This window comes from Pseudopipra pipra, chromosome W, assembly GCF_036250125.1.
Source record: "Pseudopipra pipra isolate bDixPip1 chromosome W, bDixPip1.hap1, whole genome shotgun sequence".
NCBI lineage: Eukaryota > Metazoa > Chordata > Aves > Passeriformes > Pipridae > Pseudopipra > Pseudopipra pipra.
The window spans coordinates 15,434,217-15,502,772 of NC_087580.1; the positions used below are offsets into that span (position 1 = coordinate 15,434,217).

General features: G+C 52.7%; 5 protein-coding genes across 9 annotated transcripts; 3 read left to right on the forward strand and 2 right to left on the reverse strand.

Moving 5' to 3' along the window:
- The first annotated feature begins 4,730 nt into the window (after positions 1 to 4,730).
- LOC135406065 (zinc finger protein 572-like) lies at positions 4,731 to 8,683 on the forward strand. The gene is made up of 3 exons (XM_064640617.1): positions 4,731 to 4,808; positions 7,378 to 7,456; positions 7,646 to 8,683. Exons 2-3 carry the CDS (start codon positions 7,405 to 7,407, stop codon positions 8,482 to 8,484), a joined length of 891 nt encoding a protein of 296 aa, XP_064496687.1. The 5' UTR covers positions 4,731 to 4,808; positions 7,378 to 7,404; the 3' UTR covers positions 8,485 to 8,683.
- Positions 8,684 to 22,851: 14,168 nt separating this feature from the next.
- Positions 22,852 to 29,069, reverse strand: LOC135406033 (class I histocompatibility antigen, F10 alpha chain-like). Of its 4 annotated transcripts, XM_064640560.1 has the most exons (8): positions 28,947 to 29,069; positions 27,186 to 27,449; positions 26,702 to 26,977; positions 26,225 to 26,497; positions 25,247 to 25,405; positions 25,117 to 25,152; positions 24,950 to 25,003; positions 22,852 to 24,540 (listed from the first exon to the last, which is right to left on the reverse strand). In XM_064640560.1, exons 1-8 carry the CDS (start codon positions 29,020 to 29,022, stop codon positions 24,494 to 24,496), a joined length of 1,185 nt encoding a protein of 394 aa, XP_064496630.1. In that variant the 5' UTR covers positions 29,023 to 29,069; the 3' UTR covers positions 22,852 to 24,493. The 4 variants fall into 4 exon arrangements, with proteins under 4 accessions (XP_064496630.1, XP_064496632.1, XP_064496629.1 ...); XM_064640562.1 differs by having other exon boundaries at positions 22,852 to 25,003; positions 25,247 to 25,363; XM_064640559.1 differs by having other exon boundaries at positions 22,852 to 25,003.
- A 3,241-nt stretch (positions 29,070 to 32,310) lies between these two features.
- On the reverse strand, positions 32,311 to 39,772 carry LOC135406063 (oocyte zinc finger protein XlCOF19-like). Of its 2 annotated transcripts, XM_064640616.1 has the most exons (4): positions 39,739 to 39,768; positions 37,285 to 37,396; positions 34,733 to 34,816; positions 32,311 to 34,540 (listed from the first exon to the last, which is right to left on the reverse strand). In XM_064640616.1, the coding sequence occupies exons 3-4, from the start codon at positions 34,782 to 34,784 to the stop codon at positions 33,702 to 33,704; spliced, it is 891 nt and encodes a 296-aa protein (XP_064496686.1). In that variant the 5' UTR covers positions 34,785 to 34,816; positions 37,285 to 37,396; positions 39,739 to 39,768; the 3' UTR covers positions 32,311 to 33,701. The 2 variants fall into 2 exon arrangements, with proteins under 2 accessions (XP_064496686.1, XP_064496685.1); XM_064640615.1 differs by lacking the exon at positions 37,285 to 37,396 and having other exon boundaries at positions 39,739 to 39,772.
- On the forward strand, positions 39,195 to 41,520 carry LOC135406091 (zinc finger protein 48-like). Its single transcript, XM_064640647.1, has 3 exons — positions 39,195 to 39,890; positions 40,805 to 40,888; positions 41,077 to 41,520. Exons 2-3 carry the CDS (start codon positions 40,837 to 40,839, stop codon positions 41,424 to 41,426), a joined length of 402 nt encoding a protein of 133 aa, XP_064496717.1. The 5' UTR covers positions 39,195 to 39,890; positions 40,805 to 40,836; the 3' UTR covers positions 41,427 to 41,520.
- A 6,562-nt stretch (positions 41,521 to 48,082) lies between these two features.
- On the forward strand, positions 48,083 to 59,932 carry LOC135406039 (zinc finger protein 239-like). The gene is made up of 4 exons (XM_064640569.1): positions 48,083 to 48,177; positions 49,777 to 49,855; positions 50,050 to 52,678; positions 58,586 to 59,932. The coding sequence occupies exons 2-3, from the start codon at positions 49,804 to 49,806 to the stop codon at positions 51,138 to 51,140; spliced, it is 1,143 nt and encodes a 380-aa protein (XP_064496639.1). The 5' UTR covers positions 48,083 to 48,177; positions 49,777 to 49,803; the 3' UTR covers positions 51,141 to 52,678; positions 58,586 to 59,932.
- Positions 59,933 to 68,556: the final 8,624 nt, after the last annotated feature.

Genomic DNA, 68,556 nt, shown 5'->3' on the forward strand with positions numbered 1-68,556 from the left:
TCACAAAGGCCCCTGGATTCCAGGAGTTTCCACAGTGTCTCAGGGTCCCTTTTTTCCAGGAGGCCCTGCAGGCTCCCAATTGTCCCTTGATTGCAGGAGGTTCCCAAATGTCTCAGGGTTCTTTGGTTCCAGGAGGCCCTGCAGTGTCACCTTGGTCCCTTCATTCCATGCAGGCCCAGGCAGAGGAACCCCAGCACGGAGCCCCCGACCCCCGTCAGCATCTTGGGGGGCGGCGTCCGACGGCAGCTCGGGGTGGGTGGGCAGCTGGGGGCAACTGGGATATACTGGGAGAGACCAGGAGTGACTGGGGTCATCCTGGGACTGACTGGGATCACACTGGGACTGACTGGGCCCTGTGGAACACCCTGAAAGTTCTGGAGGGGCTGTTTTAAGTGAGCTCTGGAAAACTGTCCTGGCTGTGCAGGGCAGGAAATGCTGATGTTCTGCAGGCCCCCAGCTCTGCTCTCTGGCTCCTGGTTTCCCTCGTGCTGGGCAGTTTGAGCCCAGGCAGGGGCAGCCCTACAGGAGGTTGTGGTGCTGCAGGGCCCAGGGGCTGCGCCCCGAGGAGCTCCTGCCCCAGGGGCTCAGGGACCTGGCAGTCTGTGCTGCTGGGGGCAGGATCGTGCCCCGGGCTGTGGCTCCTGGGTGCAGAGGAGGAAGGAGAAGCACAGCTTTGGTCCCCACTCTTGTGGCCGGAGGTGCAATAGGCTGGGCTGGGGGTGGTGGCCTGGCTGGTCTCTCTTTGGCCTCGGTTGTGGGGTCTGCAGGGCCAAGTTTTGCCCTGCCCTGTTTGCAGCCTGGTGCTGACCCACTGCTGGGGCCCCCGGGCAGGTGGGTGTTTCTGCCCTGGGCTGTTCTCACTCACACCACATGTATGTGAGGGGGCACTAAGGTGTGTTCCTGCCCCAAATCCTGTGTCTTGGACCCTCTTGGTCCTTTCCTGGAGCATCTTCTCCCAAGCTGGGTCCTTGCCTGTTCCTCCCTGGAGCACAAACCGGGCCATTTGCAGTGGGACCTGCTGGGGGACCTGCCCTGGTCCCCGTGGCTCTGCTCTCTGGGGACAGGGAGCCTTTGAGGACTCTCTCACAAGCCACCCCCACTCATGTCCTGCTGGTCACCCAGGTGGCCCTGGCAGTGCTTGGGAACATGACTGGGATGGGGGGTGTGCCCACCCGTGCCAGCAGGGAAGGGCACAAGTTCCAGGGGGGACGTCCAGGGAGACAGGACACTGCAGAGGAAGGGCCTGGGGGGTGCAGAGTGACAATAGAGAGGGGAGGGCGGATCTTTGGCATCCCCTCCTCTGCTTGCTTCAGGCTTCAAGAAGACACCACAAGGAGAAATCACATGGAGAAATATTTATTGATCAAAGACTATTAAAAGCCTCAGAAACAGGGGGGAAAACGTCCTTCCTGGGGGACACCAGTCCAAGGAAGCTCCTGGTTACTGTCCAGGCCGGAGCAGGTGCCCGTGGGTTCCAGGGGTTTAATGCAGATAAAATCACTGGGGGGGCTCCTTCAGCAGCAGCATTTAATGCATTTGGACAGGCCAGGGACCATCTCCATGTCCTGCACAGAAGGACTTCACCCTCCTCAGGATCCCTGAGTGACACAATGACACCAAAACCCAGAAATGACAGAGCAGCTGCACCCACTAACTTGGATTTTCCCTTTTTCAAATGTCATTTAACTCACTAAATCCATCTCTTGCCTAGGAATGGTACAGCACAGTCAGGCACATAAAGAAACTGAAGGGCCAACACCCATTTACCAATTCCAAATTTTAATGGTTGAAAGAAAGGCCCATTTTCCTTTTGCCCTGTGCCACCAACAACAGGAATCGTTTCTGACTAAATTGTCCTTTACTCTTATTTCAAACCCAACACGCCACTCCAGGATCTCCCAAGAAATCCATTTTCTCCCTCCCAGTGTCCATGGAGCAGAGGTTCAGCTGGGGATGACACCTCTGGGCCCTCCCACACACCTTCCAAGGGCAGGAGCCTTCCTGCCTGGCCGGGAGCCCTGGGGGGAGTCCAGGCTGTGGCAGCTCCTGTTTGTCCCTTCCCCACGCACATTCCAAATCCCTGCTCTCACACTAAACCCTCCAAGGCTTTCCAAACCCAAATCCTTTCTTCGGCTCCTCTCTCACTGGGACCATTTCTGCCTCCTTCCCCTGCAGCTGGAGGAACCTCCCCAGCTGCTGCTGCTCCCTGGCATCAAACCACACCTTCCCAAACCCTGACTATTGCTCAGTTCAAAGAACAAATCTAGAGATTTCAGTTCACTTCTCTTTTCTCTGACAAAACAACAGCAACTGAAAAACCGTATTATAATCCACAAACTGAATCTCTAATTCACTAATCACTAATGGAATATCGGCACAATTAACACAAATCCAACCCCTGCAAACACTAAAGCTGACACTAAAGAATGCTCTGAACACACAAGCCCAGCTTAACAGCTGCTGTGGCAATTTACCTTCCTTCAAATATTTAATGTGCACCAAACACTTTAAAATTCACACAGGAACAAACTACTGCATTTAACACTTACAGCAAGTGAATTTTTTCTTTTTTATATCTATTATGGGCATCCCCAAGTCAGACAGGATTCTAATACTATAACACACACTCCCAGTAACACACACTCCCCAAACACTTCACTTTCTCCAGCACTGACCATTGGCTTTGACAAACACAGTTCCCTGAGCAAAGCCCTCCCCAAAGCAGCTCTATGGGCAAGAGCTCTGTGTGTGACTGATCTGTGGGCAAAGCACACGGGGGGCCTGGAACCCACCCCCTGAACCACACCTGGGGCCTGGAACCCACCCCCTGAACCACACCTGGGGCCTGGAACCCACCCCTTTCACTCAGTCAATACTGATTTCTTCTCATAAGCCAAATATCACACTCCTTCTTTTACAGTTATATCATCACTTTCACAACCCAATTCTATTCTATTCTGTTCTAGAGCTCCATTTCTAGGATGCTTAGGTATACCTTTTATACACTCAGGAATTCCTTAATAAAATTCCAGGGATCTTGCTTTGAACTCAACAGATCCAGGGACTGAGATCTCCCAGAAGAATATTTTCACTGCTCGCTGGAGTCCTCAGGGTCCCGGAATCCCTGGAGGGTCGACAGCATTGTCCCACCTGGCTCACCAAGAATTGTCCCTGAAAAGCGTTGGGAAGAAATGAAACCCTCCAACGCCCCTGGGAAGTGTTGGTGAGCCAGGCACTGCTTTGTTCTGGCTCCCAGAGACAGGGAGCCAATCATTCCAGCCACACCTGTCCCTTTCCAGACTTTTCACACATTTCTACATTTGAACAAACAAACAAATTCATGTTCATTGCTTCTAATTTACCCCAATTAATGAACTAATGAATTCTCTTCATTAATTAAGACTCTAATTAGTAGTCTATCCTTAACTGGCTAATTTGGTCCACCTTCTTTGGTCCTCTTAGCACTCCTCCTCAGACACAGAGTCTCCAACTCTCAGGCTGCAATGTCTTTGTTAATCCCCTCTGGACCTTCTGGTTCCTCCAACATGTCCTTGAAGGACCAGGAATTTAAGATCCCAGATGTCCAATCTTCAGCTCCCTCGGGCTTTGTTTATGGAAGCTCATCAGAGCCAGTGCAGAGAAACTCCAAGTTTGGGTGCTTTAAAGATCAAACCGACAAGAGCCCGTGAAAAGAAACCCGGTCAACTGCTGCCACTGACTAAAATTTGAGGCAAGTTGGATCATTTCCAACAAGACCAACCCCCACCGCGGGGGGGACCCCACATCCCCCCGCCCACCGCCGGGGCTCTGCCGGGAACCGCCACCGGGACACCCCCAAAACCAAATCCCCTCCCGCAGACCCCCCCCGATCCCCACCAGGGGCATTTGCGGCTCAGCTTTGGAGTCCTTCCAGCTCCAAATGTCTTCCCCTGCAAAGAACCCCCTTTCCTACAGCCCCGCCCCCAAAGCAGTGCTCAGCCAATCCGAGCGCGCAGCGCTGATGACTCATCAGTTGCCAGCCAGACCCGCAGCGCCCAGGGCTCTCCCCGGACCCCCCCAGGGTCCCCCCTTGGCCCCAGCGCCCCCCGGGACGGGAATTTGGGGAAGGGGAAGGTGGGGGGTGCCCAGGTTGGGCAGGAGGATGTTTGGTCCCCGGAGCCACGTGGCGATCGCCGGATACCAGCGGGGAGTGGGGGGACACGAGACCCCCTGCAGCCCGGGGAGGAGCCGACGCGGAACAGGCTCCTGCAGGACTTGTGACCCCGTGGGGGACCCACGGTGGAGCAGCCTGTTCCCGAGGGACTGTCTCCCGTGCCAAGTACCCCACGCTGGACGGAGCAGACACGGACTCCACTCTATCCCATAGGACGGAGCAGACACGGACTCCTCTCCCTTAGCGGGAAGCAGCGGTGGGACCCCCATCCCTCTGTGCCGCGGGAAATAGGGGATAAAGTGAAGTCCGTGAAGGAGGGAGGGGTAGGGGAAGGTGTTTTATTAGGATTCGTTTGACTTCTCATCCTCCTGCTCGGATCTGAGCCGTTCCCAATCCCATCACTGTCCCCCCGTCGGGTCTTTGTACCGGCGATCGAGCAATGCCCTGTTCCTGCCCCCCGGCCCGGGCCGCGCCACAAAATGGCGGCGGCAGAGCTCGAGTCCCGTCATGATTGGCTGCTTCTCCCGTCACTTCTCGCCCTCGCGCGTTGATTGGTCGGATCGGGCGGGCACTTCGCTTTCCGGGCCGGGGCAGCGGCGGCAGCGCCCGGACGGTGCTGAGGCGGCGGCGGAGCTCGGAGGTGGCCCCGGCGCAGGTGGGACCCGCGCTCGGTCCTGCCGGGGCTCGGGGCTCGCTGCGGGCGGAGGGGGCGGGAGGCGCCGCGGGAAGCGGGGTCTGGCGGGCTCGGCCTGCCCCGGGCGGGGCGGTGTCGGCGGCCCTGGGGAGCGGGGTCTGGCGGGCTCGGCCCGCCGTGTCCCCCCGTGTCCCCTCCCCAGGGGCCGCTGAGGGAGCGGCTGCCCGCGGGCTCCTCCTTCCCGCTGAGCCTCGGCGGGCTCGGAACGGGTTTGTGCCTCGACCTTGGCCGCAAACATCGCATTCGTTCCCGGGGCTGCGACAAGCCGATAATGACACACTCGAGAGACACATTGAGTCGTTATTGTTTCAGAGTTGGCTGCTCGGGGCTGTTTCACAAGTCAAGCACCAACTCGCAAAGCTTTTTACTATTTATCATCATCATCATCATTGCTAGGCTTCGCAAAGGAAGATTTAGGAAGGCTCTATCCACGTTTGTTACAAGCACGCTGGTGGCTAACGAGGCCAATACGAGATAGACATATCCGATTGCAAAAGGCACAGCAGAAAGACTCCTTAGGTGGGGTATTCTGCAAGACACGATTCTTTCTGCGTTGTCTTTTCTCCTCGAGAGTGATCCTGCGTGCGTTCTCAAAGGAAACAGCAGCATTATAGATGGTGTGTCTCCAGGCCTTCCAGAATAGACCAGTAATGGTGATCAATATGGCCAAGGTTGAGATGTTGTTTCAGGCAGTCCTTGTATCTTCTCTTTGGGGCTCCTCTCATGCAGCAGCCGGTGGCAAGTTCACCATAAAGCAAGATCTTAGAGAGGCAGTGGTCCATCATCCTTGAGACGTGCCCTGCCCAACGCAGCTGTGTTCTTAGTAACATGGCCTCAATACTTGTGCCTGCTGCCTGTTCTAGAACAGATGTATTGGTCACATAATCTGACCAGTGGATGTTTAGGATTGTACAGAGACAGCGTTGATGGAAGCGTTCCAGGAGTCGCAGGTGGTGGTGGTAGATGACCCATGATTCAGATCCATATAAGAGAGTAGACAGCACTATGGCTCTTGTAAACACTGATCTTTGTACTTTTCTTCAGGTGTTTATTTCACCAAACTCTTTTATGAAGCTTTCTGAAGGCACTGTATGCCTTTGCAAACCTGTTGTCTGTCTCTCCGTCAATCTCACCATCCGAGGAGATGAGGCTGCCTAGGTAATTAAACTGCTGGACTGATTTGAGCTCTGATTGGCCAATGGTCATATGAGGATGATGGAAGACTTCCTGAGGTGCTGGTTGATAGAGAACTTCTGTCTTCTTTAAACTGACTTCCAGCCCAAAGAGCTCAGCAGCGTCTGCAAAGCAGGATGTTAAACGCTGCAGAGCTGCTTCTGTGTGAGCGACGAGGGCGGCGTCATCAGCATAAAGCAGCTCCCAGACAAGATGGTTTAAGGTCTTGGTGTGGGCCTTCAGGCACCTTAGGTTGAAAAGGCTTCCATCAGTATGATATTGAATGTAGATACCATGCTGATCATCGAGATCTGCCGTGGCCCTTTGGAGCATCCTGCTGAAAAAGACTGTGAATAGGGTAGGAGCGAGAACGCAGCCTTATTTCACACCATTAGTTATTAGAAAGGGCTCAGAAAGTGCATTGCCATATCTGACTTGGCTGTGCTGATCCTCGTGGAGTGAGATGATCATTTTAAGGAACCTGGGGGGACAACCTAAACGTTCCAAAATCTGCCATAGACCTTTTCTGCACACAGTATCGAAAGCCTTGGTGAGGTCGACAAAGGTTACATAGAGACCTTTGTTCTGTTCCCTACACTTCTCTTGCAGTTGTCTGAGAACAAATACCATGTGGTACTCCTGTTGGCTCTGAAACCACACTGACTTTCAGGTAGAATTCCTTCTGCTATAGTGGGTATTGGTCTGTTCAAGAGTATTCTTGCCAGGATTTTGCCAGCAATGGAGAGCAGAGTAATACCACGGTAATTTGAGCAATCAGATTTAATTCCTTTCTTCTTTTAAAAAGTGATAACGACTGCATCTCGAAGGTCTGATGGTAGTTGCCCTAGTTCCCAACAGCGCACCACAAACTCGTGAAATTTGGTATGGAGTGCGAGGCCCCCATGTTTCCAGACTTCGGGTGGAATTCCATCAACCCCAGCTGCCTTGCCGATTTTCACCTGCTGAATGGCCTTGAGGGTTTCTCCTAAAGTGGGGGCACTATCCTATTTATACCTGTTAGCAAACAAAGCAAAACAAGCTTGCAAGCAGCTAGGAGACATTAAAGCTCGACAGAACACTTGCTGTTTTAGACTCAGCCCTGGAGCCCTCCTGCTACCAAAACCTGGCAAACCCAAGGCACTGCCCAGCATGGATCACCTGGAATGTGGGTCATCAGGTCTGTGCCCAACATGGATCACCTGGAACATTGGTCACCAGATCTGTGCCCAACATGGTTTGCAGCTGGGGCACTTGTAGGGGTTATTATGGACACAAGACTCCAAGTGACTTCTAGAGATGGACTTGGGCAGGAGGAACCCCCTACTGCTGTGTTCACACCTTGTTTTTCCCCCCACAGCAGGATTTCTTCCCAAACCTTGGCCAGATGGAGGAGGAGGCTGCGAGGAAGAGGAAGATGCCCCAGGACCCCCAGGCAGGTGAGGAGGAAGTCAGTGCCCCTTTGCCCCTGTCTTGTCCTGTATCTCCCAGCTGAGCATCACCCCCAGCTGCAGGACAACCCCGCTGCCGCCGCCGTCCTGCCGGGGCCAGAGTTGGGGAGATGTCCTTGGCCTTCCCTCTGGGCCGGAGGCAAATCCCCTCCCTGTCCTTCTTCCCTCCTGCCCCAGGCCCCGAGCTGAGGACGGAGAGCCTGGAGGACAAATCCCCCCGGCAGAGCCTGGTGGGAGAGGCCGTTTTGAAGGGCTCCACGGCGCAGGAAGGCAGCGGGGAGGGAAAGCCACGAAGGTACCCCAGGAGGAGGGGCTCCAAAGCCAGCCCAGGGTGCTCTGAGGAGGAAAGAGCCAGCCTGTGCCAAGAAGGCGGCCAGAGCTTGAGCCAGAGCTCCAACCCGATGGTCCCTGAGCAGCCTCCCAGCAGGAAGAAACCCTACAAGTGTTTGGAATGTGGGAAGAGCTTTAGCAGGAGCGACCACCTGATCCACCACCAGCGCACCCACACTGGGGAAAGGCCCTACAAGTGCTTGGAGTGTGGGAGCAGCTTCAGCTGGCGCTTCTGCCTGATCCGCCACCAGATCGTCCACACTGAGGAACGGCCCTACAAGTGCATGGAATGTGGGAGCAGCTTCAAGAACCGCTCCAACCTCATCACCCACCAGCGCCTGCACTCCAGGAAACAGCCCTACAAGTGCTTGGAATGTGGGAAGAGCTTCAGCCTGAGCTCCGACCTGGTCCGCCACCAGAAGATCCACAGTGGGGAATTGCCCTACAAGTGTCCTGAGTGTGGGAAGAGGTTTAAGACCAGCTCACATCTCCTCCTACATGAGCAGACACACACAGGGGAGAGGCCCTTCTGCTGCACTGACTGCGGGAAGAACTTCACCCACAGCTCCCACCTTGTCATGCACCGGCGCATCCACAGCGGGGAGAGGCCCTACAAGTGTGATGAGTGTGGGAAGAGCTTTACCCAGAGCTCTACCTTGATCACACACCAACGGACCCACCAGTAAGCGAAGCCCTGTGAGCACCTCAACTGTGGGAAGAGCTTCATCTGCTGTTCCAACTCCATCAGCCATCAGAGGACCCACATTTGATGATCCACAGTGTGCTGGTTTAGAGGTAAACCAGCAGGGGAAAATGAACTCAACCCAAAAGAGAGATTATAAGTCAGAATAACAATTTAATAAAACAATACAATAAGTACGATTATACAGACAAACAATTGGTTTTAACCCACAAAACCCAAATCTATAACCCAGCACCCTGGAGCATGAACACAGTGGTGTTTGTTGGGCCCCCTGAGTCCAAAGTAAAGGGAGAGGGGGAAAAACCTGTTGGTGAGGGTGCTGTTGCAATCTGGTCCAGAGTGGTGGTTGCAGTCCGGTCGAGGGTGGTGCTTGCAGTCCAGTCGAGACTGGTGGTGTGCAGTCTGGTTGAGAGCGGTGATCTGCAGTCTTCCTCTGGATCCCACGAGTGGTTAAAAAAGTCCCAAGACTCCAAGATTATATATTCTCCAGTTCAGGCAGGAATGCTCAGTACTTTCCTCAGGGCGGGGAGTTTCACAAAGGGTGTGAGAACAGGGAGGCACCCTTCTATAAGGCAGGCCTCTTAACACCTACTTGGTAGCCTGAGGAGTCAGGCTGCTCTGGGCAGAGGGTATAAATAGTCTATTGAAAACAGTTTCTGGGAAATGGCATGGAAGGCTATAGAATACACAGTTTTGGGTTACACCCATCCAGTGATGAACTGGTCTCAGCTGTCCTAACTAGGACACACAGTGACCCACATTACAGGTGATGCATGCTGGTCAGTGTATTGGGTTTGTGTGGCCAGGTTTTGGTAGTAGGGGGGCTCCAGGGCTGGGTTCTGTGAGCAGCTGCCAGAAACGTCCCCCATGTCTGGCAGAGCCAATTCCAGCTGGCTCCAGGACGGACCCGTTGCTGGCCAAGGCCGAGCCCAACAGAGATGGCAGTGACACCTCAGGGAGAACGTATTGAAGGAGGAAAAAGTCCTTGTGCAGATGGAATTGGGTGCAAAGAAGAGCAGAGTGAGAACAGGGGAGAGGAACAGCTCTGCAGACCCCCAGGGCAGTGCAGAAGGAGGGGCAGGAGGTGCTCCAGGCACCAGGGCTGAGATTCCCCTGCAGCCCAAGGAGGAGCCCACAGAGCAGGGGGAGGCCCAAAAAGAAGGATGTGAGCCCGTGGGAAGCCCGTGCTGGAGCAGAGTCCCTGCAGCTGCTGCGGCCTCAGAGACCTCAAAGGGTCTCACTCAGCACTGCTGGTTATGGGGCCCCCACAGGAATTGTCCATCCTGGCCCCAAGTCAGGTCTGTGACTTTCTCTGAAAGTTGGAAAACAAAAATAGGATTCCACTTGGATTGTTCTTCAGGCAAGAAAAATAAGAAGTTTCCCAGGCTGTTGGTTAAACTGCAGGAGCTGGTTAGACAGCACCAGTTCCTGGCAGCAGAGAGTGTTTCTGAGCAGCTCAAGAGCAGCTCAGCCCAGGGCTGTTCATCAAGGCTGAGGCCTAAGGAGCATTTCTCAGATCACAGGGAGGCCTGGGGGGTGGGGATGCACCACCACACCTGGAAAGGTGTCATCCCAAGGACTTGCACAGCTGGGAGGTGTTTTCAGTCCCAGGCCCCCCTGGTCACCCCCCAAGGTGCTGGACGGCCCTTCAGACCCACCTGAGGCCACCCCTGTCTCCACACCCTTTGCAGGGCAGCTCATGGAGCCTCCAGGACAGGAGATGGTGCCTCTGGACCTGCCTCACAAGGGGCTTCTGCCACCCCCGGGGCCACAGAGGGGACAGGGGCACCCTCAGCTCCTCCTGCCACAAGCTGATCTGGGACAACACCCCGAGCTCCCAGGGCCTGCACAGGTCCTGCTCCGTCATGGGCTTTATCAGGATGCTCCTGTGCTCCTCAAATAAAAGCACACAAAGCTGATAATCCGCTCAAGGCCCCCAGAAGTCACATATCTCCTCAGCAAAGCAAAACTGATCCCATAGGAGCAATTTGTGGAACATTTATTAGGAAAAAATCAAAAAAACAGAACAAGGATTGACTGACACAAACTAGGAGTACCTGTGGACTCTGCTGCCGAGTCACTGGCAACTGCAAAGTGTTTCTGTACTTACTGTCTAAACCTTCTACATCAATGCCTAGCAGGTATTCTTGTCATCACCAGTGTAAATAAAGTTATTAGCAGCCCCAGCACCTGGTACTTCCCCAGGTAAATATTTTCCAGGTGAGAACCCCCTGCCTGTATTTGCAAAGGCAAGTCCCAAAAGGATGTTTTTTCCTATCCAAATGCTTGAATTTTTAATAAGGTTTAATGCAGCATTTTGTTACTGCCCCCAATCCCAAAATTCCTCCTGCTCCAGGCTGCAGCTTGGGGTGTTTTGGGGTGAGAAACAGGTGGGGGAAGAAGAAATGGGAAAAGGAGGTGGAGGCACAGAAATCTCCCTCAGAGCTTTTCCCTCCTTTTTCTCTCTTAGGTGTCTTGACTCCCACGCTTTCACAGGCCTGTTTTGAATCAAAGCAGCTGCTTCAGGAAATCCCTCTGAGTGGAGAGACAGCAGCTCAAAAACCTCCTCCCAAGGGCCCCTCCATCCCCTTCACCCACAGTCTGTGAGTGCCACGGGTGGGTCAGGGGGAATGGATTCCACCAGCCTTCCCCACACAGAACCATTTCCTACCCCTGGGCAGGGCCTCTGCTCCAGGGAAAGGCTCCATCTCTCCCAGAACAAGAATTTATATAAAACCATGCCCAAACCAGCCCTAGCTGTGGGTATTGAGCAGCAGCTGAAGCTCCCAAACTGTTTCTGGGCTGGGAAGCAGGAAGGTGATGCAAGTTTTTCAAGTCCCCTTTCCCAAGAGCAGAGGAAGGGGCAGGAGGGGGCAAAGCTGGGCAGGGCAGAGGTGGTGCTGGGGCCGGGGGGTCTCTCCCCTGCAGCAGGGGGGACACACCCATGTCTGCTCAGGGGGCTTTGCTCACCTGGGGCTGCATCGAGAGGTCTCAGGGCCCCCCTAATCCTGACCCCCCCAAAGGTGCTGCTGCAGGAGCCCCAGAATCATCTGTGGGACAACTCCAATGTGGGTGGTGGGTGAAGAAACCTCATGGCACCCCCGGCAAGGGCTTTTTGCTCTCTGTTCATAACGAGCTTGAACACCCCAAAGAGCAGAGCCAGGGAACAGCCCCGGTTCATTTGTGCATAGGGTTGTGGCATAGCAACAGTGGCACAGGCTCCCACATCCCCTTCCCTGGCTCCCACATCCCCTTCCCCAGCTTCCACATCCCCCTGTCAGCTCCCACATCCCCTTCCCTGGCTCCCACATCCCCTTCCCCAGCTTCCACATCCCCCTGTCAGCTCCCACATCCCCTTCCCCAGTTCCCACGACCCCTTTCCCGCCTCCCACGTACCCCCTGAGCATCTGTCCTGGTCCCATTTTATCTGGGCTCTGTATGACCCTGAGCTCAGCTCTGGGCTGTCAAACCCTGTCCCTGCCTTGAGGGGACCCGGGGGGTTGGGTGACCTGGCAGGGGGCACAGGATCCTCTGCAGCTCCCTGGAGGTGCTGAGAGCAGTGGGCTGTGCCCTCTCTACCACTCACCAGGACACTGGGAGAGGGGGATGCCGAGCCCAGTCAGGGACACCAGGGATGGGGTGGGAAGGAGCACCAGGATCCCTTGTAATGGAGTGATTAGAAGATGGAGTCTGATGACAAGATGGAGTCTGCTTCCCCATTGTCTTGAGCATGGAGTTCAAAAGCCTTGGTGCCACAGCCAGGCTGCTGCAGGAGCTGAGCTCCTTGCAAAAGCTCCAGGAGGCACCCAGCAAGCCAGCAGAGGCAGGCAGAGGAGCAAAAAAGAGAAAAAGTTGTTACAATCAAAAAACATGGGAAGGACTTACTGTCCCAAATAAGGTGTGCCAGGTGGATCTCGCTTGGAGACCGGGGAACCAGCCAAGGGACACTCGGAGCCCATCTCGGTGCCAGGAGACCTTTGCTTGGATCCTGGTGAACGGGCCAGGGGGCATCCAGGGGTCCCACGGCGAGGGGATTTAAGGCCGTGCCCGGGGACTGTGGGGAGCTGTTGCAGGACTGCTGCGGGAGCTGCTGCCACCCCCTTCCCCTGCGGGTTGGGTTTGTTCCTCGGAGGCTACAAGGCGACCAGGGCAGAAGCCCAGCAGAGATCTACCAGCTTGCAAGGCAGCGGCACTTCCTGGTGCTGCTAACTCCTGTCCTGTGCTTTTAACAGTTCCCCTTAGCTTGTCCCACTGTCCTATCTCCCTTCTTTCTCTCTGCTCTTTTGTGTTCCAAAACAAAGTTGAATTATCATTTTGGGATCCAGCATCTGGCCTCGTTTGTGCCTTAACCTGGCTTATGGGAGTGTTTTAGAACCTGGTTCCCCTCTGCATCGAAGCAGATTGGAACATATTTTTGGCATAGTTGGCAGGATTCCCTAGAAGCGAGAGTGTTGGTTCCAAGGTGATAATTGTGTACTGTAATAATTGATTATTTTGTGATATAGAAGTTACTTGTAAAGCAAAGAAACTCAATGGCCACAAAGTGTCATTAAGCAGGTATTCTCTTTATTACAGGGCCGAGCAGCACGGGGGATATCTCCTCCTAACATGTGCGCCTGTTGGAACAGTGTATGCCTGTTACAGTATTCATATTAATACTTACAGTATTCATATTAATTACTTTTCTTGGAATGGGCAGGTTTAAGCTAATTATTTCTCGGAACTCGTTTACATGGTTTCTTACCTCCTTGCACGTGCACGTTATCATGCAGAGGGTCTTCTTGGAGGGTCTTCAGATGAAGGCTCAAGGTCTTCCTCTTGGTGAAACTTTTGAACTTTCCTTGTTGTGCAGGCTCTCTGCCATCTTGGTTAATAGCCAGACCACTAGTCCAGTTTGTACCAGTTCCATTCCTTTATCTGGTGTTTGAAGCATCATATTGCATCCATCACTTTGACATTGGGTACATCTCGTGAGTATTGCTGGTCCCAAAAATAATTCCTGAAATATGCTTTATTTTCAAAAGGTTACAGGTTAGCTCTATTTTAGTTACAAAAGATTAAGAGTCTACTACATTCTTTAACCTGTATGACTGCTTTGCTGATGTGACTAAAGCAAGGTTCCCCTCAAGATGAGGTGTATTACTGTTGTCAAGTGTGTAAAACAAGGTACCTCCTGAGGTGCAAGAAGTGGAACATTGGAAAGTAACTTAAACAAGGCGCCTCTCGGGAAGACAACTCCTGTGTGTTTGTTGTAAAATAGACATAACTTACTCAAGACACCTTTCTGGCAATTAACTGTTACTTACACGGGGTACCCCCCCAGAAATGACCAGTCCACTTTTGGGGCACATAGCTTATGCAAGGTACCTTTCTGGGGAGAGGAGTGGAATTTGGAAATTAGGTGTAACTTATGCAAGGTACTCCCCAGGAATGACCACTCTGCTTCTGTAATAATATGGAACATAACGCGCAAGTTCTTGTTGATTTGTTGAATGAATTTGGTGCTAAGCAAATTCCAGGAATGGAATGGGCTCAGAGCAACTGGTGGAATATTCAAGCAATAGTTGATAGAATTACTGCCCTACGGGCTGGAGCTAAAGTGAAAAAAAGGTAAGGGAAAACCTATAGTTTGTGCAGTTTTGGGTGCTGTAGTAATAACTGCAATTAAGAACAGAGAACAACAATGTAAAACAGATATAGAGACCATTGCATCACTGCAAGAGCTAGTCAAAACCTTGGAGCTGCAGCTGGAGGAGGAGAGGGCTACCGCCCATATCCTCCAGGAGGAATTGAAAAATGAGAGGGTTGCTGCCTGTATGCTCCTGCAGGAGCTAAATGAGAGACTGATGAGAGAAGGGGAAAATGAATTAGAATCGGGGCCACCTAAAGAAACTACTTCCTACCCCACCTCTGACTTACAGTTCTTGCATCAACTTGAAAAGTTGGAAGTCTCGCTACACCCCCTGATTAAAACAGAATACACAGATGAGGGTTCGGAAGACGAGACATCTCAAATAACCACAAAAGAAATCCCATATACAGCTACTGAACTGGCCAAATTGAAAAAAGAATACAGCCAAACCTCCAAAGAATCTGAAACTGAACATGTCTGGAGAATCTCCCTTACTGGGGGTGACCAAATCTTATTATCAGAGAAAGAGGCAGAGGGGTACTGGGGACCAGGGGTCTTCCTGACAGGAGACAACCAAGCTCCCTGGTCCCTCATACAGGGGGACAGGTGGACTTAATCCCCTGGAAAGGGGAGATCCCCTGGCAATAGTGGGGAATGTTGATGAGACTGTGGAAAGTGTGCAGAAAGCTGCTTGCTTACAGATGATGTATGATAAAGAATTAAAGCCACGCCATGACATGAGTCCCCTATGATGATGCCTGTGGACCCTGAAAGAATGACTCCCCTCATTAGAGGTTTCCTGAATCCCTGAAACTCATGGGCATCCAGCTAGAGGGACAAATAGCAAGCCTCACATATGGGGAAGCCACCTTAGAGGAGAAAATAACCCCCAACCACAACCGCAGAGAACATAAAATTTGGACTTGGGGGGAGGTGGCAAAAGAATTGATTAAAAGAGGTATAAAATTTCGAGAATCAATCAATGAAATGCCAGATCTATCTATAAATAGATACAAATACAGTTTTGTGGAGCTCATGGCCTGGCTTTCCCAGACGTGTGTGTGGCACAGCACTGGTTCAGTGGAAGCCCTGGCTTCCTTCACTTCTCCTGCCCCCTATTTAGGAGCAATTTCTTGGCTAATTAATCGCTGATTCATAAGTCCCTGAGCTGCTTTGTTCCTCTGCCGGGCACAGGCCAGGCCGGGCTCCGCGGGCTGCAGGGCTGCTGTGTCCTGCCAGGACTCAACACATTGGTTTTATTTGCCCCAAAAAGGGATAAAGCCCCCAATCCCTTTGGCAGAGCCGAGGAGGGGACAGATTTCTGACAGAAAACTCCAGAAGTCAGATTCCCCAGCTTGGGAAGAACAAACCAAACCGAACTGAGGTGAGCCCCCCCAGCAGCACTTGTGTGGCATCCCCAGCTGAAGCCCTTCCTGGGGCGCTTGGGGGTGGCTGGGCAGACTGGGAGCACCGGGAAGGGGCCCCGGCTCGGGGCAGGGGCGGCGGGAGCTCCGTGGGCCGGGCCGGGCCGGGCCCCGCAGCGCCCTGGGGCCGCCGCCCGGTCGGGCCGAAGCCGCCGGCCCAGCCCGGCCCTGGGGCGCGGGGAAGTCGCGTCGCAGCCGCTCCGGCTCCGACATCGCGGCTCCCGCAGTGCAGCTCCTTCAGTGACACGAGGCGACAGTGACCCCCGGTGTGGCTCCGTTAACCACGTCTCGCCTGCAGTGCAGCTTTTAGTGACGTGGGGCGGCGGGAACCCCTCAGCGTAGCTCTTTATTTATTTTATTCACTTTTATTATATTCCCTATATTTTATTCTGTTCACACCTCGCAGTCCCGCCATGCAGCTCCTTCAGTGACAGGGGGTGGCCGGGACCCCTCCGTGCCGGTCATCGCCCCCTCACAGCCCCCGGTGCATCCCCGCCGGTCTCTCGGTGCCGCCTTTTTAGTCGCGGGGTGGCGGAGGCCCCCTGTGTGTGGCTTTTTATTCCATTTATTTTATTTTTTATATTTAATTCTATTCACATCTCGCCCGTCTCGCCGTGCAGCTCCTTCAGTGACACGGGGACCCCTCGGGGCGGCTCCCCCAGGGCCCCGCCCGCCGTCGCCGCTCCCCGGGGCCCTCCCCGCTTCCTGCCGGGATCGGACACCGCCGGCGGCCCCGGCCCCTTCTCCTCGCCCTTGCCGACGGGATTCCCCGCCCGCCGCCGCCCGCCTCCCTCCTGCCGCTCCCGCCCGGCACGACCCGGCGGTGCCGGAGCGGCTGCGACGCGACTTCCCCGCGCCCCAGAGCCGGGCTGGGCCGGCGCTTCGGCCCGACCAGGCGGCGGCCCCGGGGCGCTGCGGGGCCCGGCCCGGCCCGGCCCGGCCCAGCCCGCGGAGCTCCCGCCGTCCCCGGCGGCCCTTTGGAGACCCCCTCGCCCCTGCTCCCCCCGTTTTCCCGCCGGGGTCACTCGTGTCCCCAAAAAAACCCGCTAAGAAAAATTAAAACCTGCACAGGCCGGAATCCATCCCGCGGGATGGGTACAGGGACACGGTGGCTCTCCAACCCGGCTGAAATCACCACCTGAGCAAGCCACGGAGCTGGAGCTGGATCTGGCCACTTCTCTCCCCCTGGGGAAAGCCAGGACCTGCCGGCAGAGCTCATCCCACTGCTCCCACCCACCCCATGGCCCTTCCCGATGGATCAAGCACCCGGGCAGGACTCACATGGACAGGGAGCGGAATACAACCTTTATTCATGTACAATTGGACAGGCTCAGATTCCAGGGTTGCTGGTGACAGTGTCCGACTGCACAAACATATCCAAAGCAACGCCCAGACAAGCTCTAGTCCCAAGGACAGTGCTCCGAGTGCCCAGAGTGTGGCTCTGACCCAAGAGGCCCCTGTAGGGCAGAGACAGGTCCAACCCATCCACAGAATCCAGCAGTTACCGTGGAGTCTTGCCTCATTGTTCCCCTATTCTTGACTTAGTTTTATACTATTTCTTTATGTTTAGGTGGAGCTTGAGTGACTTTAGTCATAAATATCTTTGTTACTGATTGGTGTAAAATCCTCTCACTTCACTTTTAAAGATACAGTCAATAAAATCTAGAGCTCCTGCCCAGAGGGAGGAGGTGTGTGTTAATATTACAATTAGGTTTTAATGAAACAAGTTCACCCCAGGAGAGAGATTTCCCCACAGTTGTTGGCTCAGCAGCAGGACACCTCCTCCTCTCTCCCTGGGCTGGCAGGAGCTGTGTAGTTTATCAGCTGCAAAGTGCCCCCGAGTTCCCCTCCCTGCAGGGATTCCCACAGAGCCTGCCCTCCTTCCCTTCCACCCCTGAGCAGGTGCTGACGGTTGTGCGTGGAATCATCCTGGAGCTGCCCCCATGTCCCATCCAGGAGCAGCAGCTCAATTTTCACCTTGGAATTTCTGTGCCATTAGAACTTCTGTTGGCATGAGAACAGAACTTCTCAGATTCCTCGAATGGTTACCCCCAGCCACCTTCCCACAAGGGTACAGGGGGATCCTGATAATAATAGGGAAGAGAAGGAGGAAACAATGGGATGAGGCTCCAAAGTGCCGATTTCCAGGGGCAGGAAGATGGGAAGAGGGCAGGGAAGTGTCCCCAGGGAAAGGGATCTTGGAGCCAATCTGCCGGTCAGGGCCAGCGTGGGAACTGGGAACAAGGATTTGGGGAATGCAGAGCAGTGGGAGGGGGGTTGCTCTCACCCTCCTCCCTATCCTGCCTTTCCCAGAGCCCAATCACTCCCAGTATGAGTCCAGTTGTTCCCACTATATCCCTCTTGCCCACAACTTGCTCCCAGTGTGTCCCCAGTTGGCTCCCAGCATGGGCTCAGTAGGTCCCAGTCACCCCCAGTAAGGTTCCATTCACAGCCCTGTAATCCCAGTCTCTCCCAGTATGATTCTAGCCACTCCCAGTATGGTTCCAGACACATCCAGTATGATCCCAGTCACTTCCACTATATTCCCAGTCACTCCCAGTATGATTCCAGTTGTTCTATCTTAGTTCCTGTGCTCTTCAACATCTTCATAAATTACATGGACACAGGACTGGAAGGGATTCTGCTCCTGGGATAGGACAACCCTGGATGTACAGACAGAGTGGGAAGGAGAGGCTGGAAAGCAGTGCCAGGAAAGGGCCCTGGGGGTGCTGGTGGGTGGCCAGTTGGCCCTGAGTCAGCAGTGCCCTGGCAGCCAGGAGGGCCAAGCCTGTCCTGGGGGCATCAGGCCCAGCACGGCCGGCCGGGCCAGGGAGGGGATTGTCCCGCTCTGCTCTGCCCTGGGGTGGCCTCACCTGCACCATTGGGGCAGTTTGGGGGGACACAATGGAAGGGAGAGATTGAGCCATTAGAGAGTGTCCAAAGGAGGCAATGAGAATGGGGAAGGGCCTTGGGGGGAAGCCATGTGAGGACACTGAGGGCATTTGGTGTGTTCAGCTGGAGGAGACTGAGGGGAGACCTCAGTGCAGGTACAACTTTCTGGGGAGGGGCAGAGGAGGGGCAGGCCCTGAGCTCTGCTCTGTGGGGACCAGGGATAGGACTGAGGGAATGGCCTGAAGTTGTGTCAGGGGAGGTTTAGGTTGGATCTTAGAAAGAAGTTGTTCCCCCAGAAGGTGGTTGGGCGCTGAACAGGCTTCCCAGGGCAATGGGCACAGCACCAAGGCTGACAGAGCTCAGGGGGCATTTGGACAATGCTCTCAGGCACAAGGTGTGACTCTTGGGGATGGGCCTGTGCAGGGCTAAGAGTTGGACTCTGTGATCCTCATGGGTTCCTTCCAACTCAACATATTCTGTGATTCTTTGTAACACCCCACCTTTGCCTGTTTTGCTGCTTCTGTTAACCACAAGTTCCTGCCTTTATTGTCTCTTTTCTTGGCTGGTTTCTTTGCATGGCAGCTTGGTTACGCAGAAATTTTCTATGGCACATTCTGCTGCAACCATTATTAGATCTGTTATGTCTCCAAACCCAGTGTCAGCCCTATGGAGTCAAAGGAACCCTGGGACACTGTGGAACATCATGGAGTCAAGGGGCAATTGTGACATTGTGGGACCTCATGGAACCAAAGGAACCCTCAGACACTGCAGAACCTCATGGAACCAAGGGGCTGTTGTGACACTGCAGAACGTCATGGAGTCAAGGGGATATTGTGGCACTGAGAAGCCTCATGGAACCAAAAGGACCCTGGAACGCTCAGGGAAAGTCATGGAACCAAGGGGCCATTGTGACGTGCGGAATCTCATGGAATAAAAGGGCCATTTTACCACTGCAAAACCTCATGGAATCAAGGGGCTGTGAAGGAATCACAGAATCAACTAGGTTGGAAAAGACCTATGAGATCATCGAGTCCAACCTATGACCCAACACGACCTTGTCAACCAGACCATGGCTCTAAGTGCCACATCCAGTCTTTTCTTAAACACCTCCAGGGATGGTGACTCCACCACCTCTCTGGGCAGCCCATTCCAATGCCCAAGCACCTAGTCTTCTGAATGTCCAACCTAAACGTCCCCTGGTGCAGCTTAAGATTGTGTCCTCTTGTCCTATTGCTGGTTGTCTGGGAGAAGAGACCAACCCCCATCTCACTCCAACCTCCTGTCAGGGAGTTGTAGAGAGTGATGAGGTCTCCCCTGAGCCTCCTTCTCTCCAGGCTCAACAAGCCCAGCTCCCTCAGCCTCTCCTCACAGCACTTGTGCTCCAGTCCCTTCACCAGCCTCATTGCCTTTCTCTGGACCTGCTCCAGCACCTCAACATCCTTCCTGAACTGTGTGGCCCAGAGCTGGACACAGTACTCCAGGGGTGGCCTCTCCAGTGATAAGTCCAGGGGAAGAATCACTTCCCTGCTCCTGCTGCCACACTGCTCCTGATCCAGGCCAGGATCCATTGGCCTTCTTGGCCACTTGGGCACGCTCTGGCTCCTGTTCAGCCTCTGTTAGTGAGTACCCCCAGGTCCCTTTCTGCCTGGCTGCTCTCCAGCCATTCTGTCCCCAGCCTGTGGTGCTGCAGGAGGTTGTTGTGGCCAAAGTGCAGGACCTGGCACTTAGCCTGGTTGAACCTCATCCCCTTGGACTTGGCTCATCTCTCCAGCCTGTCCAGATGCCTCTGCAGAGCCTAACTCTCCAGCAGATTGACACTCTCCCCCCACTTGGTGTCATCTGCACATTTGCTGATGGTACTGATGCTGTGGGATGTAGGTGCTTCAAAAAAATCTCTGGAGCAGTTAATTAGGGGTGAGATAAGAAAGGGTTTATTATGCGGAGGCAAAGATGTTACGATGCGCGCACTCGCTGTGCCCCAGATGTTACATTTTATAATACCATCTATCCAATCCCAAATGTGTCCACCCTGTGGCCTTTACTCTGGACCGTCCTGGGTCCACCCCCGAGAAATGGGTCTGGGGTGTATTTTGGGACCCTCTACTTCATCATCTTCACCATCTTCAGAGCACAAAGGGTACATAGTCACCCAGTTCTTGACTTCATTTTGTTGTTCAGGCCCTGATATGCTGTTCTGCAAACAATCTAGGCCTTGCCTTGACAAAAGACTAAATATTGACACTGGATTTGGGGGTAGGAGTGATATAGGGAGCATAGAATGGGGTAAGAGGGTTAAGGAATGTGTAAACTAAGGGTGCTACAGGGAAAGGGACAAGGGAGTGAGGGTTGCTGCTTTTAGAGTCTACTTCCACTACTTATAAAACTTATAAGGCTTACAAATATTAGAAAAATAAAAACTATTAGGGGCTTAAGGCATCAGTACACTCAATCCCTTCATCCAGATCATCAGTAAAGATGTTAAACAGGACTGGGCCCAGCACTGATCCCTGGGGACATCACCAGTGACCAGATCCCAACTGGATGCAGCACCGTTTCCCACCACTCCCTGGGCCCTTAACCCAGCACAGAGTGCCCTTGTCCAAGCCTTGGGCTGCAGCTTTTCCAGGAGTGTGCCATGGGAGACAGTGTCCAAGGCTGTGCTGAATTCCAGACAGACACATCCACAGCCTTCCCCTCATCCACCAGGCGGGTCACCTGATCATAAAAGGAGATCAGGTTGGTCAGACAGGACCTGCCCCTCCTAAACCTGTGCTGGCTGGATCTGATCCCTTGTCCATCCTGTAGGTGCTGTGGGTTTGCACTTAGGATGATCTGCTCCAGAACCTTGCTGGGTACCAAGGTCAGGCTGACAGGCCTGGAGTTCCCTGGATCCTCCTTCTGGCCCTTCTTAAGGATGGGGGTCACACTGGCCAACTTCCAATCATCTGGGACCTCCCCAGTGAGCCAGGACTGTTGGGAAATGACGGAGAGCGGCTTGGTGAGCTCTTCCACCAGCTCCCTCATCACCCCAGGGTGGATCCCCTCTGGTCCCATAGACTTGTGAGGATCTAAGTGGCTCAGCAGGTCACTAACTGCCTCCTCCTGGATTACAGGGGGGCTGTTCAGCCTCCTGTCCCTGTCTGCCAGCTCCAGAGGCCCCTTATCCTGAGGACAACCTGCCTTATTGTTGAAAACTGAGGCCAAGAAGGTGTTAAGTACCTCAGCCTTTTCTTCATCTTTGGTAATGATGTTCCCCCAAACCTCGTGTCCAACAAAGAATGGAGGTTTTCTTTGTCCCTCCTTTTGCTATTGATGTATTTATAAAAACACTTTTATTATCCTTTCCTAATCTTTGTTCGCGAAGCCCAGCCATGATGATGATTTATTATCCTTTACAGAAGTGGCCAGATGGAGTTCAAACTGTGCTTTTGTCTTTCTAATTTCTTTTCTGCAGTTCGTTTCGTTGTTCTTCTGAGTGAACAGAGGGGTTTGATTTTTCTTTTCTCTTGGGTGAGTTATGCTTTACAGTCCTCACCTGCCTTTCAGGAGGTTTTCACAGTTGTTTTCTGGCTCCTCTTGGTGTGTTCCACAGCATGATTTTCCCAGCCCTTGGGAAACCTTCCCATGGTTTACCACGTCATGCAAGAGTTCTGCCCACATAGGGACCAGTCTCCTCAGGGCCTGTGGATCTCGCAGAGTTTCATTATGCATTACATCTCTTTTGATTTCATTTCATCACCCCACTAAAAACATTTTCCTTGCATATTTTCCCACTCCAACGATCATCTGTGTTAATGTGTGACTGTGCCTCCATAAATATTCTGTTAAGCCTTTTGTTTTTCTCAAAATCATTTGCCATCCTGCTGACTACACCAAATTGTTGTGGGTGGGAGTGGAAGGCTTTGCAACAAAGTTTATTAGAGAAGTTCCTACTGTTGAGTCCCGAGGTGCAGAAAGGACTCCCTGGCTTTCTAAACTCCTGCTCAGACAGGAGCCTGGGGTCAGCTGGATCTAATCTCAGCCTTGGATTACGTTAACAAAGGATTTAAGGAAAGACAGACATGTGATTGAATCAGCTTTTAATGACAGCAAATCAGATATATTTATATGTATAAAGTTATTTATTATGACAAATGAACAAAGTGAACAGAAGAAAGATCTTAACCAGAATAATTTACTACACAGTATAAACACTAAAAACTTACCAGTAGCATATAATATAGCACAAAATAGTGCCCTGTATCAAAGCAATTCCAGTACAGCAATTGCATCAAATTGTATCAAAGCTGGCAAAAAGAAACAATCATTAGTGGAGACTGATATAACTCCGTGCAACTCAATGCCACGGCCCCAGGGTAAAAGGAATAGGGATGCGACACTGCACAAAAGGGTTCGGACTCAGTTGAAGGTCAGGGGCGCAATGCCACTTTATTGGGGGAAACAGAGACTTATATAGCGTATGGGTAAGGGGAGGTTCCACAACTGGGGCGGAGCATGGGATTGACAACTCAGGGCAGAATGGCATTGGGGAATAGCAGAAAGATGGGTGGAACTCTGGAGTATCCAGGGGAAAGGACCAATGGGAGCTCACTCTGCACTGCAGCATCCATCAGCCAATCAGTGAGAGATGAGCGGGAAAACCAGGGGAGAACAAGGCAGTAAACAACTTTTGGCGGGAAAAACGTGAGGGCAAGTCCAGGCAAGCCCTGAACAGTATAAATCAAGGGGAATTAACATGGGAGCACATTGAACTTGGTATAAAACTGGTAATAAACTGGGGGATAACAAGTCAGTCCGTGAATTAATAGTCTTCAGGCCCCATACATGTCCCTCCAGGCCTTGAACCGTTCCCAATCAGATTTGTGATCCTCCACAACTCAACCCCTCAGTAAACATGAAGAGGCCTCCCTGCTCCACGGGACAAGCTCTACACACTCCAGGAAAGTCTGGAAGAATCTGCCACATGAAAGTTGGACTGGGCTTTTACAGTAATAAAGAGTTTGACTGCCAGTCCCATTTCTCCAGGCCAGCCAGCAGCTTATCAGTCAAATGCTGCTTCCAAAAGCAGGGTATGTGTTTGCAGTGGGCAAACCAGGCTGGTTTTAGCACAACCCAACACTAAAAGCAGCCCCTTGGCACCAGTGGGAGCTCAGCACAGCCAGCTTGAGTTGTTTGCATTCTCTGACCAGATTTTAGGCTCTATCCAGGAAGAGTGTCCTGCCAGACTCCCCAGCCTCTGTGTCCCCCCCTGCAGTGGTTTGAAACTCCCAAGAATCCAATTTCTAAGTTCAAGCCCCCCTACCACAATTTGCTCCTGTGAGAGGGTTTAGTGATGGCATTGTTACAAAGCGAATTAAATTAGTAGTAGAATGGCTAAGGCTTAGTAAAAGAGTAGGCCTAGAAAGCAACACTCTAAAGTAGCAACTTTGTTTGTGTGAAGTGGAAACTATAATCAAAGGATCCAGTCAAGCATGTATATAACGATTTGTTACCTAGGATGTGGTAAAGGTCTGTTAAACAGTTTCTAGGGATAAGACAGCTTAAGCAGATTTATGATTAGAGTAGATGATTATTAATTGTTATCAGTATGAAGTATGAGCTTGTTTGTAACTGCACCTGGTTTGCTGTGGAAACTGTAACTGCACCTGGTTTGCTGTGGAAACTGTAACCGTTTTGCCGTGGAAACTGCATGTAAACTTGTTTGAGTATAAAAGCTGAACTGAGAATGAGGGTCTTTGGAATCCTGACTTGGGGCGTTAGCCCGCAGGTTCCCGGGGCCCCGAATAAAGCACCGCATAAACCGGCACTCTGTTGGTTTGTGTTTTTTTTTGGATTACGGGCAACAGCATGGACTTGATATCTTTCTCACCTCATGTGGAGAGTTTTCAGACAAAACACAACTATTTAGTGTTGGGGGAAGGGGAAAATATTTACAAAGGTTTCTTTACATGTGTATATATATTTCCATTAAATTAAATTTCTCTTTTTCTTCAATAAAAGTCCACTCCCGGCACTTCCTGCACACGGTTCTGTCGGAGTCCATGTCACGACACGTGGAGCCACTGCAACAGGTTCTTTTCCTGAGGGATCCCTTGGGGGGGATGAAAGAGAAATACCCCTGGAGAACCAGAGTGACAACAGGAACAGCTGTTCCTGTTGTCTGCTGGGACAAGAGTGGGGGACAGAGTCACCATATCCCTGTGCCCATCCCACAGGACTGGATCCAGCTGTGGAGCCCATGCAGAGGAGGAACTGCACCAGAATCCTACCCCATCCTGCTCCACCCATCCCATCTGACTCCACTCCATCCATCCCACCCCAATTCTGCTCTGAAATCCCACCCCAATCCCACTCCATCCATCCCAGCTGATCCTGCTTCAGAATTCAGCCCTGATCCCACCCCAGAATTCCACTTGATCCCACTGTGGAATCCTGCCCTGATCTGGAATCCTGTCTCAATCCTGCTCCATCTATCCTGCCCCAATTTCCCTCTGGAATACCACATGGATCCTGCTCCATTCCTGTGAGAGAGCAGTCAGTTCCCATGTCTGTTCCTGTGGAAAGAGAAGATTGACAAGATTCTGGCCTGGATCACACACCTGGACCCATTCCAGGATCCATCACGGGATCCACATGGAGAGGTTCTGGATACGCTGCTGGTACTCACCATTGGCCACAACATATCTCTTCCTCTCCCTCTTCCCTATGGAAATAAAGTGGGATCAGCACCTGTGGCACAAGATCCCCAGCCACCGGATGGATCTGTGCCTCTTCCCAATCCCTATCCCATGAGTTACCGGATTGGAGCTTCCGGATGCCAAATCTCATGTGGATGAGGCTGATGATGATGATGATGGCAGCAATGACGGACACCGTGACCACCAACAGGATGAGATTCCAGCTGGATTCCGGCTCTGGAAGGCGTGGGATGGTGAGAAGGGGGAGGGTGTCAGAGACTGAAATAGTTAATGATTTATGCATTCCAGGAGTTTGCAGGTTTTGACTTTTGCCCTAAAAACGCAAGGAGATACCCCCGATGGACAGTTGAGCCCATCCCCTCAGTGCTAAGCCCTAAAAAGGCAAGGAGATGCCTCAGGTGGGCTAAGCCCTAAAAAGGCAAGGAGTTGCCTCAGAGGGGCTAAAGCCCTAAAAGGCAAGAAGACACCTCAGGTGGCCAATTGGACACATCCCTCCCTCCAGCGCTAAGCCCTAAAAGGTAAACAACCCCTCATGCCAGGGAGGTGCAAAAGCATGCTGAGGGTATATAAACTGACTGGTGACTTTGAGAATTTGGGTTCTCCTTCTCCCCCACCGCCGGCGAATCAAGACCATCGCTCTCAAGCATCACTGGAGATCCTCACTCTCAAGCATCGCTGGATCCAGTGGGGGTGACTATGTCCATTTCTTTTATACTCTCAGCTTCTCTTTTCCCTTACTCTCATCCTGGTTCTCCTCTCTCCTAAACAGTTTCTCCTCCCCCCAAAAGTTATCTCAATGTTGCATTGTTTTATGACAACACCCAAACTGCTAGCATGCTTGTTGATACAGAATTGTTAAAATAAACCTCGCCAGTGTATGTTTTCAGACACCGATTATTCAGTGTCGTTTCACTCTAATCCACCCCAAGGGAATTATTGATAAAAACCTGGGTTACCCTCCTCCCTTTTTCTGGGGCGGGTCGTAACAGGAGGGGAACCCCCCATTTCACTGCTCCACATTCCCAAACTCCTCATTCCCAAATTCCCAATTCCCAGATTCCCCGTTCCCAGCCTCACCCCAGGCAAAGATCCCGGGCTCCGGCATTCCGGCGTGCTCCACCCGGCACCGGTACTGCTCCCACTCCCCCGGCAGCGCCTCGATCCTGGCCCAGCTGTGGAAGGTGCCGTCGCTGTTGGGAACGATCCCGCCCCACTCCGTCTCCTGATCCCAGATTTCATCCCCCTTCAGCCAGTTGATCTCGATGACCCCGGGGTAGAATCCGTACGCGCGGCAGGACAATGTCAGGATCCCGTGTTCCACTTTTCCAGACACGTGGACATCAGGAGGCTCTGCAATGGGATAATGGTGAGATCTATCCATGGAATTCCCAAGGAAATGGGACAGCAGTAAGATCCATCCACAGAATTCCCACGGGAAGAGGATGAGGGCGAGATGTGTAAACAGAATTCCCGTGGGAATTCCTGCATTCTCAAATCCTCCTTCCCAAATCCCATATTCCCCAGTTCCCATTCCCACGAGAATTCTGCCCCCACCTTTTTTCTCCAGCACCTCCTGCCCATACTGGACATGTTTCTGGAGCACTTCCAGGCAGGTGTGCTCCAGGAAATTTGTCAACCTGTCCACTGTGATCCCATCAGAGTCCCAGTGCCTCTTGATGATCTGGGCAGCGCTGTCGGCTGCCACGAAGCTCCCGGATCCCAACTCGAAGGAAAGGAAATCCCGCCCGTCATAGCCTTCCCGAAAGGATCCACGGACGCTCCCGTCGGACAGGAGCTCACAGCCGCAATCCCGCTGCAGCGTGTGGAGACCTGGAGGGGGAGGAATCGGATCCACAGAGACCCATGGAAGTGTCTCCCAGCCCCACAGGGCCCCATTCCAGCCCTATGGACTCCCGTAGTCTGATGGAAGATCCACACATCCCGTCCCAGTCCCTTGGAGTCTCACAGATCCCCTCCAGCCCCACAGATCCACATCCCAGCCCCACAGATCCGGCCTTCCCCGGCTCCCCCCACTCACCCCCGCTCTGGTTGTACCGGCCCTGCAGCATCCTCAGGTGGTCGGGGTCCTTTTGCCGGTACCTCCCATTGATCTGGGTCTCGGTGTCCCAATATCCCGGCTCGGCTCCGGCCGCCATCCACAGAGTCTGCGGCTCCAGCCGGCCCCGCTCACTGTCGTAGCGCACGAAGGGGGTCCCGTCCACGGACGCCACGGCCACGTACCGGGGCAGCCCCGGGCCCGGTTCTGACACCGCCACGCGCAGGTAACGCAGGGAGTGCACAACTGGGGGGACACAGAGAGCTGGGGGGGCTGGGGGGGCTGACGGGGAACTGGGAGAGCCGGGAGAGCCAGAAAGGGGGCTTGGGGGTCCCAGGGTCAAGGAAAGAGGGATGCAGGGATGGGGAGAGGTGGGATAGGGAGTTCCAGGGGGTCCCTGTACCCAGGAAAGGAGGGTCCAAGGGGCCCCAAGTGCTGGGAAAAAAGGGGTCATGGGGTGGGGAATGACCCCATGGGATGGCCAAGAATGGGGGGTCACAGGGGTCCCCTTTGTTCTGGAAAAGAGGGGCCTGGGGCTGTAAAAGGCAGGAATGGGGCTCCAGGGGGTCCCAGGGTCAAGGAAAAGGAGGTGTTTGGAGTCTGGGAGAGGCTGGATGGCCAGGAAGTGGATGCAGGGGGGTACTGGTAAAGGATAAGGGGGAGTAGGGGGGTCCCAGTGCACAGGAATAGAGGTTCAGGGGGGTCTTGCTGCCACACAAGGGGGTGTAGGAGGGTCCCTGCACCCAGGAAAGGGGGTGTAGGGGGGTCCCTGCGCCTGGGGAAGGGGGTGTAGGGGGGGTCCCAGTGCCCAATAAGGGCATGGAGAGGGTCCCAGTCCCAATTAAGGGGGTTCAGGGGGATCTGGGTGCTGAATAATGAGGTGCAGGAGAGTCCCCATGCCCAGGAATGGAGGTTTGGAGGGTCCCAGTGTCAAGGAAAGGGGGTGAGGGCACCAGAAGAGGCAGGATGGAGGTTCAGGGGTCCTGTGCCCAGGAAAGGGGGGTACAGTGGTCCCCAGTGTTGAGGAAAGTGGGGAAAGGCAGGAATGAGGGGTCCAGGGGGTCCCAGTATTGAGGAAAGGGGGGTCATGGAATGGGGAGACCCAGGATGGCCGAGAATGGGGATCCCAGGGCTCCTCAGTGTAGAAGAAATGGGGGTTTGGGGGCTGGGGAAGGCAGGAATGGCGTCAGGGGGTCTTAGGGTCAAGGAAAAGGGGGGTATGGGAGAGGTGGGATGGTTGGAAAGAGGGGTGCAGGGGGATATTGGTGCAGGATAAGGGGCGCTGGTGCGGGGGAAGGGGGATTTCAAGGGATCTCAGAGTTAAGAAAGAGGGGGCAGGGGCTCAGAGAGGTGGGATGGGTGGTCCAGGGGGTCCCTCTGCCAAGGAAAGGGGGGGGGAGACCCAGAATGGCCAGGAATGGGGGTCCCAGAGGTCCTCGGTGTTGCAGAAAAGAAGGGCTGGGGGCTGGGAAAGGAGGGAATGAGGATCCAGGGGGTCTCAAGGTCAGCGAAAAGGGGTACCTGGCACAGGTGGGATGGCCGGGAAAAGGGGTGCAGGGGGGTTCCGGTGCCGGATGAGGGGGTACAGGGGGGTCCCTGTGTACAGGAACGGGGGTTTCAGGTGGTCCCGGTGCTGGATAAGGGGATTCAAGGGGGACCCAGTGGCCAGGAATAGGAGTTCAGGGGGGTCCCGTGCCCGGAAGTGGCGGTCCAGGAGCTCCCGGTTCCGAGGGCCCCACTTACCCTCCGTCGCCCCCGCCGGGGACCTCAGGAGCCCCAGGACCCCCAGGAGCGCCCCCAGCCCCAGCGCCGGAGCCATGGCGCTGCTCCGCTGGCCCCGCCCACAACCCGGGCCCGCCCACAGAGCCGCTTTCGGCCCCGCGATTGGCGCCGCTATCTCCTGATCGCCAATGGCAGCTAGATCTGCTCGGGACGTCACCGGTCGCCAAGCAGATCCCGGTGGCGGAGGTTGTGAGGCGGAAGTGACCGAGGGAGCGCGGGGGGGGCGGGGACGGGGGAATTCCTGGGAATTCACCTGGATCCCCTTTGGGACCCCTCTGGGCACCCCCTGGGCCTCCCTGCGACCCTCCTCGGCCACGTATTGCGGGACCCCCGGGCCGGGCTGAGCTGAACTCCCGGGCCCTGCGGTCTTAACCCCGCTGGTCTGGGGCCAAAGCGGGGGAAGCGCCGGGATCTGCGGATCCCGCGGGGGGGGGGTGGGGTGGGGTGGGGTGTCTCCCTGTGCCAGTGCCCTCCCCGCGCAGCCCCCACTGCCTCCCGCAGACCCTCCTCATCCCTCCTGGATACTGCCTTCTAGAGCTTCCAAGGGAAGTTCTTATCTCCCTTTCCTCGGTGTGATCCTAAATGCCAGAGGGGCTGGAGAACCCCTTTCCCAGTCACGGGTTTCCCAGGGAAGTGGGTGCAGGGGTATCCCAGTGTCCAGGAATGGGGGTTCAGAGGGGTCCCAGGGTCAAGGGACGGGGAGGCTGGGGGCTGGGAGAGGTGAGATGGCTGGAAAAGGGGTTGCAGGAGGTCCCAGAGCCAGATAAGGGGGTGCAGGGGGGTCCTGGATCTGGGGAAGGAGCTGCAGGGGCGTCTCAGTGCCCAGGAATGGGGATTCAAGGGGGTCCCAGGGGTCAGGAAATGGGGGGGCTCCCAAAAGCCCTCCCTGGGAGGAGCAGGAGCTGGGTCAGGAGTTCTGTGGGGAGAGAAAAGAGGGTGACACCAGGATGGGGGGCGGTGTCCGGCGGCAGCTCTGGGTCGGGGGGGGGGGGGGGGGGCAGGATCCGGGAAACAGCGGCGGCTGCTGGGAAGGGATCAGGATGGATTGGGACAGGATGGGATGGACTGGGGTGGACCGGGATACACTGGGACCAGGACTAGGACCCAGCAGGACCAGAACTGAGGCAACGGGGATCATACTGGGAGCAACTGGGACTAGACTGAGGCTGACTGGGCTTCTACTGGGATCATACTGGCAGTGCCTAGGAGCATGCTGCAGGTAATTGGGATCATGCTGGGGCAACTGGGATATACTGGGAGCGAGTGGGATCATGCCAGAGGTGACTGGGAGCAACTAGGACCACTCTGGAGGTGATGGGGGGTGGCTGTGAGCAACTGGGATCATGCTGAAAGCTGCTGGGAGCAACCGGGAGAGACCGGGAGTGACTGGGATCATACTGGGATATACTGGTAGCATTCTGGGGATGCCTGGGATATACTGGGAGAAACTGGGAGTGACAGGATTCATACTGGAAGTGACTGGGACCATATATGGAGCACTTGGCATCATACTGGAATCATTCTGGGAGGGACTGGAAGCGACTGAAGCCATACTAGGGGTGACTGGGAGTAACTGGGACCATGCTGGCGGTCATTGGGTTCTTACTGGGATGATATTGGGGGTGACTAAAACCATACTACGAGTGGGTGGAACCATACTGGGAGTGAATGGAAGCAACTGGGACCATGCTGGTATCTTACTGGTATCTTCCTGGAAGTGACTGGAATCATACTGGGCGTGACTGAAAGTGACTGATATCAGACAGGGAGTGACTGGGCCCATACTGGGGGTCACTGGGAGCCCCTGGACCCAGCTGGGAGTGACACGGGCCCGCACTGGGCGGAACTGGGCAGCTCTGCCCCAGCAGGCCAGACATCGCCATGACGTCATTGGGAGAGGCCATTATGTGCCGGGTGCAAAAAACCAACGCCTCGCTCCAATTGGCTCTTTGCTACGTCACTCCTCGTCGTCGCGCGCTGATTGGTCGAGCGGGACCCGCGGCGGGACCCGGAGCGCGCTGGGCTCGGACCCGGGACCGGGCGGAGGGGGCGGGAGGTGCCGCGGGAAGCGGGGTCTGGCGGGCTCGGCCTGCCCCGGGCGGGGCGGTGTCGGCGGCCCTGGGGAGCGGGGTCTGGCGGGCTCGGCCCGCCGTGTCCCCCCGTGTCCCCTCCCCAGGGGCCGCTGAGGGAGCGGCTGCCCGCGGGCTCCTCCTTCCCGCTGAGCCTCGGCGGGCTCGGAACGGGTTTGTGCCTCGGCCTTGGCCGCAAACATCGCATTCGTTCCCCGGGCTGCGACAAGCCGATAATGACACACTCGAGAGACACATTGAGTCGTTATTGTTTCAGAGTTGGCTGCCCGGGGCTGTTTCACAAGTCGAGCACAACTCGCAAAGCTTTTTACGATTTCCACATGTTAGCAAACAAAGCAAAACAAGCTTGCAAGCAGCTACGAGACATTAGAGCTGGAGAGAACACTTGCTGGTTTAGACTCAGCTGCTTTCCCTCCTGCAGGTTCTTGGAGAGACGGGGGGTGGCCTCAGGTGGGTCTGAAGGGCCGTCCAGCACCTTGGGGGGTGACCAGGGGGGCCTGGGACTGAAAACACCTCCCAGCTGTGCAAGTCCTTGGGACGACACCTTTCCAGGTGTGGTGGTGCATCCCCACCCCCCAGGCCTCCCTGTGATCTGAGAAATGCTCCTTAGGCCTCAGCCTTGATGAACAGCCCTGGGCTGAGCTGCTCTTGAGCTGCTCAGAAACACTCTCTGCTGCCAGGAACTGGTGCTGTCTAACCAGCTCCTGCAGTTTAACCAACAGCCTGGGAAACTTCTTATTTTTCTTGCCTGAAGAACAACCAAGTGGAATCCTATTTTTGTTTTCCAACTTTCAGAGAAAGTCACAGACCTGACTTGGGGCCAGGATGGACAATTCCTGTGGGGGCCCCATAACCAGCGCTGCTGAGTGAGACCCTTTGAGGTCTCTGGGGCCGCAGCAGCTGCAGGGACTCTGCTCCAGCACGGGCTTCCCACGGGCTCACATCCTTCTTTTTGGGCCTCCCCCTGCTCTGTGGGCTCCTCCTTGGGCTGCAGGGGAATCTCAGCTCTGGTGCCTGGAGCACCTCCTGCCCCTCCTTCTGCACTGCCCTGGGGGTCTGCAGAGCTGTTCCTCTCCCCTGTTCTCACTCTGCTCTTCTCTGCACCCAATTCCATCTGCACAAGGACTTTTTCCTCCTTCAGTACTGTGGGGGTTCGACCTCCACATAAATCCAATCTTCAAGCTCCCCTCACAATTTGCCTCAACACCGAAATTTTCAGACAGGCACACAGTATGTGGGAAGGTAATTACATACAATTTATTACTACCCAATAAATACTATACAAACTAAAAAGCAATTATATATAATATTAACACAGCTCCCCTTGAACCCTCCCACATCAGTTCAGAAGTCGTCTTCAGGGTGATAGTGAAAAAGTCTCTCTCTCATTGGGGTATCAGGGAAAGGGGTTCTCTTGCACCCCCACCAGCCCTCATCTCCTGCTGAGGTCTCATCCTGGGCTGCCAGGGAAACACTCACTTCACCAGGTCTTCATCACAAAAAGGTCCAGGGAGTCAGCTCTGAGTCCTTCCTCCTTGGTTTCGTGAAGGTTTCCTCCTAGGGACTAAGATGTTCCATTTCTCACTCTCCAGGTTGCAGGCTCTGGGTCTCTGCTCAGTCCTTTTTTACCCCAAATAGTTTTCATCAAAAAGTCCTTACCCAGAAAAACCTGCTGGTTTGGCTCTCTCACTCTTCCTTAGCTGCTGCAGTTTTCAATTTCAGTAGCCCAGGTCCAAACCCAACGTATGGCACCTCCGAGGCCCTCTGGCCCGTCTCCAATTCCTTCAGCCTGGAGTTCTTCCAGCTTTTCCATATATTCCAGCCACTTCTCCAGGCTCTGGACCCCTCTAGCTCCAATGCCGAGCATGCCTTGAATCCACACCACCGCCTTCCCAGGCGGGGGGGGAAGAAAAAGAAAGCTCCCTCGCCTTGGCCAAAGGGTACTCAGTCCAGTTCACACTGTCCCAAGCCCTGCAGTCTAGCTGGGGGGGGAAGAGTGAGTCTCCCTCACAACACACACATACTCCTACACACTGCCTCCAGCCCTGGCTGAGCCAGGGCCGTGGGGGCACAGGGGCCCCCCCTGGGTTATGGGGGGCCCCCATCCACCCCTCCGGCTTCTCTCTCTCACACACACGCTCTCACACACAACTAAAACTGCCAACGATTTCCGGCTGTTGTGAATATCTAATTTCAAAAGAGCAAAAAAGAACAGCTGCAATTGGTCCCTCAGCGGGAAACTCTCCTGGGACCAACCACCCCAGCTCCTAGCCCTGGGGGGAGCAGCTAAAACTAAGACAAATACATTCTCCCCAAGGCGTCACTGTCATCTCTGATGGGCTCGGCCTTGGCCAGCGGCGGGTCCGTCCTGGAGCCAGCTGGAATTGGCTCTGCTGGACATGGGGGAAGTTTCTGGCAGCTGCTCACTAAACCCAGCCCTGGAGTCCCCCTGCTACCAAAACCTGGCAAACCCAATACACTGCCCAGCATGGATCATCTGGAACATGAGTCAACAGATCTGTGCCCAATGTGGGTCACTGTGGAACCAATGTGTCCTCCGATGGGTGATGGAGTTGGAGCAGCAGACGAAGCTCTTCCCACAGTTGAGGTGCTCACAGGGCTTCGCTTACTCGTGGGTCCGTTGGTGTGAGGTCAAGGCAGAGCTCTGGCTGAAGCTCTTCCCACACTCGTCACACTTGTAGGGCCTCTCTCCAGTGTGGATGCGCCTGTGCAGGACAAGGTGGGAGTTGCGGTTGAAGCTCTTCCCGCAGTCGGTGCAGAGGAAGGGCCTCTCATCTGTGTGCGTCCGCTGATGCAGGAGGAGGTGTGAGCTGGTCTTAAACCTCTTCCCACACTCAGGACACTTGTAGGGCCGTTCTCCACTGTGGATCTTCTGGTGGCGGACCAGGTCGGAGCTCAGGCAGAAGCTCTTCCCACATTCTAAGCACTTGTAGGGCCGTTTCCTGGAGTGCAGGCGCTGGTGGGTGATGAGGTTGGAGCGGTCATTGAAGCTCTTCCCACATTCCCCACACTGGTAGGGTTGTTCTCCGGTGTGAACGATCTGGTGGCGGATCAGGCAGAAGCGCCGGCTGAAGCTGCTCCCACACTCCGAGCACTTGTAGGGCCTTTCCCCGGTGTGGATGCGCTGGTGGCGGTTCAGGTGGTATCTCTTGCTAAACCTCTTCCCACATTCCAAGCACTTGAACGGCCTTTTCCCAGCATGGAGCTGCTCATGGACCTCCATGTCAGAGCTCTCGCTCAAGCTCTCGTCGCCTTCCCGGCACAGGGTGGGTCTTTCCTCCTCAGAGCACCCTGGGCTGGCTTTGGAGACCCTCCTCCTGGGGTACCTTCGTGGCTTTCCCTCCCCGCTGCCTTCCTGCGCCATGGAGCCCTTCAAAACGGCCTCTCCCACCAGGCTCTGCCGGGGGGATTTGTCCTCCGGGCTCTCCGTCCTCAGCTCGGGGCCTGGGGCAGGAGGGAAGAAGGACAGGGAGGGGATTTGCCTCCGGCCCAGAGGGAAGGCCAAGGACATCCCCCCAACTCCGGCCCCGGCAGGACGGCGGCGGCGGCAGCGGGGTTGTCCTGCAGCCGGGGGCGATGCTCAGCTGGGAGATACAGGACAAGACAGGGGCAAAGGGGCACTGACTTCCTCCTCACCTGCCTGGGGGTCCTGGGGCATCTTCCTCTTCCTCGCAGCCTCCTCCTCCATCTGGCCAAGCTTTGGGAAGGAGAAATGCTGGTCTGGGGGGGAAAACAAGAGGTGAGTGTGTTGGGCTGGGGGTTCCTCCTGCCCAAGTCCATCTCTAGATGTTACTGGATGGCTTCTGTCCAAGAAAGCCTCCAAAACACCAAGATTCAGCCCAAAAAGCCCTCCCAGTAGTCCCCCCTCTCTGGTCTCTGTACTTTGGGGTTCTGGGGATTCCCTGGTCAAGGCTGCTGGGCGTCCCACATGTACTGGGAGTACCCCCTCTCAAGACTCCCCCTTCTCCAGGCTCCCCTTTCTCCAGGGTCCCCCCTGTCTGCACTGCTGGGGGTCCAAGGGCTCCCCCCTTTCTGGGCTCCCACTTCAGTGTTTCAGGGGTCCCAAGGGTAGCCCCTCTCCAGGCCCCTGTTTCAGGGTTTAGGCATCCCCCAGTTCTAGCATCACTTCTCTTTGCTCTCCCCACTCTGAAGGTCCTCTTCCTTCCCCTCCTCCTCCTCCATCCCTTCTCCTCCCCCCAGGACCAGCACCCACCCTTGGCCCCCATTCCCCCCAAACCCATCACATCCCGCGGGAGGAGCAGGGATGGAGCTGGGGCAGGTCGGGATGGGGCAGCACTGGGCTCTTGTCTGCTCCCACCCCCTGGGGGGATCACAGGAAGGGCAAAAGAACAGCAAAAGAGGGAAAAGGCATGGCTGGAGATAAAAATTCAGGGCTTGTGGCACTTCCAGCCCTTTGGGTTCATCTCAGGAGCCTGCAGATCTTGGAGGGGGAATGCAGAGATGGATGATGGGGAATCCCGAGGGATTTTGGGGGCAGCGTGAGGGGTTGTGGGAGCCCCTTGCTGGGGGGTCAGGCTGGAGACCCCCCGGTGCTCCCGGGACCCCGGGCTGGAGAGTTGTCACCACCTTCTCCTGTCTGGGGGGACCTTGGCTCCTGGGGGCTCTTCTGCAGCCACAGAACCTGGAGGGACCCTCCTCTGGGTGGGTCCTCCAGGTGTTCCAGGAGCTTTGGGCTCATCCTAGGAGCAACTGGGCTACACTGGGATCATCCTGAGATCGTACTGGGAGAGACTGGGCTACACTGGGATCATCCTGAGATCATCCTGGGAGTGACTGGGCTACACTGGGATCATCCTGATATGGTACTGGGAGAGACTGGGCTATGCTGGGATCATCCTGAGAGTGACTGGGCTACACTGGGATCATCCTGAGATCATATTGGGAGAGACTGGGCTACACTGGGATCATCCTGAGATCATACTGGGAGAGACTGGGCTACACTGGGATCATACAGGGAGTGTCTGTAACCACACTGAGGGTGACTGGGACCACCCTGGGGGCAACTAGGACTATGCTGGGAGACACTGGGGTCATACTGGGAGTGACTGGGATTATACTAGGAGCACCTGGGTGCAACTGGGATCACAGTGGGAGGAACAGGGAGACACTGGAACCATGCTGGGAGCAGCTGGGATCATACTGGGATCACACTGCGAGCAGCTGGGCCCGTCCTGGGGAGACTGGGATCACAGTGAGTGGGGCTGGGATCATACTGGGAGTGAGTGACAAGGAGCATGCTGGGGGCAACTGGGACCATGTTGGAACCATGCTGGGGGGACTGGAACCACAACTGGGGCAACAGGGACCACACTTTGTGCTACTGGGAGCAACTGACAGAAACTGGGATCATGCTGGAAGCAACTGGGAGTCACTGGGAAGGACTGGGTGCGTGCTGCAGGCAACTGGGATATCTTGGGGCTGTCTGTAACCATACTGGGGATGACTGGGACCATGCTGGGGACAACTGGGAGCAAGAGGCAGTGACTGGGTCTATACTGGGGGTGACTGGGAACCTGCTGGGACAGACTGGGATGATACTGGCAGTGACTGGGACTATGCTAGGGTCAACTAGGACCACACTGGGACGAACAGGGAGCAAATGGGACCATGATGGTGGCAACTGGGATCATACTGAGAGTGACTGTGATCATACTGGCAGGGACAAAGAGCATGCTGGGGGCAATTGGGACCTTGGTGGGGGCAACTGGAATATACTGGGAGCAACTGAAACAATGCTCAAGGTGACTGGGTCAAACTGGGAGTGACTGGGACCACACTGAGGGTGACTGGGAGTGGCTGTGAGCATGGCTGGGATCGTGCTGGAAGTAACTGGGAGGAACTGGGAGTGACTGGGATATACTGGGGGTGACAGGAACCAGTGCCTGGAATAATACCAGCAGTATCTGGGGGTGACTGGCATCATACTGGGGTTGAGTGGGAGCAACTGGGACCATGTAAATGGCATCATACTGGAAGTGACTGGTTTCACAAGGGGAGCAAATGGAAGCTTGCTGGAGGGAACTGGGATCATACTGGGAATGACTGGAAGGAACCCATGATACTGGGTTCATACTGGCAGTGGCAGGAAGCGACTGGGATCATACTGGAGGTGACTGGGACCATACTGGGAGCAACTGGGATTACAGTGGGTGTGAATGGAACCTTACTGGGGGTTACTGGGAGCTTCTTGGTCCATGCTGGCAGCAAGTGGGATCAACTGGAAGATACTGGAACCATGCTGGGGGGACTGGAACCACAGCTGGGGCAGCTGGAATCATACTGGGAGAAACTGGGCTCACACTGGGATCATACCTGGAGTGACTGGCACTATGCTGGGGCCAATTGGGACCATGTTGTGGGCAAGTGGGATATAGCGGGAGCAACTGGGCTCATACTGGGAGTGACTGGGCTCTGGAAAGCGCAGGAGGGAGAGGGCAAACCCCTTCCTGCTGCTCTGCATTCCCAAAATCCTTGTTCCCAGTTCCCACTCTGGCCCTGACCAGCAGATCCACTCAGGGATCCCTTTCCCTGGGGACACTTCCCTGCCCTCTCCCCGCCTTCCTGCCCCTGGAAATCAGCACTTAGGAGCCTCATCCCATTGTTCCCTCCTTCTCTTCCCTATTATTACCAGGATCCCCCTGCACCCCCTTTTCCTGGGCACTGGGACGCCCTGCCCAGCCATTCCCAGTTTTCCAGCCCCCAGACCTCCCTTTCTTTGATTCTGGGACCCCCCTGCCCCTCTTTCCTGGTCATCCTGCCTCTCCTAGCCCTTGTATCCCCCTTTTCCTTAGCCCCCATTCCCGGCCACCCCAGGTCACCTCACCCCCAGCCCCCCTTTCCTTCACCCCAGCAGCCCCTTGCCAGCTCTCCCAGTTCCCCCCTTTCCTTGACCTTGGGATAACCCCAACACCCAAATCTCTGTGTCTCCCCAGTTCCCCACTCCCAGTGCTTCCTGCAGGGGGGTCCTGGGGAGTCCCAGGGGGTCCCTGAACCCCCCATTTCTGTGCACTGAGACCCCCCGTGCAGCCCCTTATCTGGGACCGGGACCCCCTGCACCCACTTCCCGGCCACCTCACCTCTCCCAGACTCCACACTCCCTTTTCCTTGACCCTGTGACTCTCTGGACCCCCACTGCCGTGAATCAGGACCCCCCTGCACCCCAATTTCCTGGCCATCCCACCTCTCCCAGACTCCATACTCCCTTTTCCTTGACCCTGAAACGCCATGAACCCCCATTCCTGCCTCTCCCAGTCCCCAACCCCTCCTTTCCTCAAATCCCAGTACTCCCTGAACCCCCTTCCTGCACATCCCAGGTCTCCCCACCCAATGAACCACCCTTCCTTGACACTGGAGGCCCCTGGACCCCCCTTTCCTGGGCACAGGGACCCTCTAGACCCACTCTAGTGCCAGTCCCTACATTCTCACTTTCTCCTTGATTCTGGGACCCCCCTTGAGCCCCCATTCCTGGGCTCAGGAACCCCCCTTAACCCACTTATCCTGCACCAATAACCCCCTGTACCCCCTTTCCCTGCCATCCCGCCTCTCCCAGCCCCCAGGTCTCCCTTTTCCTTGATCCTGGGACCCCCTGGACTCCCGTTCCTGCCTTTCTGAAACCCCAGACCCCTGTGTTTTGAACACTGAGGAACCCCCTGAACCCCTTTTCCTGTCATTCTGTGTCCCCCTACCCTGTGACTCCCCCTTTCCCTGACACCGAGGACCCCTGGACCTCCACTGACATCCCATCCCACCTCTCCAATCACTGCACCCCCCTTTCCGTGGCCCTGGGACCCCCGGGAACCCCCTTCCCCAGCACTGTGTCCCCCCTGCACCCCCAAGACTCAGCCCAAAATAACCCTCCCAGCACTTCCCCCTCTCTGCTCTCTCCACTTTGGGGGCCCGAGGGTCCCCCCTCTCCCGGATCCCCCTCTCGGGCTACCAGGGCTCCCCCCTCTCCGTGCTCCGGGCTGGCAACCAAGGGCCTGACCCAGCAACACCGACCCCACCGCGGGGGGGACCCGCATCCCCCCACCTACCGCCGGGAACCCACACCGGGACCCCCAAAAACACCTCCCGGGGACCCCCGATAGCCCCCCAAGGCGCATTTGCGGCTCAGCTTTGGGGTCCTGCAACACCCAAACATCCTCTCCCTCAAAACCCCACAAACCCAGAGCCCCCCCAGACATTCGGGGCTCGGCTCTGGAGTCCCGCAGCACTTTCTCTCTCCTCTCTTGCCCGGCCCCGTTTCCCAGCTCCGGCCCAGCCCCGCGGCAGCACCAACGCGGCATCCAAGCCCCGGGGCCATTCCTGCTTCCCTTCCCGGCCTTTCCCGGGCCCAGCCCGGCTCTCCTGTTCTATCCCACCCCCGCACCGAGCTTTGGGGGGCACGGCGGGGATTGGGGGGCTCTGCTGGGCCACGAAGGGACCCCAAGGGAAGCCCTTTCCCGCCGTCCCACCTCCCCTTATTCCCCCTCTCCCACCCCTTTCCCACCGTCCCCCCAAACCCCGGCTCCTTCCCAGCTCCCTTTGGGAGTGACCCACCGCCCCTCGCGCTCAGTTTGGGGGTCCCATCCCCTCTTTTCCCCCTCTCTTCCCCCCTTTCCCACCGTGTCCCCCCCGCTCACCCGAGAGCTCCGCGGCCGCAGGGACGGAACAGGAAAAGGCGGAGCGGGAGGAACGGGAGGGGATAAAGGAGGAAAAGGAAACGAGAGAGGATCGCCCCGCCCCGTCCCGCACGTTCCTGGGAAGAAGGAGCTCGTCCCAAAAATCTTGGTTGGTTGGTTCGTTGTTTTTTGTTCATGGCGGGCAGGGGGGTGAATGTTTGGATCTTGCAGGACCCCAAAGCTGAGCCCCAAATGCCCCTTGGGGGGATATCGAGGATCCCCGGGAGGTGTTTTTGGGGGTCCCGGTGTGGGTTCCCGGCGCTGGGCGGGGGGATGCGGGTCCCCCCCGCGGTGGGGGTCGGTGATCCCGGGTCAGGCCCCGCCGCCTCCGCTGTCCCCCGGTACCGGCGGGGGGGGCTGGGCCGGGGGGGACGGACGGACACGACCCAGCGGGTTTGGGGACCCCTCGGGAGAGCCGGGGGTGGGGGGGAGGAACCCCTGGAGTGGGGAGAGCGGAGCGGGGCGAGAGCGGAGCTGGGGGACCCACGGCAGCCTGGAGGGGGAGCACGTGGGGGGGACCCCGGGAGCCTGAAAGTGGAGCCCAAGGAAGGTGGGACCCAGGAGAGGGGGGACCTTGGGAACCCGGTACCTCCAAGCAGAGAGAGAGGGGAGAAGGGACCCCTGGGACCTCCAAACTTCCCTGTATCCCTGAGCAGCACCGTGGAGAGGGGGAAAAACCCAGGGACCCAAAGTGAGGAGACTGGAGAGGGGGCAATCCTGGGATTCCTGGGACCCCCAGAAGCCCGGAGAGGGTGGTGACTCTGGACAGGGGGTACCCTCAATGTGCACAAGACCACCAGGAGCCTGGACAGGGGGGAACCCCAGAACGCCAAAGTTGAGACACTGGAGAAGGGAAACTCCTGGGAGGGTTTTTTAAGGCAGAGTCTTCATGGGTTTCTGTTTTTATGGGATGAATCTTGGTCTTTTGGAGGTTTTTACAGACACAAGATGCTCGGTGCTTCTAGAGATGGACTTTGGTAGGAGGAACCCCCAACCCAACGCACTCACACCTTGTTTTCCCCCCTAGACCAGCATTTCTCCTTCCCAAACTTTGGCTGGATGGAGGAGAAGGCTACGAGGAAGAGGAAGATGCCCCGGGACCCCCAGGCAGGTGAGGAGGAAGTCAGTGCCCCTTTGCCCTGTCTTGTCCTGTATCTCCCAGCTGAGCATCGCCCCCGGCTGCAGGACAACCCCGCTGCCGCCGCCGTCCTGCCGGGGCCGGAGTTGGGGGGATGTCCTTGGCCTTCCTTCTGGGCCGGAGACAAATCCCCTCCCTGTCCTTCTTCTCTCCTGCCCCAGGCCCCGAGCTGAGGACAGAGAGCCCGGAGGACAAATCCCCCCGGCAGAGCCTGGTGGGAGAGGCCGTTTTGAAGGGCTCCACGGCGCAGGAAGGCAGCGGGGAGGGAAAGCCACGGAGATCTCCCAGGAGGAGGGTCTCCAAAGCCAGCCCAGGGTGCTCTGAGGAGGAAAGACCCACCCTGCGCCGGGAAGGCGGACGGACCTTCATCCAGAGCCCTGACCTGATGGTCCACATTCAGTTTCACCCCAGAGAGAAGCCTTACAGGTGCTTGGAGTGTCGGAAGAGCTTCGCCCAGATCTCTCACCTCTTCTACCACCAACAGGTACACACTGAGGAGGGACCAGTGTGATTGAAATTGTGGAAGAGCTTCAAGCAGAGCTCCAAGCTTTGCGCCCACCAATCCTTGCACACTGAGGAACAGCCCTACAAGTGCTTGGAATGTGGAAGAGCTTCAGTTGGAACTCCTGCCTCATCACCCACCAGCATCTGCACACGGGGAAGAAGCCCTACAAGTGTCAGAAATGTGGGGAGAGCTTCAGCTTGGGCTCGCACCTGATCCACCACCAGATGATCCACATGGGGGAACAGCCCTACACGTGTGGGGAATGTGGGAAGAGCTTCAGTGACTGCTTCTACCTCATCACCCACCAGCACCGACCCTATAAGTGCCTGGAGTGTGGGAAGAGCTTCAGCGTCAGGTCCAACCTGATCTGCCACCAGAAGATCCACACCGGAGAACGGCCCTACAAGTGTCCCAAGTGTGGGAAGAGGTTCCAGACCAGCTCCCATCTCCTCGTCCATCAGCAGATGCACACGGGGGAACGGCCCTGCAAGTGTCCCGAGTGTGGGAAGAGGTTTTGGAGCAGTTCATGTCTTTTCCTGCATGAGCAAGGGCACGCAGGGGAACAGTGCTGATCCCGTTGGGATCTGGTCACCAGTGATGTCCCCTAGGGATCAGTGTTGGGCCCAGTTCTATTTAATATCTTTATCGATAATTTAGATGAGGGAATTGAGTCCACCATCAGCAAATTTGCAGATGACACTAAGTTGAGGGGGGAATGTTGGTCTGCTGGAAGGCAGGAGGGCTCTGCAGAGGGACCTGGACATGCTGGAGAGTTGGGCTGATTGCAACGGGATGAGGTTCAACAAGGCCAAATGCCAGGACCTGCCCTTTGGACACAAGAAGCCCCAGCAGCTCCAGGCTGGGACAGAATGGCTGGAGAGCAGCCAGGCAGAAAGGGAGCTGGGAGTGTGGATTGACAGGAAGCTGAACAGGTGCCAGAGTGTGCCCAGGTGGCCAAGAAGACCAATGGATCCTGGCCTGGCTCAGGAAGAGTGTGGCAGCAGGAGCAGGGAAGTGATTCTTCCCCTGGACTCAGCGCTGGTGAGGCCACCCCTGGAGTGCTGTGTCCAGCTCTGGGCCCTCAGCTCAGGAAGGACATGGAGGGGCTGGAGCAGGTGCAGAGAAGAGCAGCGAGGCTGGGGAAGGAACTGGAGCACAAGTGGTGTGAGGAGAGGCTGAGGGAGCTGGAGAAGAGGATGCTCAGGGGAGACCTCCTCACACTCTGCAACTCCCTGACAGGAGGGTGTAGCCAGGCGGGCGTCCGTGACATCTCGGGCAGAGATGCCATGAGGTGTAATGGAATCCTTTATTACAGTTCTTTCACAGTTTATATACCCCGTTACAGCAGCAGTAAATTCCTGTTAGTAACTCTTCTCTAGATCTACTTTTTAGTTAAGCATTCACTGCCCATGAGAAAAATACTCCCAAGCACTTTTCTCCACACAAAGACACATCTCACCACATCCACTTTTATCTTGCCAAGTTCCCCTTAAGTTTCTCCCAGGGTCCTGTAATCTTGGTTCCCTACATCTCCCTCTTCTTTATTTTCTAAGGCACTTAAGTTAAAGCTGTATGGACTTGTACCACCAAGGCTTGAAATCTTTTTCACCCATGGCCCCAATCCCAAAGTCCAATCCCATCCTTCAAAGGGGTTCCATCTGTTGTTCACCGTCAGTTTCTTTGTTAGGTCCTGTAACTGTTGTAAAGCTTTTGTGAATGGAGGTTGATTTGTCACTCAAGTTCATGCAACACATTCCATCAAATCCTTCCCATCCATGTCCCTGTGCTAAAAGCAAAAAGTCAATAGCAGCTCTATTTTTCAAAGTAACATGTCCCACTGACTGAGCATTGGTCAATAAATCTGCAATAGCCTGACTAGCAGCATTTGTCTGTTTTGCTAACCAACATCCTAATCTATCCAAAACTAAGGGCCATGTTTATATAAACAAAGTGTTCTTGGCAGCTTTCCCGGTAATGTTCCCAAACATTCCCAGACACTGTACCAAAACAAACCGAGATAACCGGAAGTTTCCCAGCCAATGTCCCCGAACTACAGCAAACTTCTTCCCCCCCCCCACAATGGGTAAAGGAGACAGAAGGGAAAAGGGAAAAAAACCCCAAAGGACCCAAAATAAACTGAACTAAAGCAATATTTATATATTTACACTGAATTGCAGTTACAAAAACCTATACACATAGAAGAAAAGAGAACCCCCAAAAAAATGAAAAACAGATATACCCAAATATACATGGCTAATAGAGAGCCAGCAAGCAAAAAGAATCTTAATACTTCCCTTGAGAAAGCAGAACTGTGCCAACAGACTTCCCCTACGAGTCGGGACGAACCAACCACCTCCTGAGGCCTGCGAGGCCCCACAGCCCCTCACAGGAGCTCAGCGAAGCTGCCCCTTCTCTCCAACCCGGCCAGAAGACATCTGGCCAGCCAATTTACTCCCCCTTGTATTAATACCTCTGCTTACGTAAGGAATAGAATGGAATTCTGGGAACACAGGGCACTTCCCTGGTTTCGAGCTGGTTGCCAGGAAGGGATCAGACCCAGTCAGCACAGGTTTAGGAGGGGCAGGTCCTGTCTGATCAACCTGATCTCCTTTTATGACGAAGTGACCCACTTGGTGGATGAGGGGAAGACTGTGGATGTGTCTACGTGGACTGCAGCACAGCCTTGGACACTGTTTCCCATGGCACACTCCTGGAAAAGCTGCAGCCCAAGGCTTGGCCAGGGGCACTCTGCTGGGTTAAGGGCCCAGGGAGTGGTGGAGATGGAGCTGCATCCAGTTGGGATCCGGTCACCAGTGGTGTCCCCGGGGATCAGCGCTGGGCCCAGTTCTATTTAATATCTTTATTGATGATTTAGATGAAGGGATTGAGTCCACCATCAGCAAATTTGCAGATGACACCAAGCTGGGGGTGTGTTGATGTGCTGGAAGGCAGGAGGGCTCTGCAGAGGGACCTGGACAAGCTGGAGAGTTGGGCTGATTCCAAGGGGATGAGGTTCAACCAGGCCAAGTGCCGGGTCTTGTCCTTTGGCCACAACAACCCCCGGCAGCCCCACGGGCTGGGGACAGAGTGGCTGGAGAGCAGCCAGGCAGAAAGGGAGCTGGGAGTGTGGATTGACAGCAGTTGAACATGAGCCAGAGTGTGCCCAGGTGGCCAAGAGGGCCAATGGATCCTGGCCTGGCTCAGGAAGAGTGTGGCAGCAGGAGCAGGGCCTGGACTGAGCGCTGGCCTGGATTGTTGGGCTGGACTGAGCGCTGGTGAGGCCACCCCTGGAGTGCTGTGTCCAGTTCTGGGCCCTCAGCTCAGGAAGGCCATGGAGGGGCTGGAGCAGGTGCAGAGAAGAGCAACGAGGCTAGGGAAGGGACTGGAGCACAAGTGCTGTGAGGAGAGGCTGAGGGAGCTGGGGGGGCTCAGCCTGGAGAAGAGGAGGCTCGAGGGAGACCTCCTCACTCTCTGCAACTCCCTGACAGGGGGGGGGAGCCAGGTGGGGGTTGGTCTCTTCTCCCAGGCAGCTATTAGTAAGATAAGAGGGCATGGTCTTACCTGTGCCAGGGGAGGTTTAGGTTGGATATTAGGAAGAAATTCTTTCCAGAGAGGGTGATCAGCCCTTGGAATGGGCTGCCCAGGGAAGTGGTGGATTCTCCGTCCCTGGAGGTGTTTAAGATGACTGGATGTGGCATCAGTGCCATGGTCTGGGAACCATGGCAGGGTTGGATCAAGGGTTGGACTTGATGATCTCAGAGGTCCCTTCCAACCCAGCTGATTCTATGATTCCATGATTCTATACTAAAACTGCTACACCCACACACAGGGACACATCTCACCGTGTCCGCGTTTATCCTGCCAAGTTCCCCTTCTAAGTTTCTCCCAGGGTCATAATCTCAGTTCCCTACACCCACTATGTGGGCATAGGTTCACCTCAGCCCCTGAGAATGAGGAGGGGGAACCCCAAAAGACGTTTCTAGCCCCCAAAATCGGCGGCAAGCAGCAGGATCATCTCCATAACAGGCTTCTTGTGTCCCTCCTTATGGTGCCCAACTCCAAGTGCTGGAGCCATGTGTTCCCACTCAAATCTCCCAGTACTCCTCTCAGGATTGGGGGCACCCCAAAAACTCCCTCAGTACTAGAGGGTATCCCAAAACTTCCTCAGGAAGGAGTGATACCCCAAAATCCCTTCAGGAAAGAGGTCCCTCCTGGCCTCATCATCCCCAACATTCAGCTCGTTTTGCCACGGGGCACGAGGATCAGCACAAGAAACACAGACACCAACTTTAAAGAATAAGTCTATAAATGTACTATAGTGCAAAACAGCAAAGAATTACAAAAGAAGCCAAGAATTATAAAAGGATAAGCTTAGCAATGTACCTAATCATTGCTACAAAGAGTGTCTATAGTGATTAAGAAAGATACATCAGCAGTTACCCCATGTAATGCATTACCATCAGCTGGGGAGCCCCGGTCACAGTGAAGGCCAGAGAACCAGCCTGGGAACTGGGAAATCCTACGCAGTGCATCCACTCCCAGGTGGATGCCTTTGTCCTCGCTGTGAGAGGGTCCAGCTTTTATATTGTCAAACAAACAAGCTTACATCATGGCTTAGTGTGGAAAATGTCTGGCTTTCTTCTCTCGTTAGTTTTCACCCAAAGCCTGACCAGGACTCAGAGGAAAATCAAGGGAGTCAGTTTGGACCAGCTACTGTCCAATAAGGCCAGTTATCTACTTCCATGGCCTTGACCAGTCTCTAAATACAGAAAGATAGATACATTAATAAAAAATACAAATCTTCACTAATTAAGTAGATACCAATATATCTTACTGTCATGTTTAGTATTACGTATTTTACTAAGGATTACACAGAATTTTGGCTAATAAGCAGATACATGACTATATATAACAGTAGGTCGGAAGGTTCATCTAGAGATCAGCTCTGGCTCAGGGCCTGTTGTTCAGGCCTCAGAACTTCAGAGGGATACCCTGAAACCCCCTCAGGAACGGGGTCCCCCCCCGGCCTCTTCATCCCCAACCTTTACCTGTCTCCTACCAGACCCCATCCCAGCTTTCCCAATCCCCATCTCACACCTCCCAGTTGCCATCCCACCCTCCCAGGGGTTTAGAGGCAGCTGTGGGACCAAGTACTTTTAGGGTGGGATTCAGTCATTTTGAGGTGGGGGTCAAGATATTCTGAGGTGGGATTGAGGCAATTTCAGTGGCATTGAGTCATTTTGTGGCAACAGATCGATCCCTCTCAACTTCTGGGAGCAAAAGGATGGAGAAAACTCCCCCAAACCCTCTCAGAACCACAAAATCCTCCTGAATATTCCCCCAAACCCCAAATCCCTGTAAAGTGGTGGGGGTTTACATGCCTTTATTCAATTTCTTTATGTTTATCCCAATTCCAGGTGTTTCCAACTCACCTTTTTTCCTCTCTCCTCACCCTTTCCCATCATCCCCTTAATCCCCAGCTTCCCCCCACCTTGGTTTAGGGGTATTTCCCCTCCTCCTGCTCTGCTCAGTTGCAGGGTTTCAGCCCCGTTCCCGCTCAGTTTAGGAATCCCATCACCCCTTTCCCGCCCCCCATCCCTTTTCCATCATCCCCCCGGCCCAGCCTACGCCTGATTTGCAGGTCCCAGATTCTCCCACAAACTCTCCTGTTTTGTTTGGGGGTCCCAGCTGCCCCTATTTCCCCCACTCCCACCATTTTTCCCATTGTCCCCCAATCCTCAGCTCCCCCCACATTCAGCTTGGGGGTCCCACTTCCCTTTTACCCCCTCCCCGCCTCCTTCTCCTTTCTCATTGCCCCCCAATCTTCAGCACCCTCCGCGCTTGGTTTCGGGGGTCCCAGTCTGCTCTCCCACTCACTTTGGGGGGTCCCACCCCTGCTTTTTTCCCCTCTCCCCTCCTTTCCAACTGCCCTCCCCCACTTCCAGCACATGTTCTGCGCCACACTCCCCTCTCCACTTCACGGGGAATGGGATCGAGAGCTCGTAGTTGTGCCCAAAAGGACAAAGGCTGGAGATTGGAACGGATGTGCCTCACATTGCTGTGAGCCATGATTTGAGCTGTGTGCGACAGGAATCGCTGTCACAGGAACCACGCGAACCAGCGCAGGAGGAGCCTCACAAGCAGCAGTTTCAGGGCAGCGGGGACCCGACCTGAGCTGCCTTTGGTGCCCAAAACTGCCCACACAGCCCCTCTCCTGCCCCGAGGGACTGTCTCCCGTGCCAAGTACCCCACGCTGGACGGAGCAGACACGGACTCCACTCTACCCCACGCTGGACGGAGCAGACACGGACTCCTCTCCCTGAGCTGGAAGCAGCGGTGGGACCCCCATCCCCCTGTGCCCCGGAGCGGAGGGAGGGAATAGGGGATAAAGTGAAGTCCGTGAAGGAGGGAGGGGTGGGGGGAGGTGTTTTATTAGGATTCGTTTGACTTCTCATCCTCCTCCTCGGATCTGAGCCGTTCCCAATCCCATCAATGTCCCCCAGTCGGGTCTTTGTACCGGCGATCGAGCAATGCCCTGTTCCTGCCCCCCGGCCCGGGCCGCGCCACAAAATGGCGGCGGCAGAGCTCGAGTCCCGTCATGATTGGCTGCTTCTCCCGTCATTCCTAACCCTCGCGCGCTGATTGGTCGGATCGGGCGGGCACTCCCCGCCCCCTCCCTCTGCCGGGCCGGGGCAGCGGCGGCAGCGCCCGGACGGTGCTGAGGCGGCGGCGGAGCTCGGAGGTGGCCCCGGCGCAGGTGGGACCCGCGCTCGGTCCTGCCGGGGCTCGGGGCTCGGGGCTCGGGGCTCGCTGCGGGCGGAGGGGGCGGGAGGCGCCGCGGGAAGCGGGGTCTGGCGGGCTCGGCCTGCCCCGGGCGGGGCGGTGTCGGCGGCCCTGGGGAGCGGGGTCTGGCGGGCTCGGCCCGCCGTGTCCCCCCGTGTCCCCTCCCCAGGGGCCGCTGAGGGAGCGGCTGCCCGCGGGCTCCTCCTTCCCGCTGAGCCTCGGCGGGCTCGGAACGGGTTTGTGCCTCGACCTTGGCCGCAAACATCGCATTCGTTCCCGGGGCTGCGACAAGCCGATAATGACACACTCGAGAGACACATTGAGTCGTTATTGTTTCAGAGTTGGCTGCCCGGGGCTGTTTCACAAGTCGAGCACAACTCGCAAAGCTTTTTACGATTTCCACATGTTAGCAAACAAAGCAAAACAAGCTTGCAAGCAGCTACGAGACATTAGAGCTGGAGAGAACACTTGCTGGTTTAGACTCAGCTGCTTTCCCTCCTGCAGGTTCTTGGAGAGACGGGGGGTGGCCTCAGGTGGGTCTGAAGGGCCGTCCAGCACCTTGGGGGGTGACCGGGGGGGCCTGGGACTGAAAACACCTCCCGGCTGTGCAAGTCCTTGGGACGACACCTTTCCAGGTGTGGTGGTGCATCCCCACCCCCCAGGCCTCCCTGTGATCTGAGAAATGCTCCTTAGGCCTCAGCCTTGATGAACAGCCCTGGGCTGAGCTGCTCTTGAGCTGCTCAGAAACACTCTCTGCTGCCAGGAACTGGTGCTGTCTAACCAGCTCCTGCAGTTTAACCAACAGCCTGGGAAACTTCTTATTTTTCTTGCCTGAAGAACAACCAAGTGGAATCCTATTTTTGTTTTCCAACTTTCAGAGAAAGTCACAGACCTGACTTGGGGCCAGGATGGACAATTCCTGTGGGGGCCCCATAACCAGCGCTGCTGAGTGAGACCCTTTGAGGTCTCTGGGGCCGCAGCAGCTGCAGGGACTCTGCTCCAGCACGGGCTTCCTGTGGGCTCACATCCTTCTTTTTGGGCCTCCCCCTGCTCTGTGGGCTCCTCCTTGGGCTGCAGGGGAATCTCAGCCCTGGTGCCTGGAGCACCTCCTGCCCCTCCTTCTGCACTGCCCTGGGGGTCTGCAGAGCTGTTCCTCTCCCCTGTTCTCACTCTGCTCTTCTCTGCACCCAATTCCATCTGCACAAGGACTTTTTCCTCCTTCAATACGTTTTCCCCAAGGTGTCTCTGCCATCTCTGATGGGCTCAGTCTTGGCCAGCGGTGGGTCTGTCCTGGAGCCAACTGGAATTGGCTCTGCTGGACATGGGGGAAGTTTCTGGCAGCTGCTCACAGAACCCAGCCCTGGAGCCCCCCTACTACCAAAACCTGGCAAACCCAAGGCACTACCAGCATGGATCACCTGGAATGTGGGTCACCAGATCTGTGCCCAACATGGTTTGCAGTTGGGTCACTCGTATTATGGACACAGAACTCCTAGTGACTTCTAGAGATGGACTTGGGCAGGAGGAACCCCCAAGCCAATGCACTCACACTTTGTTTTTCCCTCCAAAACAGGATTTCTCCTTCCCAAAGCTTGGCCGAATGGAGGAGGAGGCTGCGAGGAAGAGGAAGATGCCCCAGGACCCCCAGGCAGGTGAGGAGGAAGTCAGTGCCCCTTTGCCCTGTCTTGTCCTGTATTTCCCAGCTGAGCATCGCCCCCGGCTGCAGGACAACCCCGCTGCCGCCGCCGTCGCCGTCCTGCTGGGGCCAGAGCTGGGGGGATGTCCTTGGCCTTCCCTCTGGGCCGGAGGCAAATCCCCTCCCTGTCCTTCTTCCCTCCTGCCCCAGGCCCCGAGCTGAGGACGGAGAGCCCGGAGGACAAATCCCCCCGGCAGAGCCTGGTGGGAGAGGCTGTTTTGAAGGGCTCCACGGCGCAGGAAGGCAGCGGGGAGGGAAAGCCACGAAGGTACCCCAGGAGGAGGGTCTCCAAAGCCAGCCCAGGGTGCTCTGAGGAGGAAAGACCCACCCTGCGCCGGGAAGGTGGCCGGAGCTTGAGGCAGAGCTGCGACCAGGAGGTCCTTGAGCAACCTTCCACCAGGGAGAAGCCCTACAAATGCTTGGAATGTGGGAAGACCTACAGCCGGAGCTCCATGCTCCTCACCCACCAGCACACCCACACGGGAGAACAGCCATACACATGTGGGGAATGTGGGAAGAGCTTCAGTCATAGGTCCAGCCTGATCCGCCACCGGAACATCCACACCCACGAGCATCTCTACACATGCTTGGAATGTGGGCAGATCTTCAGCCGGAGATCCCACCTGATCGGACACCAGATCATCCACACCGGGGAACGGCCCCACAAGTGCTTGGAATGTGGGAAGAGCTTCAGGCGGAGCTCTCACCTGATCGGCCACCAGCGCAGCCACACGGGGGAACGGCCCCACAAGTGCTTGGAATGTGGGAAGAGCTTCAGCGACAGCTCCACCCTCCACAACCACCAGCGCATCCACACTGGGGAACGGCCCTACAAGTGCTTGGAATGTGGGAAGAGCTTCAGCTGCATCTCCCACTTGAGCTTGCACCAGAAGACTCACACTGGGGAACGGCCCTACAAGTGCTTGGAATGTGGGAAGAGGTTTCTGACCAGCTCACATCTCCTCAGGCATCAGCAAATGCACAGGGAGGAGAGGCCCTTCTGCTGCACTGACTGTAGGAAGAGCTTCAAGGACAACTCCATGCTCATCACCCACCAACGCATCCACAGCGGGGAGAGGCCCTACCAGTGTGAGGAGTGTGGGAAGAGTTTCATCAGCAGCTCCCACCTTGTCAGGCACAGGCGCATCCACAGCGGGGAGAGGCCCTACAAGTGTGACAAGTGTGGGAAGAGCTTCAATCAGAGCTCTAACTTGACCACACACCAACGGACCCACCAGTAAGAGAAGCCCTGTGAGCGCCTTGACTGCGGAAAGAGCTTTGTCTGCTGCTCCAACTCCATCACCCATTGGAGGACCCACATTGGATGATCCACAGTGACCCACACTGGGCACAGACCTGGTGACTCACATTTCAGATGATACACATTGGGAAGACATCTGGCAGGTGGTCTCCATCCTCCTGGTTCCCTGTAGGCATCTGGATGAAGGCAGGGGGAGGAACATTCATCAGAACACAGAATAAGATTGGAAATTCATTGGGAAGAGCAAATTTTTTGACTTTGGACCTGTGGCAGGACATCTCCCCTGGAATGTCCAAGCAAACTATGCCACGGCCCGGTGGCGTAAGGAATAGGGACGTAACACTGCATAGAAGGGTCCGACAAGATAGAAGGTTGGGGTGCAATGGCCACTTTATTAAGGGAGGACTGGAACTTATCTAGGGTTCGGCTGAGGGAAGTTCGGTAACCGGGGCAGAGCATGAGACGGACAGCTCAGGGTATAACAGGATAGGAGAACAAAGGGAAAGGAGGGAGGAACTTGGGAGGAGTTGGGAGTCAAGGACCAACGGGAGCTCACTCCGCACTGCGGCACTTCTCAGCCAGTCAGTGTGGGATGAGTGGGAAAGCAGGGGAGAGCAAGGGAGTAAACAACTTTTGGCAGGAAAAACTGTGGGCAAGTCCAGGCAAGTTCTGGGTAATACATTTCAAGGGGATTAATACAGAGATATATGGGGAAATACATTAAATGGGGTTCAGAACGGGGATATAAACGTGAAAGTCCATAGGCTGTCATCTCTTCAAGCACCATACAGGTCCCTCCATGCCTGGAAGCGTTGCCATCCCGATTCTTTTTCCTCCACATCTCCCCCATTTTTGTTTTCTTGAGGGATTGACAGAAATACGGTCTTTGGTATAAGTCTTTTACATGTAGCTATAACACAGCAAATAGTTAATAATAATGTAAGGGGGGTACTTTTGAATTAGATGATCAATGGAGCATAGAGGCGTGAGAAAGGAATCAAGGCGTGAGAAAGGATGTGAAACCAGCTAGAGTATGGTACAATGTAACTTCATGGCACAAGCTAATTGTAAGGTCCATTGTGCTTTTTAGCAAGTCAGCTTGATATCCCCTATTATCAGAGCTGAGTTCTTCCTTGGTTTTGCTACATATTGCAAGATAGATACATCTACCCTTGAAACACAATGGTAGAGGTCATACATAGGGGTGAGAAAGATGATGATGGGAGGAAGATGATGTGGGCAGGGCTCGCTGGCCCCTTGCCCTACAAGTAGGGCATGCGCAGACTGTTGCCATGAGGTGATGATCAGGCGGTGTTTGGCTGCCACTCAGGCATCACCTTATACTGGGTACTGGCCCTACGTGGTGTAATGTGGAACTGATAAAATGGGGTGTCGGGACTGCTGAGTCGAGCGATCCTCATCCTGCCACCGAGACTGTGTTGCTCCGCGGGGACGCCCGCTAAGCACGGGCACCGACCAGCTGCTGCAGATCCTGACAGCCCTGGCCTGTCTGTGTGGGTAAGCACAGTTTTTTGATAGGAAGCAACTGAGAGAACAAACTTTTTAATATTCTTTTAGTGTTCCTTTATTTCCCCTTTTATGTTTATAGTATTTTTTCCTTTTAGTTTCCCTTTTTACTAACCAATATCGTGTTATCCATAATATTGTGTTAAGATCCTTTTTTGGTATCCCTTTTCACTAGTTAATACTGTATTAAATGCTGTTCATAGTATTTGTTTTAATGCCACCCGATAAGGTAGTTATTTTGTATCCTTTTTTAGTTTTTAATTCCTCTTGCTAAGTTTATTACTATTATTATTATTCTCACTGTAATAAAAGATATTTTGTGTGTTTGAATATTTCTGGCACTTGTCTTTATTCCGGACATGTATCCAAACGAACTGTTACATAAATTGGCGTAGTCGGCACGATACATGGAGGAATAAACAGTGCTGTCCAGGGAAATTTGTTGGTGGAGTGCTCAACCAACGTGTCCCTGTGTATTGGTGGGGAGATCTTCAGGTGGAGTGCACAGCCTGGAGAGCCGCGTCCCCGTGTGTGTTGTGTAAAAGGGAGATTCTCAGGTGGAGAGCATAGCCTGGGAAACCACGTCCCTGTGTGAGTGGTGAACTCTGTGTAGTGTCTGGGTTCATATCTTCTGCTTGTTTTACTTTGTTTTGAACTGGTTTTTGTTTTCTTGTTGATTAAGTTACTATATGGGTGGCAGTGCTTGTGTTTTATATGCTTTGTTTGTTTTTTGCATATGGGAGGTAGTTCTGAGTAATTAATTGTGAGTATACCACACTTCTTGAGACCTAGAATTAAGATTTGTCCTTTTTGCAACTGTTGTTTATATGTACAACTTTGTTGTATTAATTGTAATAAATATATCTTGGGACCTAGAGGCAGCCAGGAGATAAGGCTAGATCGGACTTTAAATTTTTATTGTATTCGGTGTGGAGCGGATCAGAGCTTAAAGATACTCAGTGGATTGGGTTTTATTGTTGTTTCACTCATAGGTATGTCTTTCTGAGGATTCATTCAGAGTTACTGTAGAGTGTGTATTTTGTGGTTGGTATATAGAGATTTTAGATTTGATGTGTATGTGTAGTTAGGCTTGTTTGTGATGTAAGAGCCATAGTTTGTGGATTGGTGTGTCTCATTGTGTTTAGCTTGAAAATTGAGAATCTTTTGTCATTGTTTTGTTAGTGAGAACACTAGTAGATTAAGATGAAGAAGTGGTTAGGAGGGTCGACCGCAAATGGCAATGAACCCAAGAAAGCTCCTCCCCGTGAATTAATAGAACTGGGGCAGGAGCCATAGATTACTTTGTAGAATAAGTGGGAAGCATGTACAAAGATTCCTCTTGAGTACTGGGGGCAGCAGACCCCGATGGAGGTATTGCGATACTGGGAGCAGTTTACCCCTACGACTAAATCAAGCAGTCGTCTGGAACAGGCTGGACGAATGGGGGGTGCACTGCTTACTGCATACAAGTTAACTGTGGAAAAATGCACAAAACTGCAGGAGCAGCTGAATGCTGTAAGAGCCACGCAGTTGGTACAACGGCAGGCTTTACTTGACCTTCAGGCTGAAAAGAACAGGGTAGAAGATAAATGTGTTACTTTAGCTGAGAAATATGCTGTGAGAACTGTTCGGTGCAGACAAAGGAAAATAAACTAAAGTGATCAGGGGCCATGGTGCGAGCTATAGTCACTTCCCCTGATTGGGTCCAGAGAAGTGGGATAGTAACATATAGAGTAGTAGTGATGATTCTGATGGGACGATTTTATAGAAAATTCAGAGGAGTTATCAAAAACTGGAAAAGCTGGTAGCCCATGGCTTGGACAAGTGTATCCTCTCCTGGATTAGGAGCTGGCTGGAGGGTCGGGCCCAGAGAGTGCTGGTGAATGGAGCTGCATCCAGCTGGCGGCCGGTCACCAGTGGTGTTCCCCAGGGGTCTGTGTTGGGTCCAGTCCTGTTTAACATCTTTATCGATGATTTAGATGAGGGGATTGAGTCCATCATCAGCAAATTTGCTGATGACACCAAATTGGGAGGGAGTGTCGACCTGCTGGAAGGCAGGAGGGCTCTGCAGAGGGATCTGGATAGACCTGAGAGATGGGCTGACTCCAATGGAATGAAGTTCAATAAAGCCAAGTGCCGGGTCCTGCACTTTGACCACAACAACCCCATGCAGCGCTACAGGCTGGGACAGAGTGGCTGGAGAGCAGCCAGGCAGAAAGGGACCTGGGGGTACTAACTGACAGGAAGCTCAACATGAGCCAACAGTGTGCCCAGGTGGCCAAGAAGGCCAATGGGATCTTGTCCTGTATCAAAAATAGCGTGGCCAGCAGGAGCAGGGAAGTGATCCTTCCCCTGTACTCTGTGTTGGTGAGGCCACACCTTGAGTATTGTGTTCAGTTCTGGGCCCCTCAGTTCAGGAAGGATATTGAGGTGCTGGAGCGGGTCCAGAGAAGAGCAACGAGGCTGGTGAAGGGACTGGAACATAAGTCCTATGGGGAGAGGCTGAGGGAGCTGGGGTTGTTTAGCCTGGAGGAGGCTCAGAGGTGACCTCATCACCGTCTATAACTACCTGAAGGGAAGTTCCAGCCAGGTGGGGGTTGGTCTCTTCTCTCAGGCACTCAGCAATAGGACAAGGGGGCACGGGCTTAAGCTCCGCCAGGGGAAATTTAAGTTGGATATCAGGAGAAAATTCTTTACAGAGAGAGTAATCAGGCATTGGAATGGGCTGCCCAGAGAGGTGGTGGATTCACCATCCCTGGAGATTTTTAAACGCAGATTGGACGTGGCACTGAGTGCCATGATCTAGTAAATGGACTGGATTTGGACCAAGGGTTGGACTCGATGATCTCGGAGGTCTTTTCCAACCCAATCGATTCTATGATTCTATGATTCTATGATCAGATGAGTTGGCACACAGAGCAAGGGGCTGACTCTGTGACAATAGACAAAGTTGATGCCACGAGGTTTTTAGGGTTAACTAATGATGTATATGTGCAAAATGCCCTTCAGCGTTTAAGACGAACACCGGGAGTTGATAGAACTTTGGTTTCAGTTATTGCTGAAGGTCTTAGTGACCGTTTTACTAATGATGGATCATGGCAGGATGGAAGTTCATCCTGGGTAACTTTTCATCAAGCAATCAAAATATTAAAGGGGGAAGGGATGAAAGTAGCTATTGAGTTGCAGAGCCCTGAACTTTACATGCAACAACCTTTAATTCCAGTAATGCGAAACAAACTGTTAGAAGGCTGTCCTGTACCCTGGAAACCATACATTATTCCACTGCTAGTGTCTAACTCGGGGGCACCCATAGAAGAGATCATAGAGAGGTTGCAGCAACTTGGTGACCTTCCAGGCCTCCCACCCACAGAACAAAACCTTAACTTGATACAATTATACTGTTGTAACGAGGAGGGGTAATATGACACCTCAAGTAAATATTAAGTTGTTAGTATTTGGAAGGGGGGAGTTGTTTGTGTTTTGTCTCCCACAGGACCCTGCTGGCTTCCAGCATGTTTGATGAAACCTTTTCATGAGCAGCAAGAATTCTGGACAGAGATCAGTGAATGCCGAGCAGCACAAGACCAGCCCGAATATCACATGGAAGAAAAACATATCCTAAATATAATTAATTGTGTCTACTAACTTTTGCTAACTGGTGTAATGACTCAGTTATCGTGTACCTGTCTCTCATGTGTCTCGTCCACATCTGATGTTGTGATGTAATGAACAATGTCCTGGCCAGGGGCTGGGAGGATATAGCTACCATAGCCATGACTACTCTTGCATTAACCTACTCGGTGCAGGTCACGTATCTTGAATAACAAGATGGATTGGTTATTCTTTTCTGCATAGCAGGTCTTGTGTCCTAATGGATCCCTGGATCTACTGCTCCAGAGATAAGAAGGTCTATATTTCTTAGATGAGTTGCACCAACAATCTGTATGCTTTGTTTGGTATTACTGGTAAACAACAATCAGAATTGGAATATTATTCCTGAACTGTGTGCTGCCAAGTTGTTCTGGCAGCAGTGTTAAAGGTAAAGGCTAAAACTAAGCCCTGGCTTCAAGAAGTGAAGGACATATGTGATGCTGTGTGCAGAGGGACTGTAATTGTGCTTGGTTTTGTCTCCTGGGATGGGGCAGACATGCCACTAAGGGGGGAAAGAAGACAATGGAAAACTATAAAACTTGTAACATCCTGAAGCCTAATGGTCATCACTGTATAGAACGATCCGTTTCTGTGCTATTCGTGTCACACCAATGTTGCCCGTAACCAAAAAAACACAAACCAACAGAGTGCCGGTTTATGCGGTGCTTTATTCAGGGCCCGGGAACCTGCAGACTCATGTCCCAAGTCAGGATTCCAAAGACCCTCATTCTCAGTTCAGCTTTTATACACAAACAAGTTTACGTGCAGTTTCCACAGCAAAACAGTTACAGTTTCCACAGCAAACCAGGTGCAGTTACAAACAAGCTTATACTTCATACTGATAACAATTAATAATCATCTACTCTAATAATAAATCTGCTTAAGTTGTCTTACCCCTAGAAACTGTTTAACAGACCCTTGCCACATCCAAGGTAACAAATCGTTATATACATGCTTGACTAAATCCTTTGATTATTGTTTCCACTTCTTCAGCACACAAACAAAGTTGCTAACTTACTACTTTGGAGTGTTGCTTTCTAGGCCTACTCTTTTACTAAACCTTAGCCATTCTACTACTAAATTTAAATTGCTCTGCAACGCCAGTGATGTTTGTGAAGATCAGGCAGAACGGTGTAGTTTGGGAATTCTAAATCAGACACTGGTTGTTTTGCAGTGCTCATATTTGTATGTGTTTCATCCCAGTAGTGTTACAGCAGGTGACCAGAATTATTTGGAATCAACAAATGACAGAAACCTTCTGGCTTACGAGTCTGTACAAGAATATATGTGATTGTGAAATGACCATGTGTGAGGTGCTGGGCCTCACAGAAGAAAAGCTTATGCTGAAAAGCTGGTTGGCAAGACTGCGAATGAAGGACTGATGTTTGTGGACCTCCCTATGGGCTCTGGCTCGCATCATGTTTACAATTTTCTTATGATGAACTGGTAATATTCTAGTTAAGTGCAGAAATGATTTCACACTCAATGGTATAGTTAATGTGAAAGTGGATAAAATTCTTTTATAGCATGGATGCAAGAGATAACCTGTACTATCACTCCATGAAGTGAAGGGGGATTGACTGCAGTCAGGGGTAAACTGGGGCAGGATGGTTTGCTCCCGATGAGGCCTGGAATCTGTACAGAGAGTGCAAGCTTTCTGTGAGAGCGGTTGGTGAGACCAGGATGTTGTCTGGTGTTGCATCACACTCCAGATATACATTGCCTGTGATGGCTCCTAACAGGCCTATAAATGTGTGACTGGCAGTCAACCACTTCATACTATAAAAGATGAATCCAGACCATAAAATTCTGAAATGAGAAGTTCTTTTGTACTAGACTTTATATTTTGCAGAAATTCCTGGGATTCATTGCGTTGTCCGAGCCCATACGATTGGACACATCTGTTCACCTGTCCAAACTTGGGAACTAGGTCTGCCAAACGGGAAAAGATTATCTCAAGTACTGTTGACTCCAAGTAAATGACACTGTAATCCACTTAGATCTCCTCACTGGGGATGGACATGATTATATTATTGTCTATATTTTCGCTGTTACTCAGTTGTTATGTTGTTTACATTTTTAGAAATGACACTTCATCAATGCGCTGTTTGAGTCATTCACCAGTGTCATGGTCCAACCATGGACCACGCGGTGGGATGGAATCCAACAGCCCCCAGGAGCTGGTTTGTCCCCTGAGGGTGCAGAGCAGCAGGGCCTCTTCCAGACCCAACTGTACCTTCCAGAAAGATATCAGCTATACTTTGCTTCTTTGCTGACTTCTGTTTTAGATGTCAATGTGTGGACCACCCTGGCCAACGTGACGAAGACGGACGTGATATGTGTGTCCATGGTAACTCCCACGAGTCCTTTTCGCACCTGTCTGGTTGGAGTACCCATTGATAACTACTGGTGGGGAACTCTATATAATGAGACCGTGTTAGTAAACTGCACTTATCCGGGAACTCAACCACCTCTTTGGCGATTAGAAATGGGGATGGCCCTGGTTACGAAAAAGCGCTGATAAGCTTGTCAGTAGTTGAATGTATAATAATGTGCATATTGTGTATAATTCCCTGTGTACTAACATGTGTACGTCAAATGATAAACACCAGGCTAAACGCGTTGCAATCTTGGGTAGTTCATTATCACCCTCTTGCTACCATTGATCACGCGGTGGCATGTAAGGGGGGTACTTTTGAATTAGATGATCAATGGAGCATAGAGGCGTGAGAAAGGAACCATATTAGGATGTGAAACCAGCTAGAGTATGGTACAATGTAACTTCATGGCACAAGCTAATTGTAAGGTCCATTGTGCTTTTTAGCAAGTCAGCTTGATATCCCCTATTATCAGAGCTGAGTTCTTCCTTGGTTTTGCTACATATTGCAAGATAGATACATCTACCCTTGAAACACAATGGTAGAGGTCATACATAGGGGTGAGAAAGATGATGATGGGAGGAAGATGATGTGGGCAGGGCTCGCTGGCCCCTTGCCCTACAAGTAGGGCATGCGCAGACTGTTGCCATGAGGTGATGATCAGGCGGTGTTTGGCTGCCATTCAGGCATCACCTTATACTGGGTACTGGCCCTACGTGGTGTAATGTGGAACTGATAAAAATGGGGTGTCGGGACTGCTGAGTCGAGCGATCCTCATCCTACCACCGAGACTGTGTTGCTCCGCGGGGACGCCCGCTAAGCACGGGCACCGACCAGCTGCTGCAGATCCTGACAGCCCTGGCCTGTCTGTGTGGGTAAGCACAGGTTATTGATAGGAAGCAACTGAGAGAACAAACTTTTTAATACCTTTTTAGTGTTCCCTTAATTCCCCTTTTATGTTTATAGTATTTTTTCCTTTTAATTTCCCTTTTTACTAACCAATATCGTGTTATCCATAATACTGTGTTAAGATCCTTTTTTGGTATCCCCTTTTTCACTAGTTAATACTGTATTAAATGCTGTTCATAGTATTTGTTTTAATGCCACCCGATAAGGTAGTTATTTTGTATCCTTTTTTAGTTTTTAATTCCTCTTGCTAAGTTTATTACTATTATTATTATTCTCACTGTAATAAAAGATATTTTGTGTGTTTGAATATTTCTGGCACTTGTCTTTATTCCGGACATGTATCCAAACGAACTGTTGCAAATAACACAAAGAGAGTAAACAAAACTCCAAAACGTATTAATAGAATCTGTTTAACCCAGTTGGGTAAATTGGGTGAGCCTAGTTTGTCGAATAAATCGTCGGTAAATACTTTAGGGGAAAATTTAATGTCATTAATCAGAGCATGCAATGTGTTAATACTTTGGAATACCGATTCAGAATGATCAGAAAAATTCAAACAACACATTCCCTCAAAGTCTTGACATCCATGACCATGCATTAATAATAGGAAATCTGTTGTGGCCCTGTTTTGAAGGGACACCTCTTTTAATTTTTGTGTGTCTCTAACTAAGCCTTCTAGGGTGATGCTGGTCATGTTGGCCTCTTTTGAGAGCCAACATCCCATGTGTATCAAGGTACTGAGGGCATGTGAAGTACCTATTCCTGCGATTATAAAGGAACTAAAATAATTGCCAGTAGTAGACCAAAGGTCGATATTGGGGTCGCAATCTTCAGGAATTTTTGGGATAGGGAGGACTCCTGCTGGAGGGTACGAGGCTCCAGGGGGAATTAGAGAGATTTTTGATGAGGTTGAAGAACCTTCTTTTGCCCATTTCAGGGGAGACTGGGGGGTAGGATAATTGAGAGAGTCTTTCCCGTAGGTCTCAATGGCCTGGCCACGGGCTAGTCTCCAATCACTTTTCAGAGGGGGCCGAGTTGTGGTAAGTTTTTTAGTGGTAACAACTGGTTTCTTAGGAGTGGTATATAGACTTGGTGGTCGGGGGGTGAGAGGCTTCACCTCCAGCCCTACTGCAGGGTATTTCGCTTTCAGAATATCTTTGAGAATAGGGTTCTGCATTTTTATCAATTCAAAGTCCCATTTCTGCCGAATCAGGGTAGCGGGTTTTTCATTAATTAATTTAAATTTGAGAGGATGGAACAAAGTAATTTGACCTGTGGTGCAGGGCCCTCCAATGGGGTATGAAGAGACTCCGATCCACGCTGTTTCTCCACATATTAAGAACTTTCCCTAGGCTTAGAGCCCACTGATTCTGTAGTGATTATCTCTGGTATAGTGTTGTTGCACCACAGGGAAGTATCTTTGTATAATTCTTTAAAAGGGGTAACATCATTTTTCTCGATTCGGGAAGTGGACCGGGACACAAATTTGAAGCATTGATTTGTAATTACTGATCCTAGGGTCTCAAATTCGACAGGCTCTTCTTCAGTATATGAGGGAGACTCAAAATAATTTTTAAAATTATCGTTGAGGGGAAGACCAACCAAACACGTTTGGAACAAGTTATTGACGTTGTTAACAGAGAGACATATAACACCCATTATTGGTTTTCCATGCCAGTTTCACCCAGGTGTTCTCGGGTCGCTGGTATGCCCAAACTGGAACGGCTGGTGTGGGTTCCGGTGCTGTGAGGATTATTCCGATACCAAGGGAGATGACGTATGTGGTCCACATGTTAAGATTTTCACTTGTCTTGCTGGGACCCACCTGGGTCCAGTATCTGCGGAAATGCAGGCATACCCTTTCCCCCAGGTAATCAGGGGAAAGGGGCTTGTCCACTTGTCAGTCAAAGGATCTTTATTATTTTTGCTTTTTTTGGGCCTTGTGCATTCTCTGTATTAAAATGTCTTTCTACAGGACTTCTGCTTATGGGCATGTCAGATTCCTCCAAAATGTTTAAAAAATTTAGGACGTACATAATTTTCTCCAATCTTTCCTGAGGAGCCATACCCATACTCCCCTTTTTTTGTTTTCTTAATAAATTTTTTATATTTTGGTGGGCACGCTCTACAATACCTTGCCCTGTGGAGTTTTGAGGAATCCCTGTGGTATGGTGAATACCGCAATCACTAAAAAACTTTTTGGTTTCTGTAGACGTATAGGAAGGGCCATTATCCGTCTTTATTTGCTTTGGGACCCCCATTCTCACAGATGCGGATAGGAAATGTTTCTTAACATCTTTACTCTTTTCACCGGAATGTGCGGTGGCCACGATCATTTTTGAAAATGTGTCAATGGACACGTGTACATATTTTAGTCTCCCGAGTTCTAGCACATGTGTAACATCCAATTGCCAAATTTCCCGCAGCTCCAGCCCTCTGGGATTGGTTCCTTCTGAGGTGAGGGGAGCAACCGTTTGACAGTCAGAGCATGCCTTTAAGATTTCTTTCGCTTGATTTAACTTTAAACCGAATTGTTTCTGTAGCGATCGCTCATTCTGGTGAAAAAATTCATGAGAGATTTTTGCCTGTTGATACAAATTTGGTATTGCAGCCATACCTGCCAGTTGATCAGCAATTTGATTCTCCTCCACCACAGGGCCTGGTAGTCCAGTGTGAGAGCGGGTATGTGCAATGTAGTATTCGAATCTTCTACTGTGGATCAAGGATAATAATTCATTTAGTAATTCAAACAAACGTCTGTTTGAAACTTCTTTCAGGTAAGAGTTTTCAGTTCTTTTCACAATGCCGACAACATAGGCCGGATCAGACACAATGTTGATTGCTTCATTTTGGAAGATTTTAAAAGCACGCACAACTGCTGAAAGCTCCACAATTTGTGGTGAACCTTGTACCTTGTGGATGTCTTGCTGCGAATGGTCATTCCCCAGCCAAACAATGACCCTATTTCTGGACCCATTGGTGAAAAGTCCCCTTATGGGAACGTCTGATTGAACAATCTTTAATTTCAATGGGATTTGTATTAATCTTTGGATAAATTGACACACCGGGAGGTGAAATTTTATCTCTCCTGGGTATCCACTGATGGCAATTTGGAAATCTATGGAGGTTTGCAGCAGTTGTTCGAGCTGCTCAGAGGTCAATGGGAGGTAGACACGATCTGGTTCACTTCCATTGAGCTCTAAGCTTCTCATGCGCCCTTTGAAAATCATCTTGCTTGCCAATCATCTCTGCTACAGTCACAATAGTCTTTTGAAACTAGTGTGGGAGGAATATCCATTCCCATAAGTAGAAGTCCCTGTCATTAGCCAAGAAGATGGCCAGCGGCTGCTGGGTCTCTCTGATGATTACTAAAGAAGAAGTCCTTCCATCTTCCTGTTTGCTTGGTGTCTAGATATTTTTTCCTCAGCTATGGAAAGGGCTTCTTCTGCTTCCGAAGTCAAGGATCTAGGGGAGGACAGATCTGCATCTCCTTTTAATAACTCAAACAGGGGGTGTAAATCACTGGTTGTGACTCCCAGCACAGGACGCATCCAGTGAATTGCTCCCAACAGTTTCTGGAGATCATTTAGGTTTTGAATTTTTTTGTCAATTGCAACTGATTGTGGTCTGATAGATTTTGCATTAATTTGGAGTCCAGGGTATCTCCAGGGTGCCTCTCTTTGCACCTTCTCAGGGGATATTTCTAATCCGTGTAAATTCAGAGCCGAAAGTGTGGAATTTAAGGTTTTTTCGACTGCCAGTTCTGTTTTTGCACAGATCAAAACGTCATCTATATAATGGAAGATGATTGATTGCGAAAATTTTCACCTGATTGGAGCTAGAATTTTTGCAACAAACATCTGACAGTGTTGGTGAATTTCTCATCCCCTGAGGGAGTACCTTCCACTGGAACCTGCGATGGGGTTCACAAGCATTGATTGCCGGGACCGAAAATGCAAATTTGGCTGAATCAACCAGATTAAGAAAAATATGAAAGAAGCAGTCCTTAATATCTGTCACCACCAGGGGCTATTCAGCAGGGAGCATGGATGGAGATGGCATTCCCTGCTGGAGGGTTCCCATAGGTTCTAGGACTTCGTTAACTTTGCGCAGGTCCTGGAGAAATCTCCAGAAACTTGAGGATTTTTGTATGACAAACACTGGAGTGTTCCAGGAACTGGTGGAAGGCTCCAGCCGTCCTTTAGCCAATTCCTGATCTACTAATTGATTTAAAATTTGCAGCTTTTGTTTGGGCAAGGGCCACTGATTTACCCAAACTGGAATTTCCATTTTCCAGGTGAGTCTGGGCAGCTGCATCTGTTCAGTGGCCCCCCAAAAAATTGTCTCAAGACCCAAATGCCATTGTTCCATGGCATCCCGCCCCCACAGTGTTACTGGTATATTAAGAACATAAAGTCAGAGAGATGCAGGTCTGCCCTCCGGTCCGTATATATTGACAACTTCCTGACTTCGGACTGGCTGCTGGGAGCCACCCACTCCACTGACTCGCGTGTCCGTGGAGTGAGCTGGCCAGTTGGACGGCCAGTCCTGGGAGGCGATGATTGTTACATCTGCCCCCGTGTCCAGCAAGCCCACCACCTTAACCTTTTGGGGATTTCACGGCTCTGAAAAGTAAATGAGACATGTTAGAAAAGGTCTGGAAGATTTCACGGCAGTTGCCCAGTTTGCCTGTGCCAAGCTCTCACTTCTTGCTTCCTCATCTTCCGACATGATCCTGATCAGAGCATCCGTAGATATCATCATTCCTACTGGGAAGCGATCCTCGAGCTGCACAGGCAGAAAGGCAACAGACAAACAAACAGCTATGTTATCACAGGTGAGCCTGGTTAGTAAGGTGGGAATTACTTCCACTCCTTTTTCCATCACCACATAGTGTGAAACAATTAAGTATATTTGTTCTGTATATACTTTGGTGGACGGGCGAACTCTAGCAAGCTGTTCAGAAGATCTGAGTTGAAGCAAGGGAGAGGTGACTGTTAGTATAATCCAGTCCAAGGGTACACACTGTTCTTTGATCTGAATGGGTGGATGCTCCTGAACTACGGGGTAGATGGGCGAGATGGGTCGCGCAGGATGGAGCGCAGCTGAGGGGATGCTTGTATCGTCGCCCCCCCGAGCACTTCGCTCCCCATTTCCCAAATGCTCACATGCACATGGACGAAGGTCTGGCAGGGAGCTGAAAGTCACCCTCTGCCACGCCCCGAAGGGAAAGGGAATAGGGAAGCGACACTGCACAAAAGGGTTCTGACACAGTAAAAGGTCAGGGTGCATTGGCCAATTTATTAAGGAGAACAGGGACTTATAGAAGGTTTGGGTAGGGGGAGGTCTGATAACGGAGGTGGAGCATGGGATTGACACCTCAGGGTAGAACAGGATTGGGGAACACAGAAAAGATGGGTGGAATTTAGGAGTATCTAGGCAAGGGGACCAATGAGAACTCACTCTGCATGGCTGTTCCTATACCCGGAATCGGGAATAATACCCAGAAGTTTTTCATTCTGGACCAGATATGAATTTTGGAATCACAGTCCGTAGGGAACAACAGAGGTGGTGGTGGTGTGGCAATATCTGTCTGTGGTGTGGTAAGGATATTTGCTTGGAGGGTTTGTGGTCTTTGGTTTGGGGGCAGGTGTTCTGGGGTTTTTTGGCTTGGGGAGTCTGAGCGGTGCGCCCATGGCAAAGGATAAGGATCTTTTAGCATGGCTTTTGGGGGTAAACAATTGATCCAACAATCTAAATTTGGCCGGGTTAAAAAGTGCCAACTTCCCTACTGTGCAGGGACCTCCTTCTGGATAAGCAGGGATGCCCTGCCAACCTCCATCCCCACACAGAAGGAAAAACCCTTTAGGGAGCTTCATGTTTCTTGGCACGTGTTCTGTAGCCACAGTAGTGGCAATTGATTTGTTGCACCACAGCAAGGAAGTTCCCTGGTAAATGGGCTTGCTGGCGGATACATTATGGGGTGTAAATAATTTTGGTTCCGTGTATCTATGGAAAACAACACAGTAACTGGTGGGGAGGGAGCCGAGGAGATCAGTCTCCTGAGGTGGATCGGGAGTGAACACCTGGTGCCGGATGGCTTGTGGCAGTGTAGCTGAGTTCAGTGGGAGGTAGCCTGAGATCCGGCTTTGAAGTACAAACATGTTCCAGACCTTGCCTGGGGTGACAGGGATACCTACTAGGCAGGTTTGGAAGGGATTTCCAGCACTGGACAAGGCTAGGCACAAGGTGTCTGTGCCCATGGCTTTGGCCAACGTTACCCACAGATTTTCAGCGGGCTGTTTCTTCCAGTCTCTGATCGGTGATGAAGTAGCAGTGGTGGTAATCATTTTTATGATGATGGCGGTGACTGCGCAGGTGCGGACGGTCCACATGCTGTATCTGTGTTCCTGAAGATTGGCGCTCTTCTTGCCGGGACCCACTTAGGTCCCGTGTCTCCTGAAATACAAGTGTACCCTTTCCCCCATGTGATAAGGGGAAAGGGGCCTGTCCAATTCTCTGTTAATGGATCTTTATACATCACCTTCGCTTTTTTTACATCCTGTGTTGTACCTGAGTTAAAGTGCTTATCAGTTGGACTTCTGTTTGTGTGAGTTTCTGATTCCTCCAACAAATTTAAAAAGTTTAAAACATACATTACTTTTTCCAATCTTTCTTGGGGGGTCATACCTGTACTCCCCCTTTTCTGTTTCTTTAGTAAATTTTTTATATTTTGGTGGGCTCTTTCTACTATACCTTGTCCTGTGGGGTTATGTGGGACCCCAGTGGTATGGTGTACACCCCATTCCTCAAAAAACTTTTTTGTATCTGCAGAAACATAGGAAGGCCCGTTGTCCGTTTTAATTTGTTTCGGGACTCCCATTCTGGCAAATGCTGATAAAAAATGTCTCTTCACGTCTCTGCTTTTTTCACCAGAATGTGCAGTGGCCACAATCATCTTCAAAAATGTGTCAATGGACACATGTACATATTTCAATTTTCCGAATTCAGGTATGTGCGTGACATCCGACTGCCAAATCTCTAACAACGTCAATCCTCTAGGATTAGTTCCCTCTGGAACTAACGGGGCAACCATTTGACAGTCAGGGCACACTTTTAGAATCTCTTTTGCCTGTGCTAATTTCAGGCCAAATTGTTTTTGCAGTGACCGTGCATTTTGGTGAAAAAATTCGTGGGAAATTTTAGCCCGTTGGTACAAATTAGGGTAACAACCATACCTGCCAGATGATCAGCAGTCTGGTTTCCCTCCTCCACAGGGCCTGATAGAGTAGTGTGAGATCTTGTGTGGACAATGTAATATTCAAAATTTCTGTCATGAATTAGAAACAACAAGTTTTTTAGCAGACCAAATAGCTTTTCATTTGAAACTTCTTTCAAATACGAGTTTTCAATTCTTTTCACAACGCCCACAACATAAGCTGAATCTGATACAATATTGATCGCTTCATCTTTGAAGATTTCGAAGGCGCGAACAACTGCTGACAACTCCACAATCTGGGGAGAACCTTGGGCTTTATAAATATCTTGTTGCCAATTACTGTTTTCTTGCAACACGATTACAGCGTTCCTGGTTCTCCCAGACCCATCGGTAAACAACATTTTGGCACCTTTTATTGCCATTTCTGATTGCATAATTTTCAGTTTCACCGGGATCAGAATTAACCTCTGTAAAATTGGCACGCTGGGAGGTGAAATTTAATTTCTCCCGGGTAGCCTCCGATGGCAATCTGGAAATCGATGGAATTCCGCAGCAGTTGTTCCAGCTGCTCAGAAGTCAGTGGGAGGTCTATGCAACTTGGCTCCTCTCCACTGAGTTCCAAACACCTGGTGCATCCCTTGAAAACCAATTTTCCAATCATTTCCGCTAGGGTAACAATTGTTTTTGGGAATTGGTGTGGGAGGAATATCCACTCCCACAAACAGAAGTCTTTAGTGTCCATTGAGAATTGGCCTAATATGGCCAGTGGCTGTTTGTGCTCTCTGATAATAATTAAAGAGGATGGCAGTCCCTCCATCTTTCTGCCTATTTGTCTCTCTGATATTTTCTTCTTGACTGTGGAAAGGGCTTTTTCTGTGTCAGGAGTTAAAGTTCTGGGGGAGGACAAGTCTGCATCTCCTTTTAGCAATTTGAATAGGGGGTACAAATCACCAGTTGTGATCCCCAATACTGGTCGGATCCAATTGATCGCTCCCAATAGTTTTTGGAGGTCATTTAAATTTCAGACTTCCTTATCAATCATAACCAATTGAGGTTTGATAGATTTAGAGGTGATTTGGAGTCCGAGGTAACTCCAGGGTGCTTCCCTCTGCACTTTTTCAGGGGATACTTCCAATCCTCGGGAATTTAGAGCCAAAATCATCAAATTTAGAGTCTTTTCGACTGCCGATTCTGTTTTGGCACAGATCAGTACCTCATCCTTATAATGGAAGATGATTGACTGTGGAAATTTTTGTCTAATGGGTTCTAACACTTTTGCCACAAACATCTGGCATAGTGTCGGGGAATTTTTCATCCCCTAGGGAAGCACTCTCCATTGGAACCTGCAATGGGGTTCACAAGCGTTGATGGCTGGGACTGAGAATGCAAATTTGATCGAATCAGCCAGATTGAGGTAGATATGAAAGAAACAGTCCTTTATATCAATTACCACTAGGGGCCATTCAGCAGGGAGCATGGATGGAGAAGGCATTCCCTGCTGGAGGGCTCCCATTGGTTCTAGGACTTCATTCCCTTTGCGCAGGTCCTGGAGAAATCTCCAGGAACCTGAGGATTTTTGTATTATAAACACTGGAGTGTTCCAGGGACTGGTGGAAGGCTCCAAGTGTCCTTTAGCCAATTCTTGATTAACTAGTCCATTTAAAATTTGCAGCTTCATTTTGGGTAGGGGCCACTGATCCACCCAAACAGGG

Excerpts from the sequence above, each read along its gene's own strand:
- LOC135406065 (XM_064640617.1), top strand. The coding sequence starts at position 7,405 with ATGGAGGAGGAGGCTGCGAGGAAGAGGAAGATGCCCCAGGACCCCCAG. Across the intron at positions 7,457-7,645 it reads GCCCCAGGACCCCCAGGCAG|GCCCCGAGCTGAGGACGGAG; the intron begins GTGAGGAGGAAG and ends CTCCTGCCCCAG.
- LOC135406033 (XM_064640559.1), bottom strand. The coding sequence starts at position 29,022 with ATGGCTCCGGCGCTGGGGCTGGGGGCGCTCCTGGGGGTCCTGGGGCTC. Across the intron at positions 25,153-25,246 it reads CATCCGGAAGCTCCAATCCG|GGAAGAGGGAGAGGAAGAGA; the intron begins GTAACTCATGGG and ends TTATTTCCATAG. Across the intron at positions 25,004-25,116 it reads GAGATATGTTGTGGCCAATG|GAACAGACATGGGAACTGAC; the intron begins GTGAGTACCAGC and ends CTCTTTCCACAG.
- LOC135406063 (XM_064640615.1), bottom strand. The coding sequence starts at position 34,784 with ATGGAGGAGGAGGCTGCGAGGAAGAGGAAGATGCCCCAGGACCCCCAG. Across the intron at positions 34,541-34,732 it reads GCCCCAGGACCCCCAGGCAG|GCCCCGAGCTGAGGACGGAG; the intron begins GTGAGGAGGAAG and ends CTCCTGCCCCAG.
- LOC135406091 (XM_064640647.1), top strand. The coding sequence starts at position 40,837 with ATGGAGGAGAAGGCTACGAGGAAGAGGAAGATGCCCCGGGACCCCCAG. Across the intron at positions 40,889-41,076 it reads GCCCCGGGACCCCCAGGCAG|GCCCCGAGCTGAGGACAGAG; the intron begins GTGAGGAGGAAG and ends CTCCTGCCCCAG.
- LOC135406039 (XM_064640569.1), top strand. The coding sequence starts at position 49,804 with ATGGAGGAGGAGGCTGCGAGGAAGAGGAAGATGCCCCAGGACCCCCAG. Across the intron at positions 49,856-50,049 it reads GCCCCAGGACCCCCAGGCAG|GCCCCGAGCTGAGGACGGAG; the intron begins GTGAGGAGGAAG and ends CTCCTGCCCCAG.